The 58,294-nt window shown below is 33.2% G+C and overlaps 1 protein-coding gene across 1 annotated transcript; it reads right to left on the bottom strand.

Annotated features, from left to right (window-relative positions):
* Positions 1–17,000: 17,000 nt before the first annotated feature.
* On the bottom strand, positions 17,001–40,995 carry LOC127879795 (multiple epidermal growth factor-like domains protein 6). Its single transcript, XM_052426849.1, has 20 exons — positions 40,797–40,995; positions 39,823–39,975; positions 37,905–38,036; positions 37,444–37,593; positions 36,059–36,196; positions 34,587–34,739; positions 32,143–32,274; positions 31,682–31,831; positions 30,294–30,431; positions 28,822–28,974; positions 26,378–26,509; positions 25,917–26,066; positions 24,520–24,657; positions 23,048–23,200; positions 20,475–20,606; positions 20,014–20,163; positions 18,609–18,746; positions 17,656–17,842; positions 17,397–17,530; positions 17,001–17,179 (listed from the first exon to the last, which is right to left on the bottom strand). The coding sequence occupies exons 1-20, from the start codon at positions 40,870–40,872 to the stop codon at positions 17,157–17,159; spliced, it is 2,712 nt and encodes a 903-aa protein (XP_052282809.1). The 5' UTR covers positions 40,873–40,995; the 3' UTR covers positions 17,001–17,156.
* Between the last annotated feature and the right edge of the window lie 17,299 nt (positions 40,996–58,294).

Below are 58,294 nucleotides of genomic sequence, written 5' to 3'. Positions count from 1 at the left end.
AGACGTAAACTGTATTACCATTTATATATGCCACATGTTTAGAAATAACATGTAAAGTTTAATGGAAGTAATTACTTTCAGTCATGCGAGATAGACGGATGTGTTTAACTTTCCCGATGTGTACCTTACTGACAGATTAACAACTGAATTGTTCACGTTTTTGTTATTTTGAATCAGCCCTTTTGGTAGAGTACTTTGATTTTTCCTTTCTGTAAAGACATGTCATACCTCCGAAGTGTCTTTCATTTAATCTATTATTTTACATAGTAGTTAACCACCCTAAAAACTGCACAAACATCTTCACGTTATAGCCGGCCCTACCTCCCGCCCAGACATGGTGCGCATACTGAAAAGATGTCATGGTACGATCTGACAATGTGGTGATGATTTTATTTCGAAAGTAAGGTTTATGTGACGTGTTGACGTCTTAATTAAACTTCTACTCCCTCTGAATATATATGTATACATAAGTCAGTCGATGTTGTTATTCTTTAAGATAATTTTCGTTTAAATGAAACATTTTGCTCGTCTTCTTCCTCGAGCTAACCTATTATAAATATAAGAGTGGTTGGTAAATTATTGAACATATAAATGCATGTCATCTAAATGACTATAACCGACACAAAACTGCATACAAAGGTAATACAACTGCTTCAATTGCCTAAAGTCTTATTTATGTTGCTAATAAAACCATTCCACGAGCACATTATTCACTAAGTAGATAAGGCACAATTTTTCTCATGGAATCGATTGTACTGATGTCAACTAAGCATCTTTAAAATTATAAATATCGTGTACACATACTGAAGTCACTATCGCACGCTATTGGTCTGTTGAGGTCCGGGTTGAAACACGTGCATCCTTCCGTGTACGTGTAAAGCTGAGCAATCAAAACAATCGCCAAAATACCCTTCATGTTGTCAAACAAAATTCTCAACTACGTCTGGCTTATAGATAAAACAATAGTCTTTATATAGGACACATCGAGCCGCATAATAATGACCTGGAATAATTGGATGAAAACTAACGATGTAACACAGTCAACACATGTTAAGCTGATTGTGCGTGAGCGTTTATTCATTGATGTGTTCAACCTGTCATTATGCTTATTGTATTTTTGTGTGTAAACGTCAAAAGTAATCAAGAGACTCAAAAAGACACTATTTTGTTGGCATTAACATCAACGACAGTTCAATCATACAATTTGTTTCCATTTGACTATTTCTTGCATCCAACTTGTTCATTCTATGTGTTGACGTATATGTTTATTATAAATACTGAGCTTAGTGTGATGTTTGACGCGTCATTCAAGCGATTAAAGCCCAAAGTGTATGTTTTAATTGACCGATCTAAAGCTGTGACATAGTTAATCATGTTCTTCACCGCAGCTTAAAAAAATTCTTAAAACTTTTATATCATGATGTTTGTATCGACCACTTTTGCACTGGCAAACGGTCACTTGCCTTAGATAAAAGACTTGTGAGGCTTATTGAGAATTTCTTTTGTAAAACTATTTTGGATTTTCTTTATCACCTTTGATTACATATATGTGCATGCGTACGTCACATACAAGTTAAAACAAATTGAAATGACACGTGGTTGATTAAATTTGTCTAAATGTGTAAATAGTTGGACAGAAATTATATTATCGGCAACTATTTACGAGAACACTTTGTTGAAACGCAATTGTTTATATCGGAAATAAATTATGTGTTCTGCAGACATTATATATTTGCACTCAAGTCTTTCAAATAATTACAAAATTTAAGTTTCTAAAATTTCTCATTTAAACCAATACTGTTTGAAGAAACATTGTGTTTGATTGCTAATCATTTGGTACAATCAATGATGCAAACTCTTAAACCCTGTGCATTTAAAGTTTTAGAGTTTTTTTCCGAATGCGTTTACCTTTCATTTAGTCAAATGATATATTTTGTCATTTTGCTTCAAGCAACATACACTTTTTATTGAAATGAAGAATTTATCTCTGTAATTGTCCGTCCTACCGAGCAGCCTAACTGTATCATCATGTTGTATAAGAATATTTTACAAAGACATGCCGGAAATTACACCCTCTTATTAACAGTCGTTGAAAGCAATACATTTTTCACTTCACTCAAAACTAAAGTTCATTAAATGAAGCTTTCCCGGCTATATTTGTTTATAAGTTGCCTTGTCATCTTGATATCAACACAACGTGTCGCTGTGTTTGAACGTTATTTCACGTGCAAGTGATATGTGTTCTTACAGAGAATGAAAATAATGTATCGATATAGTCAGTGTGTCATATTTTCCATTTCCCTTGACTAGCTTTAATCGTGTACATGAGCGCATTTGTGTCTGTGACACATCTAGTTTGATTGGTCTCGAAAAAAAATATTAAGGAGTCTTATTCTACTTGTTATTGTTTAAATAGAACATATTAAACAGTGATCCAAATACGTATTCACAATCATGATAACAATTTAAGTTTTGTTTTTGTAATAAGCAGGCGATACATCGTGCAGTATATTACCAAGATTGTATCCACATAAAAGTGGAAAAACTCAGAATTGCTGTCATTTTTCACAATCTATTAGGCTCTCTGGTCTCATGCTTATTGTCAGGCTGAACTCGTCTTATGCCTTTGTAAATCGGTCCAAAAGTATATGCAGTTCTGCCTCGGTGTGGGTGACCAGAGCAGCATTTGCAAACAGCATGTCCATGGTGATCACCTCCCGTACTTGGCTCCATGCCTTCAGTCGAGCCAGGCTGAAGAGACTACAATCTGACCGGTTGTGGAGATAGACCCCCTCGGGTATTGTTTTAAAGCCATGCGTCAATAGGACAGCGAAGATGCCGGAATGGGTTTGAGCGTTGATGCTGCGTTGTTTAATCCGCTTCGAAGGTCGCAGGTTATCTTTACCTGGATTTTTTCTTGAGGGCACGTTTTCTATTGCCTATTTTGTTCTGACCCTGTGGATTTTACGTCCAGTTCCATTATCGTGATTGCAGAAAAGACATCACTGGCGATGCGTTCTGCTTGCAGAAAAGTTTGGAGTGGTGTTTTACCCAACAACGCTAAGGAGGACAAACTGTAGAAAATTAAGCAGACAACCATTCCATTCAAACTGGTAAGTCCATGGGAAAGGCGAAGCTGATACATCTTGACATTATCAACGAAGCAGGAGTTGCAAAAATGACGTTGTAGACAAGATAAGATCGCCTTAGGTGGTCTGAATAGGCATAACCGAATATGCGATATCGATTGTATTAAAGCCATTGGGCGTAAAAGCATCATATGTTGTAAATCCGTTAATCAGTTAGTAGCAGTTCATCGGTCAATCGCATACAAATAGAGAATTCTTATATTATTTGTTTACAGCTGTTTCGACGTAACTGGGGTGTGAAAGCAGATATGTTGGTTTGTGTGGATTTAATCAATAAATGTGAAAAAACGGACATTAGCCTGTCTAATAAACGAGAATCGTTGCGAGTTTTATTTTATTGTTATATGAAAAATAAGTTACTGAATTACTATTCGAGTCAAACCCAGTATTCGGACATGCGGATATCGAAGTATTCTTTGCATCCCTAATTTTGACATGCGTTTCTTACTTCGATAACCTGGGTTAAATTCCCATCCCCGGCGTATGTGAGCTTTGTTGGTGGTCGCCATACTGGATATATAAGACTACGCAAACGCTGAAAATAGTTCAGGACAAATTCAACGGATGAAAATGGCATTATTAAAACTTCGCCCAAGCTCTCGTAATTCATAAGTCCGGCGCATTTGATCAAGTGACTTTGTATGATTGATATTCGTTGGACTTAAAGATATTCGAATAATAATTTGTTTTTGCGTGATACCAAGCACACACAGGGCCCAAATGTGAAGACATACGTGCACCATAAACTGGACATGCAACATGTTTGCATCATTCCGCTCCATTGTCAGGACAATTCAATTTCTTGTTTCCATGCTTTGATACAAAACATACATTGCGAAAGTGCACCATCGGCGAGCATCTGTCAGTTTTGTAGTTTTCCTTGTGTTTTTTCCTGATTCGACTGCACTCATTTGAATTCGTGAATTATTTATGTACACGTATGCTTACGCAAAGCGGATAAGGTTAGCTAAACGATTGATCCCTTAAGCAGCTTTACTTGATCTTTCGCGTTTAACGATTAATTTATAACGAAAGCAACAAACCATGTGTGTTTTTATTGTTGGTCACATATGTTTTTGTACTAAACAGTGCCAGATTGTGCGCGATCCATAACAATGTTCAAAGTTTCGGGATTGTTGCAAGGGACTCGACATTTCTTTATGGCGATTTGATTTGATCGACATGAGCAATACAAAATATAGCAGTATTCGTTTATAAGCTTAATCTACACACGTATCCCTGTTTATAAGTGTCGAAATAGTAATAGTTTATATGCAGCATATGTGTAAGATCTTCTTTTGGCATTGCGGTTAGAGTTGTTACAATGAATACAATTGATCACATAAATAGTTTGGCTTACAGTGTATACGACAAAAACACATTGACGATTCGTTTCGTTGACTTTATGGTGCAAGCGTATTTTATGCAGTAAATAATTGAACACTACTATAAACACAACCGTAAATGTAATATTCACTTCGGACACAACACGGTTCCTCGTTTAAACTTTATTAATAGCCTCTTGGACTCGGAACTGATTGGAGTCGTCTCCACCCACGATGAACACATATCGATCTCCATGCGCTGCTTTTCTTTATCGACCCTCCCTGTTAAAAAAATATGGTGATGATGACAATAATCATAATTATTATTATTATTAATTATTATTTTTGTCGTTGTTCATGTTGAGTTGGTATAGGAGTAGTTTATACAATTACCAAATGTCAATATTTGACAAAACGTACAGAACATGAACAACAAAACCATGTTACGCACAATGCACAAATCTGAATGGATGTATAAAATCGTAATTTTAAACATACTGGGAAATACCTCGAGCATTATACTTAATATTACATCAGGCATAAAAACAGGACAAGAATTATACCGGTAGTTTCTATACGAAATAATCATAATCATGAACGGCTGTTGTTTTTTTTTAAGTCGTAGCGCCGTATCTGAATAAGGCATTTGATGAGTAATCCTTTTGCATCACTTTACCTGACACAACGTAAATCCTCCCTTTTGTTAAATAGACGTCACATGCTCCGGCATTTGCGTATAATCTCGCTTTGTTAACGGCTGACACGTCAGACTTGAAATTAAACTGGAACAAATTGATATGCACATGTCACATTTCACATGAAAGCTACCTTAACGTACTTCATGGTTTTTACAGACCAATAAATGCGGTTTACCATTGTGCCTTTTGATGTTGTAATGATTTTCAATATTTTCTCACGTTCTGTATTTGGATATCCAAGTAAGATTAAATAATGTGTGTAATCTCATTATGTTTCAGTTCAAGTTATACTCTTTTTAAACAAGTAAATAATTCATATCACATGTCTAACAAAACAAAAACGTTTATCACCCGAGTGTAAAGAACTCTAAATTATGCGTGAGAGACCATCTGTGTATATGACTTAATGTTGCATCTGCATTGTCCATCGCTATGAATTATATTTTTATAAACGGGTTATCATGTACAAATAAACTGACGAAGTAATAGTTTTGTTAATCAAGTCATTCAATGTAATTAATAATATACTAATATGTTGTATTAACCAACATGTATCAAAATAAGAAAGTTAATTACTTTGTAAGTATATGCATAGCTTGGTTTACTAATCTGATAATATAAACCGGACGTGTCGTTGGGATTTTTAAGGCCACTCATCACTTTGGTCGTAAATACTGAAAACAAAATTATTTAGTTAACATCATATCGACTAATTGATCGATAAATTGCGATAATTGCGCGACTTGTTATTTATGTTTTACATTATTAAATGAATGATTGATTATTGGTACTTCAATACAATATTGTTGCCTAGAGTTTAAGTATTTCATTAAAAAAGTATTTATATGTGTATTATTCTATACACACTAATATCATTTTCATGTTTTATCATAAATTTGTAAAGTAATTGCCATACTTACTAAAATCAGACGTACATCCCAGGTCCAAGTTTGGCCGAACAGGGCATCTACAACAATCATACAGACCTAAAACACATAGGTACATAAAACTGAACAAAACTGAATTCATTTTAATAGATACTTATTACAACATTCGTCTATGTTGTTGTGCGACTTATTTATAAATAAGAAGGTATATCAATATGTTATATAAAATAACACTAAACAATTAGGCTAATCCATAGCCAGCTTTAACAGGTTGAGTGAATACGCCTAAGGTGCGAGCAAAAAATTATATACAGCCACCGTTGCTAAGTGCACATAATTATACACTTGACAAATACATTAATTTAAATAAAGCTCTAAACATTTTCAACTTTATAAACGAATACACACACATGTTGTCGGTATTACTGCTTGTAAATTCATCTGCAATCTGCAAGATAATCTTACTTCACTTCGCCTTAATTTGAACCTGTACCTTGGTTCAACAATTGGAAAACTTTAAAAATATATTTCATTATAGTATAATCGGTCATCAAGAGAATAAGCCATTAAATCGAATCGCACATTTCATGTTAACGTCATTTAAATTCAAATTACACGATTCAATTTGGGAAAAAAATGTCCTTTTTACATTAACTATTCATAGAATAGACCTAGCTATACTTCTCACCAATATGTCGACGTTGGCGTCATGCAACATCTCCATATCAGTGTTCCCACTACAGGTATTCACTTGACAACTCAAAAAAACTAGTACATGATTTGGGGTAATAATGTGAGGTAATTGACCATGATTCATAACTCGAACCTGCAATGTGGATGAATCGCTCTGCGTGGAATTACCCCATATGTCTATATTAACTACAAATATTGAATTCAAACTTTGAATTCGTGTTCAGGATCCTTCTGTGCATTTGCTTACCAAGATATATAACGGTGTTGGCTTTTTAGCCGGATTTTCCGAAAACAAAATTATATATAAAAATTTGATAAAGATTTGCATTCAAGCTGAACTTAGGATTATGGTTTGCGTGCAAAAAATATATATTAACGTAGCGACTACAGATATTCAATTGAACATTCACACATGTCTTCGGGATCCTCATATTAGGTCCTCTCGGCATTATTTAAGCTTGATTAATTAAGGCCGTAGTAGCACAATGGTCAACCCTGAACACTCTTATATGAATTATATTTATTATCGACATTCCAATCTAGCATATTTTCATGACTATGTTAATGAACATCTGTGCTCTAAATGAATAAATAATTTAAATTGGTCCTGGTGATGGTTTTGCTCAAAGCGTGGTAACATGAATTATTCGGATACAGAACTCTAAAATTGGCATCCTCTGAAACCCGTATATTTGTCAAAAAAGTATTTAAACAAAATGTAAAACGTCATACATTTTGAGACAATAATTTGTAAAAATCACATAGTTTGTTTGAAACAAATTATGACAGAACGTGGTAAATTCCAACATGAGAGAACGTAACTATACCACATGAAAATAATATAATTTCATCAGGGCTTTCCGTCGTTATATTGTGTGTTATTTTATTTGACTATTAGTTTAACACTGTATGCATTCAAATAATATTTAACACCCAGGAAACAAATAAATGTGTGCGTACACATAACACAGAAGCAAATATTCAAATATTATACGTCTATTTGCTATCGATATAGAAAAGTTCCGCACACTCTAAAACTACTGTTATCTAGATGCATTCAAATCATCTACATCATAATCACTTCATCACTTTACCCAATTGTCTTAAAGGGGCCTTTTCACGTTTTGGTAAATTTACAAAATTAAACAAAGTTTTGTAAGATTCGCAAATTTTCGTTTTAGTTATGATATTTGTGAAGAAACAGAAATACCAAGCTCTAAAATAGCCAATATATGCATCTTTTGACGATTTAAAAACCTGAAAATTATTAAGCGTTGCAACTCGAAACGATTGAATAATTTGGAGAGTTCTGCTGTTGTCGCTATATTTTGTGAAACTACGCGGATTGCTTATATAAAGTATAAAATACTTGCTACATTGTGTGAGCGCGCATGGCCGAGAGGTCTAAATGGTTAATACTTTTACTCCAGGATTCAGGGGTCAGTGGTTCGAACCCAGTTGTGGGTTACTTTTTTCTTTTTTTAATTGTATTATTCTCGTTTTTGGAGCTTTTTATTTAATGTTTTACAATTATCAATATAAAGCATTTAATGACAAACTTCAAAACATGCAAAAATCTGTGAAAAGGCCTCTTTAACGTAAAGACATCTTCTCTTCTACATACAATATCATATTGTAAATTATCGCAATTGCAGGTTCATTTTTTTTTAAACAAAAAAAAACATAGAAACATAATTATTGCGTGTTTTGTCTTCGTGTTTCAAGTTTCAGTATGAGTACCTGCAAAAAGATTGCAAATTGACGAGTACGATTGTAATTTATAAGAGGTGACTTTCCGAGTTTAAACTTAAATAATCTTTTGACTTTGTATCTCTTCCACTCATTCAAACTAAAGACTATGTGTACGCGTATATTAGTTGTGAAGTTTCCAGTGTTAATTTCAAGCTAAGTCATCTTTAAAAAGAGGGGCGCGGAATTGCATGTAACCAAATTTATGTACTTCAACAGGGTGTTATGGGTTCGTTATTGATAGTAATAAGTCACTAATCTTTGTAGCAGACATATGTAAAATTGAGAAACATCCGTCAAACAAATCACCCTCTGTCGAAAAACAATTGCTTATCGGTGACATGTCGTAAAATGATAATTCCGCATTTTGACAAGACACAATTTCAAAACATATGTACGCAAGGACGAACAGACATAGACAAAATTTAATTGTTCTGGTTTAACGGTTTGCTAAATTACAACTCGTAATTTTGTGGCTGTATCTACAGAATTCGCGCACGCAAATTATGATTAAACTAAAACGACAAACAAATGAAGATTCTTTTACGAAATCAAATGACCTACTTAAAAGTTTAATATGCAATCCTATAATCAAAACAATAGACATAGTAAACAAAAGAATGATTGAAAAATATACTGCATACAATGACCTAAAAACAATAGTTTTATTACGTTTACCGTTTGCAATTCCATCGAAAACGTTATTCAAAAAAATAGAAACTGTTATTTGGTGTTTTGTGGACATAGTGAGCTGTTATTATCATTCAATCGATAAAACTCTTCTTTTGAGTTGAGGTGGAATGATACTCATTGATTATGGTTTTTAAAAATATCGAGGTTATTTAAAACTAATTAAATATCCAACAGGCAATATGCCTGGCGATTTTAACATTAAATGGACCTTTTCACAGATTTTGGCATGTATTGAAGTTTGTCATTACATTATTTATATTGATAGATGTAAACATTGGATCTCAAAAGCTCCAGTAAAAAAAAGAAAAAAGAAAGAAACAAGATGCGTTTATGAAACACAATGTCCCCCTATATGACGTTTGACCTTGAAGGATGACCTTGACCTTGACCCTTCACCACTAAAAATGTGCAGCACCATGAGATACACGTGCATTTCAAATATAAAATTGCTAGCTTCAATATTGCAGAAGTGACATTACATGAGCAATTTTGACCCATATATTTGACCTTGAAGGATGACCTTGACCTTGACCTTTCACCACTCAAAATGTGCAGCTCAATGAGATACACATGCATGCCAAATATCAAGTTGCTATCTTGAATATTGAAATACTGCAAAAGTGTACATTAAATTAGCGATTTTGACCCATATATTTGACCTTTGACCTTGAAGGATGATCTTGACCTTGAGCTTTCACCACTCAAAATGTGCAGCTTCATGAGATACACATGCATGCCAAATATGAAGTTGCTATCTTCAATATAGCAAAAGTTATTGCAAAAAGTTAAAGTTGGCGCAAACAGACCAACAGACCAACCAACCAACCAACCAACAGACAGGGCAAAAACAACATGTCCCCCATTACTATAGTGGGGGACATAAAAAGAAGCCCTCAACTGGGCTCGTACCACTGACCTTTGTAGAAAAAGTCTAACGCTCAGACCATCGGCCATTCGTGCTGATACACTGAGAGATGCATTTTATACTTTATAAAAGCAGTCCTCGTATTGTCACAAAACATAACGACCACAACAGAACTCTCAAAATTATTCCATCGTTTCGCGTTGCAACGGTTTATAATTTTAAGGTTTTTAAATCGTCAACAGATGCCTATAACACGGACGTTTATTACAGGCGCCACCTCCTTTTTGCGATGTATTGATACATGTAATTTTGAATGACTTCAACACAGATGTTTCTAAATCTAGATCCTGTGCTCTTGTGTCAGCTTTTAAAGATTTTATCAATATGTTTAGTTTAACACAATTATTATGTAATAGTACAAGAGTGTGCAACACCACTTCTACCACTATTGATTTGGTTCTAGTTCCGGACCCAGAGACGATTTCACAGTCTGGTGTTATAGAAACAACTTTCAGTGACCATCACATGATATATTGTACCCGGAAAGTAACAAAATCATTCATAGGATCGCATAAGAACATTTCAGCGCGTTCAATGAAAAATTAGAACAGGGAGATTTGGGAGAAAAATAAGCTCCACCTATATGCAGATGACTCAGGTATTCTCGTGTCTGGTAAGTGTAAAACTGATATTGAAAGGTAATTGAAAGAGGATTTACATCTGGTTAGTCAGTGGCTGGTTGATAATAAGTTGTCTCTGCATTTAGGTAAGATGGAATCTATTCTTTTTGGTTCTAGGCATAGAATCAGGTCAAATCCTCCTCTAGATATTTCTTGTAATGGTACCATTATTGAATCTACATATTCAGTCAAATACCTAGGGGCTACATTGGATCAAACTTTGTCCTTTGAAACCATGGTTCGTCCAGTCATTCAGAAGGCCAACTCCAGGTTAAAATATATCTATAGAAAGAAAGAATATCTCATCCAGCAAACCAAGAAACTTCTTGTCATGTCTTTGATCCAATGTCATTTTGATTAAGTTTGCTCTATATGGTACCATAGTCTCACCAAAGTGTTACAAAATAAGCTCCAAACCACCCAGAATAAGTTATTGCGGTTTGTCCTAGGTCTCGATGCAAGGGCACATATTGGGCCAGAACACTTTCGATTCCTCAACTAGCTACCAGTCAATAAACATGTAGACCAGATTGTTCTTGGCCATGTGTTTAAGATTAAAAATTGTTTGGCCCCTGACTATATGGGAGCACATTTTATTCCGCAGGCCTCTATTCATTCATACAGGACCAGGTCAACTCAAAAAGGCGCATTTGCTGTCCCCAAAGTCAAAGGTTTCGGGTCAAAGTCCTTTTGTGACACGGGATGCTCATTATGGAACAATTTACCCTCCAGTATAACACAGATAGATAGATTGTCTGTTTTTAAGTCGTCTTTACAAACTCATTTATTAGAAAATCTGTAACTTTTTATGTGTATTGTTTGTTTTTTGGATTAAGGAATCATTTTTCTAGTCATCATTTTTTATCAACATTGATCCTATCTTCCATAAATGTTATGCATTCTCCATTTTTATAAGTGCCACTCTATGTCCTGCCACCAGCACAAAGGACCACAATAGAAATATGGGTTTACTCATTTTTGTGTTATCCTTGGTATTGGTGTGTATGTCATGGTATATTTATCTCCATGTGTGTGATATTTTGTACAGGTTGTATATGCCCATGTATGCATTCCTTGCCGAAATAAATCTATCTATCTATCTATGAGTCAATACTTCTTCCGAGGTTGCGCTAAGAACCGGATGTTATTAAATGTCACGGATAATTCTACATAGTGAGATAGTTTTATATGTTGTTGTTTTTTTTTCAACAGATTTCGCATTATTTTTAAAATCGGGCAATGTTGTGCGATTCAGCGAAGATTTATTCATCTACACATGTACAGAAACTTATAGTAACAACTAATTTGGAAACGTGATGACCTATATAAGTTATGGCATGGGTAAAGATTTTAACATACAATCGATGTATTTTGCCAGTGTGACGAGCAAATTTCCACACAATGAAATTGTTTACAACATCAAACCATTGCTTTGAAGATTTATCAGTTTTCCGATGCACAATAACATTGGCTTCTTGTCGATCTAATATTTAATTTGGTGTTTTTTTAACGAGATGCCAATGCCAAGAAGCTAATGTCAGACGGTGGCGCCCATGCACTATTTTAATTTTCGATGCCGACCATACACTTTTTGTTTCGTGTTCCAGGTTGAGTGTTCGATCTTTTTTCTTAATTCGATAAAAATGAAATATAATTAAAAAAGTAAAGTCTACTTAATTATGAAAGAACATGTGTTGCAAAGAGTTTTTTTTAAATATATATTATTGAATATAATACAAAACTCGAAAAAAGTATGAGTATAATAAACAAAAAAGGTAACGAGTAAAGCCGAAGCTGTCCTATTTTTTGCAGATATTAGTAGGTACCAATGGCATATGTTAGTCTGTTTAAGATTCAATGACATTTGCCTTTAAGTTAATTCAGCAATCAGAGGGGGTAATCACGTGATAGTCAAGATGGCAACGTCCGCACAGAGACAGTTATTTTTCAACGTTTTATACCCTTTATTACTTCTGTTTATTTTTTAAATGACGCTCACTTGCCAGCCATATCAGTAAAAAGGTTATTAGCGTTTATTTTGTATTTAAATTGGGTGTATATTTTGACTTTATACCCCGAAAATTTTCTTAGTGGAGCCCTAATTAGGTCATCCCGTAAAGAAATTTCGCACCAAGTAAAGTCGAGATAAAGAGCGAATATTACTATGAAATAGATGCCAGTAAATTTCTTCCTAATATGGCTGGAAAGTTATGGGATTAAAAAAAATAATACAAGTAATAAAGGCTATAAAACGACGAAAAATACCTGCCTCGGCAGCCATCTTGTTTGTCACGTGATTACCCCCTCTGAGCAATGTGAATAGGGGGGCAAAAATCAGCGTTTCAAAAAGAAGTAATATCTCTAAATTACTTCGTGAATTGTGCTTTTGTATTTACACATTTGTTGTAGAAAACATATTTTGAGAAAAATTATATATTTTTCGTTAATATTTCAACAGTTTATATCCAATATCCCGATAAGTTAAAATACGAAGCCTATATGTTTAAGATTAATATTACAGCTGTTACATTCACTTATAAAACATAATATTAACGAAAAATCTAATAATTTTAGCGTGACATGCATTGCTTATCAATAACATCGCAACTATAATGGTTATAATCATTCTTGAAACATTTAAATGTAGCACTACGATATCCTTTGTTCATTTGAATAAATAAAAATGACGTGCGTATTTGTACGTACTTATAAACTATAATATATAGGGGATATTTGTTGGATTCGGTGGATTATCGATTTTAAAGTGATATTATGGGCATTTTTCACTGTTGAATTGAGCTAAAAAGAATTAACAGGTCAAACGATTTAGTTAAAATGTGGTTACTGACCAATTTTCTGCAACTCATCTTTCTACCAGTTGTTTATAAAAATATATATAGTATTCGATATTTTACATGACTCACCCACTCCTCGAAGCCGAAATGATCCGTAAAACAAAATAGTGTCTTTGTGTCTTATGAACGAATCTTCACTTAAACTAAATTAAGATTCACATCGTAAATCGAATCATTTCTGTCGTTAGTTGTCAAAACGAAAGTACGGTTGATATTCAAATGCAATATTTTTCTCTTTCCGGGATATTGTTTTAGTAAGTTGATGCCGCATTAACAAATATAAGTGTTTATGAAGTGAAAACACCAAAATTAAACAACGGTGGCGATAGACACCTATCAACTGTTAGATGCCCATAATATCCCTTTAATTCACGAGTGATCATAGAAATAACATTTTCAAGAGCGGCGCAGCCACGAGTGAAAATAGATTTTTTCAATGATCACGAGTGAATTGAAATCTATATTCCACCGAATCCAACAAATTTTCTTTTTTATTTTATGCTTTTTTCACAGTTTCGGTCTTTTCGTAATTAAGCATGAACAATAGTTGTCGTTCGTGCGGGTAGGTATTGTTTACTTCCGGTTGTAAATATTACTAAGCGCGTGTATTTAAAAAAGTTATCACTTGAAAATATGAATTCTATTAAAATTTATCATATTCGCGCATTTGAAATCATCATTTATTTTCAAATGAAAAATGCCACTTGAAACAGTGACATTTCGAACAATATTTACTGCATTCATTACATTCAGTATATTCAAATAAATTCAACATTTTGTATTCAAATAAAAATATAACCAGGGAAAAGTAACATCATTAATTACTTGTAGTCTGGCGATAATCGGCCCAAAAATACTTTACTATTTTCTAAAGCATATTGTATATCTAAATACTAAAGTTTTAAGACGACATCAAGAATAATAATACATTCAGTATATTATATAAACATTATGTAAACTTATACAACAAATCATATGTGGTGTCGGTGTGGTTATATTGTTTGTGGTGTGTAGCCCTAAAACAATCTTCTGGCACTTCGTCATGTTCGCGGATATGAATTTAGAGTTGGACAAATGATAATGTCTATTACATTGTCATATTTTGAGACAATACTAACATATTTAACACATATTGTGTATTTTTTAATTAAATATTGAAATAAACATTGCAGAAAAAGTGTCGGTATTGCCTGTATTCGTCCATATCCGCACTTTTCGGTCATATCCGCGGCTATGAGTCATATACGCATTTTAGACGGACCGCTTTTTACCCGGGATACTCGTGAAACCTACCCGAATGGGAGACAACTTCTTAGTTACGAAAAGACCGAATTGCCTTTTAACATAACATCTATGCGGCGTGGGCACTTTCATATGACTAATCCTATCGCCGCCTTCAACAATCTTTGATATAGTTGACGTGCATTCGGTAAGGATAGATGCCTTAACAGTTCATGGTGCCTAGGACTTGAAGATGCAGAGGAATTGTCGATGTGAAATTACATGACGATTTGCTTTCTTGAGATCGGGCATTACGACGATCTGAATATCACATTATATGATGATTCATATCAAAACCTCTAAAATTGAAGACCAGAATCAGAAAACGTTGACACCTTCTATGTTTCATTTCGCGGTAAGTTATCTGTATGGTTCCAATAAGAACATTTTGTTCTGTATTTGTCATTAAATTAAAACAAATTATTGTATCTATCTTCATTTGAATTGTGAATCTTTGAGGCTAATTTTAAATCACATGTCCATATGTTGAGATAAATCTTTAAAAGGTTTCACACCTTATCACACCTTCAAATGCTATGTTTAGATTTATAATACTTTTAATGATTGGTGTAAGCGCTTTATATGTGTTCTTACTATGTACAATTGTACGACAATTAATCACGTGCCTAATTAAATAAAGATCGTTTTTGAGATGCTTATTATCAGTTCCTCTAGATGCAATATAGTTTCGATTTGTTAATATAAACATTATGACGACTATAAATGAGAAATTGATATTTATAAATAAGTTGTTTTAAATTGTAAACCCCAAAAGTACTCATCTGGTCGTTCTATAAATTTTGAAATTTCTTTTTAACATGAATGGGGCTATCGAACTGTTCGATATACACAATTACGAACAACGCACATAAACCGTTAGTTTATAGTTCATATATATACAACTGTCAAAGATATGTTAACGTTATCTCCAACTCACATGAAATTAATTTTTAGATATAAAAGTAATTCTCACGTGTACTTTCACAAAATATTCAACAAAATCTGTCAACGTGTAATACCGAGCATGTTCTGTGTGGGTATGAGAATATAATAGTAAAATGTCTAATTGCCATAAGTACATATCTGAAAGTAAACTGTTGCGTTGTTAATATGTTTAACCTTTATTGTAAAAAAGCAAGTTCTGGTCCAGAAAAAAGAACGGACTTTGTAAAAAATAGTTATCATAAGATGTATGTCCAATCGCACCTGTCCGTGGTTTGATCGAATGGTCGGTCGATACGTATTCGATTGTTTTTTTTATGACGCTTTAACATTCAATTAGTGTATTGGTATGATCATGTATCTTTAACTATACAATTTGGAAACGCTTTCACCACAGAGCATGCACATGAATATAATGAATACATTTTTATGATAAAAAAACGCTTTTTAATGTTAATGTCAAATGCAATGGTTAGCGGGGCATTCACACACGCGATATTTGAAAAACTCTAATTTAAATGTGAACATTGGTTGCTTAGAATGAAACAAATACGAAGAATGCTTGTAAAATGAGCAGATCGATTTTCAACGCTACTGGTGCCTGTAACATTTAAATTGTTTATCAAAGACCAGTTTTTTCCATGGAATATAATCGGAATCTATTGATTTATGGATCTATGCTGGTTATTTCTTCACGAAAGCAGGAAGCCCATTAATTTCGAGGTATAACACCAACAGGTCCAATAAGTAGCTAAAGAACGCTCCTATTACATAACTGCTAAAATTATCAATATTTCAACATCTTAGTGAAATGGTCTAAAAACAATTTCGAACCAGTTGAACATATTCATGGATACTAGAAATCGTGACGATCACTGTTTTCAAACCGGTTTTTCCCAAGCTTAACGCAACAAACGTCTTTATAAACATATTATGTTTACTATAAGTTATCCTTTCGTAAAGTAAAGATCTGCCTCGATGTTAAGATTAATGCATATACCTTTCAAAAATATCTTAAAACACTGTTATCTACCTTTTCATTGAAACAAATCGCAAAACACCATGATGTTTAGAACGTGTCTTCATTATACGACGTAAAAGATCACGTGTACGTAATGCTGATAGTGTCACAGACAATCCCTATAACCTTACGCGTACTAAGAATTGAATAACAAACACCGAATAAAACAGTCATACATTTTTGTTTATTAATTTAAAAAATTGAGTTTAGTTCTATGTTAATACTTCAGACAACTCGATTTTATGACATAAGTGGTTCCTTCAAGTACACTTGTTCGCTATAAAAGCAGGATGTACGTCCTTATATTCGAACGAGCCACTACTCGGGAGAATCGGATTCACCTACAAAGAGTAAAACTAGGTCATGACAAGTTTTCCGTTGATAAAAAAAGTAAATACATTACAACTAATGGGCACAATGGTGTTTATCAATATCAGTATTATAAAAACATAAAATAAACAACGCAACCATAATGTTCATGAAACTGTTTTAACCATTTGTTGAAGATGCAAATACTAAACACACAATCGGATGCCTATCAATTTTCTGCGTACGTACATGCATCTGAGCTCATTTGCACCTGCTCATCGTCAGTAGATATTTGTGCTGTTATCGATAGAGCACCATATATAATTGTGGATGTAGACGTCAGATTCAAGGATTTTGTGGAACTATCAGAGTTTGCGGATGGCCTATGGGAACACAAAAAAAGAATTTACATTAAAGACGTTTTGCGCGAATATTGCTTAACGAATAGAAAATGCCAATATCAATGTGGAGTTGAAAAAAATAATAAAGCTTATAAAAATGAATATACTTCTCTTTTATCCTTCTCGAACGTTTAATGCAGAACATTAATATAAAGGCTGCGCTAAAAAGTCCCAGGACCGTTGATATCACTGATATTATAATTAATAAAAGTTTAATATAGTTGTCTTTCATTGACAATATTGAAGATAACGGCTTTACGGGTTCTTGAGCTGTTGTCTCATTCGTCACTAGTTCTACAAAGAAAATTACCAATGACAGTGTTAAAACACTTAGCAAAAAATCTTAAAGTCACACAACTTGAAATGAAATACTTGGCATAGTAAATATAAGTATAAATAAGAAACATATTTTATCTATGCCAATTAGAATATATGTGGTGGTTACAAGGTAGAAATCCGTCTATTTTGCACTTTAAAATAATCGCGTTTGTCGAAATGGACGTATACGTCTAGAAATCCTACTTTCGGTTTTAAAAACGGTACCGTTTGAAATATAATAAATTACTAGCTAATTAGGCTACATATTTAATTTTATCTATTTCAATTAGAATATATCTGGTGGTTACAAGGTAGAAATCCGTATTTTTTGCGCTTAAAACTTAAAAATAATCGCGTTTGTCAAAATGTATGTATACGTAGAGAAATCCTACTTTCGGTTTTAAAATAAAACATATATAAATAAATTACTTGCTAACTAGGCTATGGATTTAATGACACTTTTGCACACTTTCAAATTGCGTCTATATGTATTGATTAAAATGTAGTTCATTTCAAGGTGTGTGGCTTTAAGTACTGTAGCATTAAATAATAAAAAGCGGTGTACTTTGAAGCGATTTAACACAAACAACAAAATGTATATCTTCCTTTTTAAATTCGAGAATTCTATTATTGAAGTAACAAATTAGAACACGGTCAAACTTGACCTCCGTACTTTAATATTGAGTTTAATATTTTTGCAAAGCAAATTGCTATTCGTTTAAGTTTAATAATGTATTCATACGTATACTACAATTGTAGCCAGTCCATCCGAGTTCACATCTTGACCCGGAACATATCCCAGATACGTGGTCACAATGTAGTCCTTCTTTGCAGTGGCACTTTGAAGTGCAGTTAAGTCCAAAGTATCCTCGTTCGCATGCTGGAATTTAATTTGATTGAATAAAAAATATATATTGTCTTAAAACTACGAGGATTGCTTATATAAAGTATAAAATACACCTAGCATTGTAATCGGAAGAATGGCCGAGTGGTCTAAGTGGTAGACTTTTCACTCCAGAACTCCAGGGGTCAGTGGTTCGAGCCCTGCTGAGAGTTACCTTTTTTTCTTTTTTTAATTGTATTCTTAATTTTTTACTGGAGCTTTTTGTATCAAATGTGTACATTTATCAATAGAAAGCACTTATTGACAAACGTCAAAACATGCCAAAATCTGTGAAAAGGCCCCTTTAAAAAACAATAGATTTAACATAATAAACCTAGTTAGCAAAATAATTGGTTGCAATGCACGACAATGATTTTTAATTTGCTCTAGAGAATACTTGAAATTCTCCTGCTCTGGTCAACAGCCATTATTTGCGAAAGGGTCTTGGGGATATCACCATGCATTACTGTTGAAGCTTGATTGCAATACGAAGGGGTTATTTTTTATAAGTGTATGCTTATGATTCAAGGTTAGGTCTTACCAACAATTCAGCATTTTTTTAAACCTCGAAGCTTGACATTAACCGTTCAAAGTTGGTGAACTTGGCTTTAATAATATGTATATGTCCTTCTGTGTATTTTAAATTGTTTATTCACCGTAATAGTTTGCTTACCATTTAAAACATAATACATATGGCAAGTGAATATTCCTCCCGATACAGTTAATGTAATTGTATTGTTTAAGTAAAGTAATTACAATCATAAATCTGAAATGACACATCATCAACCTGTAGATATTCATCACTTTGAGTTGAATATGTTTCAATAAAGTACTCTGGGTCATGATAAGTCAAACATCGTGTTCACGATCATTCTTAAATCGACTTATCGTTTGACAATGTCATTTATTTTTTCTCATGTGCATGTGTCAAAACAGGAACAAACCAATACCGATTGTTTATAGCACTAATTATTAAATCAGTGTACTTTAATTCAATATTCAATGACAAAAAAACATCGATGTCACCTCCAACTTGGTTCCGTTTGTAATAATAAATTGAGAACCTGAGTGTTAATGTAAAACAATAAAACAGTTATTTCAACATGGCACCCGACATACACATTAAAATCTGATAAAACAAACACACCTGATTTAAATTTAACGGTCAAAACAGTTACGATTGAGAATGATTTTACTTTCTGTACAAAGAGTAAACCAACTGGCAAAAATAATCTAACATAAAGTTTATTTACAAAAATATTACCAATATTGCAAAACACGTCTTCCTGGTAATCATATCCAGTACGGCATCCACCAATGCACGCTCCATTCGTTTTGTTACATGAACGAGGATCAACGCAGTTTTTGCCACATGACTGTGAACAGTTTAACCCATATTTGCCGTCGTCGCATGCTGTTATAAAAGGTTAAGGGTAAAATTTTACAGAATCATAATATTGCTTATTGAAGATACGGTGTATGCCAATGTTTGATTAAGCCTTTTTTTCTTAAATTTTTAAATAGGTGTATAATACAAGAAAGCGCTAAAGGTATTATTTAAAAATGAGGACAATTTTAAATACCAAAACGACATGTTTGGAAAGAATTGTACATATGTACCTTAAATCTAAAATTCACTTTGTATTTATTCGGCAGTTCATTTCAAACTTAATCAGCTTATTTATAACAACGTGTTTTGCGTACGTATCAACAAGTAAGTTATACCAGTTTTGCATATTGGTGTCCACCACCCAGAATCACACCCGTGGGTACATTCACCAGTCATCCAGTCACACTCGGAATCTTTGCAGTGTCCGCAAGGTTGACACCTCCACCCGGAATGGCCAGAAGCGCACTCTGGAGCGATATCAAAAACATTAATCGATCCGTTGTTAGTGCCTTCCACTTTATATGACTAGCATGAATATGACGCTTTGTGGAACTAAATATGAGACACGAAAAACGAATGTTTACTTTCCCATAAAGTATTAGATAAAACAAATTTTAGCGTCATGATTATAATCGAATCCGTTGCGAGCGGCTCTATTTCTTGTCACAATGGTTGAATTTATTTGTATGCGTGATTTTTTCCGAGCTTGTCCAGATGTTTATTTTATAATTCCTGTAGAATTACTTCTTTAACATAAATCAAACTTGTCATAACAGCTTTTATGACAAAACTAGTTCGAGTTATATATCGCTCACGCTCCAGATCGGTCAAATTGACATTTGATTTTTCTTAAACATCGAATGCAGACGAGTACAGAAGCGCTTACGTAACCTTAATAAAAGAGGGGGGAAATAAAGTGAGTCTCATTTGCATAGAATCACAATCTAAAACCTCTCTGACCCATTTAAAATGCTTATCAAGTGGAGATGTTTCTTTGTTAAAAAATAAACACTATCGTATCTACTCGTCCTTACTCGAAAAAGCAGGGAAAACCTTGCAGACCGGACGTGGAGATCCATTCCAACTAAACCTGTATTTTATGAAACTTGATTACACATGGAAACTATCGTGTGCTCAATATTTACAAGAAACAATACAACGTTAATCGTATTTCGGACTTTTACTCTGTTAAAGTAAAATAACTATGGACTTTGCACCACACGTAATTTATACCTGGCGTCCCTGTCTTCATAGAGTTATTGGTGGTATAGCCGATATGAAGGTAGCCAAGCCATAGAGAGGTTCCAGCTTTGTTCCCTTTCTTAGAGCATTCTAAAGATCTATGTTAAGACATTAAGTACTGGTTCTTCCAAGAAAACTTTCTTTAGAGAAACTTATAAAAGCTATAAGCATTCATTATTCTAATCCTACAAAAAGTGAACGAAACAGATGCGATTTTGTCGATCAGTTAACACTTATCTAAGTTTAGCACAGTCAGAACCCGTATCCTTAAAATTCTTTCTCAGAAAACAATTAACTTCCCTTATAATTTGAATTATTTCCTAAACATATACAAGTACAATTTTAGCGAATTCAGTACATACAGGCATATGTCAGTCAAAGCATTAACAAGTGAAACACTTAAGTCTAAATTTGTAACATTATCAAATACAAAACCGGCATTTCATTTCGAGCCTTTGAGGAAGTTATAATCAAGACGGCATCCCTAATATCCCATCACGAAAGTTGGTTATTGAAGTACAGAAAATATGCATTTCAGCATTTTAAGCCGTATCTTCAATAACCAAATAATGCATTTTACTTTGATTTAGGCATAAAGATGCTTTTGTTTCACATACGTATCCTGATGTGTGGTCATATTTATTAATAAATCTGTAAACAATCAAAGTACTATCAGCGTTTAATTAAGTTCTGGAAAAAATCCACAACATATAATTAAGGAGGAAACTTAAATTTCGAGGGAAAAACAAAAATACCAGACTCTTCCCTCGAGAGTCTGTCACTACCGACCTCGGGAAAAACATGAACGTATACTGTGCCTCATGTCATTTGCTTTATAGTAGGATGGTTTGTGTATTTTCAATATACGTCTATGTGTGTGATCACATGTCTGTAAAATATGTTTTTCTTTGCACAAAACGAAAACTTTAATTCATTTTGAAAACTTCCGATTATCTGTTGACAATTCATAAGTATTGTATTGATTAAAGCCAAACACCTTGAAATGAAATACATGTTAATCAGTACATATAGATGCAATTTGAAAGTGTGCGAAATTGTCATTAAATCTATATCCTAGTTAGCAAGTAATTTATCATTTTTCAAACGGTTCCGCTTTTAAAACCGAAAGTTGGATTTATTTACGTATAGGTCAATTTCGACAAACGCGATTATTTTTAAGTTTGAAATGGCAAAAAAAGACGGATTTCTACCTTATTACCACCAGATATATTCTATTTGACATAGCTTAAATTAAATATATAGCCTAGTTAGCAAGTAATTTATTATATTTCACACGGTAACACTTTTAAAACCGAAAGAAGGATTTCTAGACGCATACGTCCATTTTGATAAACGCGATTATTTTTAAGTTTAAAACGCAAAAAGACAAATTTCTACATTCTAACCATCATATATATTCTAATTGGCATAGATAAAATATGCTTCTTAATTATACTTAAATTTACTATGCCAAATAAGTTGTGTGGCTTTAAATTGAACGAAAATTTATATTATTCAGTGGTTGAATATGATTATATATTCAATTTTAAACTCTGATATGATCACTCAATATTGTGTTGGCTTGTATAAATAGATTGTGCCTTTAAAATTAATTGACATATGTGTTATCTACCGACGCCTCTTTTATAATATAGCATAATTTTACTTTGAGTGCACTTTGAATCTAGATGATAGTCATATCCAGGTACACATTCATCATGGCACCTTCCGTCTTCTTTGTTACAGGGAAGGGTCGCATAACGACAGTGTGTGCTGCACGTCTGTGAACAGTTCAACCCATATGTGCCATCGGGACATTCTGAAAAGCACCACGTACATAACGATGTTATTTCATTGACGATGATAATGGACCGAGTGTATGCTAGTCAACAAACAAATGTCCACCACAGCTCAGTTTTGTACGTTTACTGTTTTTAACTGAAAATATTGTTTCTTATATGTTGATATTATAGTCAAATACAGAAACAATACCGAGAAAAAAATGATTTTAATATGTGAACCTAAAATCTGCATAAACTGAGTCTATGAATATGTATTTAGTTGTATTGTATTTGTTCACGTTAAGCGTTTAAACATCATGATTACATTTGCGAACTGTATTGGTAGATGTGATCTAGAATGTTCGTACTGTATTCAAAATGCCTTTAAAACGTATTGATCGAACATTTACAAATCTATTCAGATAAGCATTGTTAGATTGCGTTTGGATCGTATATGTATGGCTATTGTTCTTAGATGCACGACGATAGTTATTTTTTGTTTAAGATGTTGCTTGATATTCTGTTGCCCTGGTCAACAGTTAACAATCGCGCAATTTGAGTATCTTAAAAGGGACTCCCATGCATAGCTTAATAGTTTAATTGTCATGCCAAGAAATAATTTTTATAAGGATAGCTTGTGATTTATTGTAAGGTTTTGCTTACGGCTCAGCTAATTTAAGCCTCCCAACCTTGCATGAACCGTTCCAAGCTGGTGACTTTAGCTTAACTGATATGTATATGTCCTGCGTTGTAGTATATATAGATTGTCTTCTCTCGGTTTTAGATCGCTTACCATTTATAACAGACTATGGATGGTAAATGAACTTTCCCTCCAAATAAAGCTTATGTTTTGTACTTTTATTGTTTAAGCAATTGCAAGCATGTTTATGATTAGAAACAGAATTAATATGTAAATATTCAGCCGTTGTTGTTGTAATAACGCTAGTGTTCTATACAATAATGGTTTTTATAATCATGATGAGAGAACCTTATCTCGGGTCGAAAAACATTCTGCAATTGTTTTATTATTTTAATGTTGACAAGGATTTTCATTACTATCACTTATCTGTGTAATTCACGCATTTCAAACAAACGAACACCGATGGTCGGCTTGTTCATAGCTTTAGAAATCGGAAATAGAAAGCACTGCAACTATGAATAATAACTACGTAATATAGCGTTTTGCTTTGAAGAGATTTAACACAATAAACTTTATAGCTTTCTTTTTTATTTAAAGAATTTTATTTTTGAACATAAATTTAAGAACACGGTCAAACTTTTCTTCCGTTGTTTAAGACTGAGATTAATATTTTTATAAGTATTTGCTATTCGTTAACGTTTAATAATGTATTCATACGTATACTACAATTGTCGCCAGTCCATCCGAGTTCACATCTTGACCCGGAGCATATCCCAGATACGTGGTCACAATTTAGTCCTTCTTTGCAGTGGCACTTTGAAGTGCAGTTCAGTCCAAAGTATCCTCGTTCGCATGCTGGAATTTAATTTGATTGAATAAAAAATATATAGTGTCTATATATTATAAAATACGAGGATTGCTTATATAAAATATAAAATACACCTAGCATTGTAATCGGAGGAATGGCCGAGTGGTCTAAGTGGTAGACTTTTCACTCCAGGAGGACTCCAGGGGTCAGTGGTTCGAGCCCTGCTGAGAGTTACCTTTTTTTTCTTTTTTTAATTGTATTCTTAATTTTTTACTGGAGCTTTTTGTATCAAATGTTTACATTTATCAATAGAAAGCACTTATTGACAAACGTCAAAACATGCCAAAATCTGTGAAAAGGCCCCTTTAAAAAACAATAGATTTAACATAATAAACCTAGTTAGCAAAATAATTGGTTGCAATGCACGACAATGATTTTTAATTTGCTCTAGAGGATACTTGAAATTCTCCTGCTCTGGTCAACAGCCATTATTTGCGAAAGGGTATTTACTTTGAAGCTTGATTGCAATACGAAGGGGTTATTTTTATAAGTGTATGCTTATGATTCAAGGTTAGGTCTTACCAACAATTCAGCATTTTTTTAAACCTCGAAGCTTGACATTAACCGTTCAAAGTTGGTGACCTTGGCTTAAATAATATGTATATGTCCTTCTGTGTATTTTAAATTGTTTATTCACCGTAATAGTTTGCTTACCTTTTAAAACATAATACATATGGCAAGTGAATATTCCCCCCGATACAGTTAATGTAATTTTATTGTTAAAGTAAAGTAATTACAATCATAAATCTGAAATTACACATCATCAACCTGTAGATATTCATCACTTTGAGTTGAATATGTTTCAATAAAGTACTCTGGGTCATGATAAGTCAAACATCGTGTTCACGATCATTCTTAAATCGACTTATCGTTTGACAATGTCATTTATTTTTTTCTCATGTGCATGTGTCAAAACAGGAACAAACCAATACCGATTGTTTATAGCACTAATTATTAAATCAGTGTACTTTAATTCAATATTCAATGACAAAAAAACATCGATGTCACCTCCAACTTGGTTTCGTTTGTAATAATAAATTGAGAACCTGAGTGTTAATGTAAAACAATAAAACAGTTATTTCAACATGGCACCCGACATACACATTAAAATCTGATAAAACAAACACACCTGATTTAAATTTAACGGTCAAAACAGTTACGATTGAGAATGATTTTACTTTCTGTACAAAGAGTAAACCAACTGGCAAAAATAATCTAACATAAAGTTTATTTACAAAAATATTACCAATATTGCAAAACACGTCTTCCTGGTAATCATATCCAGGACGGCATCCACCAATGCACGCTCCATTCGTTTTGTTACATGAACGAGGATCAACGCAGTTTTTGCCACATGACTGTGAACAGTTTAACCCATATTTGCCGTCGTCGCATGCTGTTATAAAAGGTTAAGGGTAAAATTTTACATAATCATAATATTGCTTATTGAAGATACGGTGTATGCCAATGTTTGATTAAGCCTTTTTTTCTTAAATTTTTAAATACGTGTATAATACAAGAAAGCGCTAAAGGTATTATTTAAAAATGAGGACAATTTTAAATACCAAAACGACATGTTTGGAAAGAATTGTACATATGTACCTTAAATCTAAAATTCACTTTGTATTTATTCGGCAGTTCATTTCAAACTTAATCAGCTTATTTATAACAACGTGTTTTGCGTACGTATCAACAAGTAAGTTATACCAGTTTTGCATATTGGTGTCCACCACCCAGAATCACACCCGTGGGTACATTCACCAGTCATCCAGTCACACTCGGAATCTTTGCAGTGTCCGCAAGGTTGACACCTCCACCCGGAATGGCCAGAAGCGCACTCTGGAGCGATATCAAAAACATTAATCGATCCGTTGTTAGTGCCTTCCACTTTATATGACTAGCATGAATATGACGCTTTGTGGAACTAAATATGAGACACGAAAAACGAATGTTTACTTTCCCATAAAGTATTAGATAAAACAAATTTTAGCGTCATGATTATAATCGAATCCGCTGCGAGCGCCTCTATTTCTTGTCACAATGGTTGAATTTATTTGTTTGCGTGATTTTTTCCGAGCTTGTCCAGATGTTTATTTTATAATTCCTGTAGAATTACTTCTTTAACATAAATCAAACTTGTCATAACAGCTGTTATGACAAAACTAGTTCGAGTTATATATCGCTCACGCTCCAGATCGGTCAAATTGACATTTGATTTTTCTTAAACATCGATTGCAGATGAGTACAGAAGCGCTTACGTAACCTTAATAAAAGAGGGGGGAAATAAAGTGAGTCTCATTTGCATAGAATCACAATCTAAAACCTCTCTGACCCATTTAAAATGCTTATCAAGTGGAGATGTTTCTTTGTTAAAAAATTAACAATATCGTATCTACTCGTCCTTACTCGAAAAAGCAGAGAAAACCTTGCAGACCGGACGTGGAGATCCATTCCAACTAAACCTGTATTCCATGAAACTTGATTACAAATGGAAACTATCGTGTGCTCAATATTTACAAGAAACAATACAACGTTAATCGTATTTCGGACTTTTACTCTGTTAAAGTAAAATAACTATGGACTTTGCACCACACGTAATTTATACCTGGCGTCCCTGTCTTCATAGAGTTATTGGTGGTATAGCCGATATGAAGGTAGCCAAGCCATTAAGAGGTTCCAGCTTTGTTCCCTTTCTTAGAGCATTCTAAAGATCTATGTTAAGACATTAAGTACTGGTTCTTCCAAGAAAACTTTCTTTAGAGAAACTTATAAAAGCTATAAGCATTCATTATTCTAATCCTACAAAAAATGAACGAAACAGATGCGATTTTGTCGGTCAGTTAAAACTTATTTAAGTTTAGCACAGTCAGAATCCGTATCCTTAAAATTCTTTCTCAGAAAACAATTAACTTCCCTTATAATTTGAATTATTTCCTAAACATATACAAGTACAATTCTAGCGAATTCAGTACAAACAGGCATATGTCAGTCAAAGCATTAACAAGTGAAACACTTAAGTCTAAATTTGTAACATTATCAAATACAAGACCGGCATTTCATTTCGAGCCTTTGAGGAAGTTATAATCAAGACGGCATCCATAATATCCCATCAAGAAAGTTGGTTATTGCAGTACAGAAAGTATGCATTTCAGCATTTTAAGCCGTATCTTTAATAACCAAGTTCTGGAAAAAATCCACAACATATAATTAAGGAGGAAACTTAAATTTCGATGGAAAAACAAAACTACCAGACTCTTCCCTCGAGAGTCTGTCACTACCGACGTCGGGAAAAACATGAACTTATTCTGTGCCTCATGTCATTTGCTTTATAGTAGGATGGTTTGTGTATTTTCAATATACGTGTATGTGTGTGATCACATGTCTGTAAAATATGTTTTTCTTTGCACAAAACGAAAACTTTAATTCATTTTTAAAACTTCCGAGTATCTGTTGACAATTCATAAGTATTGTATTGATTAACGCCAAACACCTTCAAATGAAATACATGTTAATCAGTACATATAGATGCAATTTGAAAGTGTGCGAAATTGTCATTAAATCTATACCCTAGTTAGCAAGTAATTTATCATTTTTCAAACGGTTCCGCTTTTAAAACCGAAAGTTGGATTTATTTACGTATAGGTCAATTTCGACAAACGCGATTATTTTTAAGTTTGAAATGGCAAAAAAAGACGGATTTCTACCTTATTACTACCAGATTTGACATAGCTAAAATTAAATATATAGCCTAGTTAGCAAGTAATTTATTATATTTCACACGGTAACACTTTTAAAACCGAAAGAAGGATTTCTAGACGCATACGTCCATTTTGATAAACGCGATTATTTTTAAGTTTTAAAACGCAAAAAGACAAATTTCTACATTCTAACCATCATATATATTCTAATTGGCATAGATAAAATATGCTTCTTAATTATACTTAAATTTACTATGCCAAATAAGTTGTGTGGCTTTAAATTGAACGAAAATTTATATTATTCAGTGGTTGAATATGATTATATATTCAATTTTAAACTCTGATATGATCACTCAATATTGTGTTGGCTTGTATAAATAGATTGTGCCTTTAAAATTAATTGACACATGTGTTATCTACCGACGCCTCTTTTATAATATAGCATAATTTTACTTTGCGTGCACTTTGAATCTAGATGATAGTCATATCCAGGTACACATTCATCATGGCACCTTCCGTCTTCTTTGTTACAGGGAAGGGTCGCATAACGACAGTGTGTGCTGCACGTCTGTGAACAGTTCAACCCATATGTGCCATCGGGACATTCTGAAAAGCACCACGTACATAACGATGTTATCTCATTGACGATGATAATGGACCGAGTGTATGCTAGTCAACAAACAAATGTCCACCACAGCTCAGTTTTGTACGTTTACTGTTTTTAACTGAAAATATTGTTTCTTATATGTTGATATTATAGTCAAATATAGAAACAATACCGAGAAAAAAATGATTTTAATATGTGAACCTAAAATCTGCATAAACTGAGTCTATGAATATGTATTAAGCTGTATTGTATTTGTTCACGTTAAGCGTTTAAACATCATGATAACATTTGCGAACTGTATTGGTAGATGTGATCTAGAATGTTCGTACTGTATTCAAAATGCCTTTAAAACGTATTGATCGAACATTTACAAATCTATTCAGATAAGCATTGTTAGATTGCGTTTGGATCGTATATGTATGGCTATTGTTCTTAGATGCACGACGATAGTTATTTTTTGTTTAAGATGTTGCTTGATATTCTGTTGCCCTGGTCAACAGTTAACAATCGCGCAATTTAAGTATCTTAAAAGGGACTCCCATGCATAGCTTAATAGTTTAATTGTCATGCCAAGAAATAATTTTTATAAGGATAGCTTGTGATTTATTGTAAGGTTTTGCTTACGGCTCAGCTAATTTAAGCCTCCCAACCTTGCATGAACCGTTCCAAGCTGGTGACTTTAGCTTAACTGATATGTATATGTCCTGCGTTGTAGTATATATAGATTGTCTTCTCTCGGTTTTAGATCGCTTACCATTTATAACAGACTATGGATGGTAAATGAACTTTCCCTCCAAATAAAGCTTATGTTTTGTACTTTTATTGTTTAAGCAATTGCAAGCATGTTTATGATTAGAAACAGAATTAATATGTAAATATTCAGCCGTTGTTGTTGTAATAACGCTAGTGTTCTATACAATAATGGTTTTTATAATCATGATGAGAGAACCTTATCTCGGGTCGAAAAACATTCTGCAATTGTTTTATTATTTTTATGTTGACAAGGATTTTCATTACTATCACGTATCTGTGTAATTCACGCATTTCAAACAAACGAACACCGATGGTCGGCTTGTTCATAGCTTTAGAAATCGGAAATAGAAAGCACTGCAACTATGAATAATAACTACGTAATATAGCGTTTTGCTTTGAAGAGATTTAACACAATAAACTTTATAGCTTTCTTTTTTATTTAAAGAATTTTATTTTTGAACATATATTTAAGAACACGGTCAAACTTTTCTTCCGTTGTTTAAGACTGAGATTAATATTATTATAAGTAATTGCTATTCGTTAACGTTTAATAATGTATTCATACGTATACTACAATTGTCGCCAGTCCATCCGAGTTCACATCTTGACCCGGAGCATATCCCAGATACGTGGTCACAATTTAGTCCTTCTTTGCAGTGGCACTTTGAAGTGCAGTTCAGTCCAAAGTATCCTCGTTCGCATGCTGGAATTTAATTTGATTGAATAAAAAATATATAGTGTCTTAAAACTACGAGGATTGCTTATATAAAGTATAAAATACACCTAGCATTGTAATCGGAGGAATGGCCGAGTGGTCTAAGTGGTAGACTTTTCACTCCAGGAGGACTCCAGGGGTAGTGGTTCAAGCCCTGGTGAGAGTTACCTTTTTTTCTTTTTTTAATTGTATTATTAATTTTTTACTGTAGCTTTTTGTATCAAATGTTTACATTTATCAATAGAAAGCACTTATTGACAAACGTCAAAACATGCCAAAATCTGTGAAAAGGCCCCTTTAAAAAACAATAGATTTAACATAATAAACCTAGTTAGCAAAATAATTGGTTGCAATGCACGACAATGATTTTTAATTTGCTCTAGAGGATACTTGAAATTCTCCTGCTCTGGTCAACAGCCATTATTTGCGAAAGGGTATTTACTTTGAAGCTTGATTGCAATACGAAGGGGTTATTTTTATAAGTGTATGCTTATGATTCAAGGTTAGGTCTTACCAACAATTCAGCATTTTTTTAAACCTCGAAGCTTGACATTAACCGTTCAAAGTTGGTGACCTTGGCTTAAATAATATGTATATGTCCTTCTGTGTATTTTAAATTGTTTATTTACCGTAATAGTTTGCTTACCTTTTAAAACATAATACATATGGCAAGTGAATATTCCCCCCGATACAGTTAATGTAATTTTATTGTTAAAGTAAAGTAATTACAATCATAAATCTGAAATTACACATCATCAACCTGTAGATATTCATCACTTTGAGTTGAATATGTTTCAATAAAGTACTCTGGGTCATGATAAGTCAAACATCGTGTTCACGATCATTCTTAAATCGACTTATCGTTTGACAATGTCATTTATTTTTTTCTCATGTGCATGTGTCAAAACAGGAACAAACCAATACCGATTGTTTATAGCACTAATTATTAAATCAGTGTACTTTAATTCAATATTCAATGACAAAAAAACATCGATGTCACCTCCAACTTGGTTTCGTTTGTAATAATAAATTGAGAACCTGAGTGTTAATGTAAAACAATAAAACAGTTATTTCAACATGGCACCCGACATACACATTAAAATCTGATAAAACAAACACACCTGATTTAAATTTAACGGTCAAAACAGTTACGATTGAGAATGATTTTACTTTCTGTACAAAGAGTAAACCAACTGGCAAAAATAATCTAACATAAAGTTTATTTACAAAAATATTACCAATATTGCAAAACACGTCTTCCTGGTAATCATATCCAGGACGGCATCCACCAATGCACGCTCCATTCGTTTTGTTACATGAACGAGGATCAACGCAGTTTTTGCCACATGACTGTGAACAGTTTAACCCATATTTGCCGTCGTCGCATGCTGTTATAAAAGGTTAAGGGTAAAATTTTACAGAATCATAATATTGCTTATTGAAGATACGGTGTATGCCAATGTTTGATTAAGCCTTTTTTTCTTAAATTTTTAAATAGGTGTATAATACAAGAAAGCGCTAAAGGTATTATTTAAAAATGAGGACAATTTTAAATACCAAAACGACATGTTTGGAAAGAATTGTACATATGTACCTTAAATCTAAAATTCACTTTGTATTTATTCGGCAGTTCATTTCAAACTTAATCAGCTTATTTATAACAACGTGTTTTGCGTACGTATCAACAAGTAAGTTATACCAGTTTTGCATATTGGTGTCCACCACCCAGAATCACACCCGTGGGTACATTCACCAGTCATCCAGTCACACTCGGAATCTTTGCAGTGTCCGCAAGGTTGACACCTCCACCCGGAATGGCCAGAAGCGCACTCTGGAGCGATATCAAAAACATTAATCGATCCGTTGTTAGTGCCTTCCACTTTATATGACTAGCATGAATATGACGCTTTGTGGAACTAAATATGAGACACGAAAAACGAATGTTTACTTTCCCATAAAGTATTAGATCAAACAAATTTTAGCGTCATGATTATAATCGAATCCGCTGCGAGCGCCTCTATTTCTTTTCACAATGGTTGAATTTATTTGTTTGCGTGATTTTTTCCGAGCTTGTCCAGATGTTTATTTTATAATTCCTGTAGAATTACTTCTTTAACATAAATCAAACTTGTCATAACAGCTGTTATGACAAAACTAGTTTGAGTTATATATCGCTCACGCTCCAGATCGGTCAAATTGACATTTGATTTTTCTTAAACATCGATTGCAGATGAGTACAGAAGCGCTTACGTAACCTTAATAAAAGAGGGGGGAAATAAAGTGAGTCTCATTTGCATAGAATCACAATCTAAAACCTCTCTGACCCATTTAAAATGCTTATCAAGTGGAGATGTTTCTTTGTTAAAAAATTAACAATATCGTATCTACTCGTCCTTACTCGAAAAAGCAGAGAAAACCTTGCAGACCGGACGTGGAGATCCATTCCAACTAAACCTGTATTCCATGAAACTTGATTACAAATGGAAACTATCGTGTGCTCAATATTTACAAGAAACAATACAACGTTAATCGTATTTCGGACTTTTACTCTGTTAAAGTAAAATAACTATGGACTTTGCACCACACGTAATTTATACCTGGCGTCCCTGTCTTCATAGAGTTATTGGTGGTATAGCCGATATGAAGGTAGCCAAGCCATTAAGAGGTTCCAGCTTTGTTCCCTTTCTTAGAGCATTCTAAAGATCTATGTTAAGACATTAAGTACTGGTTCTTCCAAGAAAACTTTCTTTAGAGAAACTTATAAAAGCTATAAGCATTCATTATTCTAATCCTACAAAAAATGAACGAAACAGATGCGATTTTGTCGGTCAGTTAAAACTTATTTAAGTTTAGCACAGTCAGAATCCGTATCCTTAAAATTCTTTCTCAGAAAACAATTAACTTCCCTTATAATTTGAATTATTTCCTAAACATATACAAGTACAATTCTAGCGAATTCAGTACAAACAGGCATATGTCAGTCAAAGCATTAACAAGTGAAACACTTAAGTCTAAATTTGTAACATTATCAAATACAAGACCGGCATTTCATTTCGAGCCTTTGAGGAAGTTATAATCAAGACGGCATCCATAATATCCCATCAAGAAAGTTGGTTATTGCAGTACAGAAAGTATGCATTTCAGCATTTTAAGCCGTATCTTTAATAACCAAGTTCTGGAAAAAATCCACAACATATAATTAAGGAGGAAACTTAAATTTCGATGGAAAAACAAAAATACCAGACTCTTCCCTCGAGAGTCTGTCACTACCGACGTCGGGAAAAACATGAACTTATTCTGTGCCTCATGTCATTTGCTTTATAGTAGGATGGTTTGTGTATTTTCAATATACGTGTATGTGTGTGATCACATGTCTGTAAAATATGTTTTTCTTTGCACAAAACGAAAACTTTAATTCATTTTTAAAACTTCCGAGTATCTGTTGACAATTCATAAGTATTGTATTGATTAACGCCAAACACCTTCAAATGAAATACATGTTAATCAGTACATATAGATGCAATTTGAAAGTGTGCGAAATTGTCATTAAATCTATACCCTAGTTAGCAAGTAATTTATCATTTTTCAAACGGTTCCGCTTTTAAAACCGAAAGTTGGATTTATTTACGTATAGGTCAATTTCGACAAACGCGATTATTTTTAAGTTTGAAATGGCAAAAAAAGACGGATTTCTACCTTATTACTACCAGATTTGACATAGCTAAAATTAAATATATAGCCTAGTTAGCAAGTAATTTATTATATTTCACACGGTAACACTTTTAAAACCGAAAGAAGGATTTCTAGACGCATACGTCCATTTTGATAAACGCGATTATTTTTAAGTTTTAAAACGCAAAAAGACAAATTTCTACATTCTAACCATCATATATATTCTAATTGGCATAGATAAAATATGCTTCTTAATTATACTTAAATTTACTATGCCAAATAAGTTGTGTGGCTTTAAATTGAACGAAAATTTATATTATTCAGTGGTTGAATATGATTATATATTCAATTTTAAACTCTGATATGATCACTCAATATTGTGTTGGCTTGTATAAATAGATTGTGCCTTTAAAATTAATTGACACATGTGTTATCTACCGACGCCTCTTTTATAATATAGCATAATTTTACTTTGCGTGCACTTTGAATCTAGATGATAGTCATATCCAGGTACACATTCATCATGGCACCTTCCGTCTTCTTTGTTACAGGGAAGGGTCGCATAACGACAGTGTGTGCTGCACGTCTGTGAACAGTTCAACCCATATGTGCCATCGGGACATTCTGAAAAGCACCACGTACATAACGATGTTATCTCATTGACGATGATAATGGACCGAGTGTATGCTAGTCAACAAACAAATGTCCACCACAGCTCAGTTTTGTACGTTTACTGTTTTTAACTGAAAATATTGTTTCTTATATGTTGATATTATAGTCAAATATAGAAACAATACCGAGAAAAAAATGATTTTAATATGTGAACCTAAAATCTGCATAAACTGAGTCTATGAATATGTATTAAGCTGTATTGTATTTGTTCACGTTAAGCGTTTAAACATCATGATAACATTTGCGAACTGTATTGGTAGATGTGATCTAGAATGTTCGTACTGTATTCAAAATGCCTTTAAAACGTATTGATCGAACATTTACAAATCTATTCAGATAAGCATTGTTAGATTGCGTTTGGATCGTATATGTATGGCTATTGTTCTTAGATGCACGACGATAGTTATTTTTTGTTTAAGATGTTGCTTGATATTCTGTTGCCCTGGTCAACAGTTAACAATCGCGCAATTTAAGTATCTTAAAAGGGACTCCCATGCATAGCTTAATAGTTTAATTGTCATGCCAAGAAATAATTTTTATAAGGATAGCTTGTGATTTATTGTAAGGTTTTGCTTACGGCTCAGCTAATTTAAGCCTCCCAACCTTGCATGAACCGTTCCAAGCTGGTGACTTTAGCTTAACTGATATGTATATGTCCTGCGTTGTAGTATATATAGATTGTCTTCTCTCGGTTTTAGATCGCTTACCATTTATAACAGACTATGGATGGTAAATGAACTTTCCCTCCAAATAAAGCTTATGTTTTGTACTTTTATTGTTTAAGCAATTGCAAGCATGTTTATGATTAGAAACAGAATTAATATGTAAATATTCAGCCGTTGTTGTTGTAATAACGCTAGTGTTCTATACAATAATGGTTTTTATAATCATGATGAGAGAACCTTATCTCGGGTCGAAAAACATTCTGCAATTGTTTTATTATTTTTATGTTGACAAGGATTTTCATTACTATCACGTATCTGTGTAATTCACGCATTTCAAACAAACGAACACCGATGGTCGGCTTGTTCATAGCTTTAGAAATCGGAAATAGAAAGCACTGCAACTATGAATAATAACTACGTAATATAGCGTTTTGCTTTGAAGAGATTTAACACAATAAACTTTATAGCTTTCTTTTTTATTTAAAGAATTTTATTTTTGAACATATATTTAAGAACACGGTCAAACTTTTCTTCCGTTGTTTAAGACTGAGATTAATATTATTATAAGTAATTGCTATTCGTTAACGTTTAATAATGTATTCATACGTATACTACAATTGTCGCCAGTCCATCCGAGTTCACATCTTGACCCGGAGCATATCCCAGATACGTGGTCACAATTTAGTCCTTCTTTGCAGTGGCACTTTGAAGTGCAGTTCAGTCCAAAGTATCCTCGTTCGCATGCTGGAATTTAATTTGATTGAATAAAAAATATATAGTGTCTTAAAACTACGAGGATTGCTTATATAAAGTATAAAATACACCTAGCATTGTAATCGGAGGAATGGCCGAGTGGTCTAAGTGGTAGACTTTTCACTCCAGGAGGACTCCAGGGGTAGTGGTTCAAGCCCTGGTGAGAGTTACCTTTTTTTTCTTTTTTTAATTGTATTATTAATTTTTTACTGTAGCTTTTTGTATCAAATGTTTACATTTATCAATAGAAAGCACTTATTGACAAACGTCAAAACATGCCAAAATCTGTGAAAAGGCCCCTTTAAAAAACAATAGATTTAACATAATAAACCTAGTTAGCAAAATAATTGGTTGCAATGCACGACAATGATTTTTAATTTGCTCTAGAGGATACTTGAAATACTCCTGCTCTGGTCAACAGCCATTATTTGCGAAAGGGTATTTACTTTGAAGCTTGATTGCAATACGAAGGGGTTATTTTTATAAGTGTATGCTTATGATTCAAGGTTAGGTCTTACCAACAATTCAGCATTTTTTTAAACCTCGAAGCTTGACATTAACCGTTCAAAGTTGGTGACCTTGGCTTAAATAATATGTATATGTCCTTCTGTGTATTTTAAATTGTTTATTCACCGTAATAGTTTGCTTACCTTTTAAAACATAATACATATGGCAAGTGAATATTCCCCCCGATACAGTTAATGTAATTTTATTGTTAAAGTAAAGTAATTACAATCATAAATCTGAAATTACACATCATCAACCTGTAGATATTCATCACTTTGAGTTGAATATGTTTCAATAAAGTACTCTGGGTCATGATAAGTCAAACATCGTGTTCACGATCATTCTTAAATCGACTTATCGTTTGACAATGTCAAAACAATCTCATGTGCATGTGTCAAAACAGGAACAAACCAATACCGATTGTTTATAGCACTAATTATTAAATCAGTGTACTTGAATTCAATATTCAATGACAAAAAAACATCGATGTCACCTCCAACTTGGTTTCGTTTGTAATAATAAATTGAGAACCTGAGTGTTAATGTAAAACAATAAAACAGTTATTTCAACATGGCATCCGACATACACATTAAAATCTGATAAAACAAACACACCTGATTTAAATTTAACGGTCTAAACAGTTACGATTGAGAATGATTTTACTTTCTGTACAAAGAGTAAACCAACTGGCAAAAATAATCTAACATAAAGTTTATTTACAAAAATATTACCAATATTGCAAAACACGTCTTCCTGGTAATCATATCCAGGACGGCATCCACCAATGCACGCTCCATTCGTTTTGTTACATGAACGAGGATCAACGCAGTTTTTGCCACATGACTGTGAACAGTTTAACCCATATTTGCCGTCGTCGCATGCTGTTATAAAAGGTTAAGGGTAAAATTTTACATAATCATAATATTGCTTATTGAAGATACGGTGTATGCCAATGTTTGATTAAGCCTTTTTTTCTTAAATTTTTAAATAGGTGTATAATACAAGAAAGCGCTAAAGGTATTATTTAAAAATGAGGACAATTTTAAATACCAAAACGACATGTTTGGAAAGAATTGTACATATGTACCTTAAATCTAAAATTCACTTTGTATTTATTCGGCAGTTCATTTCAAACTTAATCAGCTTATTTATAACAACGTGTTTTGCGTACGTATCAACAAGTAAGTTATACCAGTTTTGCATATTGGTGTCCACCACCCAGAATCACACCCGTGGGTACATTCACCAGTCATCCAGTCACACTCGGAATCTTTGCAGTGTCCGCAAGGTTGACACCTCCACCCGGAATGGCCAGAAGCGCACTCTGGAGCGATATCAAAAACATTAATCGATCCGTTGTTAGTGCCTTCCACTTTATATGACTAGCATGAATATGACGCTTTGTGGAACTAAATATGAGACACGAAAAACGAATGTTTACTTTCCCATAAAGTATTAGATAGAACAAATTTTAGCGTCATGATTATAATCGAATCCGCTGCGAGCGGCTCTATTTCTTGTCACAATGGTTGAATTTATTTGTATGCGTGATTTTTTCCGAGCTTGTCCAGATGTTTATTTTATAATTCCTGTAGAATTACTTCTATAACATAAATCAAACTTGTCATAACAGCTGTAATTACAAAACTAGTTCGAGTTATATATCGAACACGCTCCAGATCGGTCAAATTGACATTTGATTTTTCTTAAACATCGAATGCAGACAAGTACAGAAGCGCTTACGTAACCTTTATAAAAGAGGGGGGAAATACAGTGAATCTCATTTGCATAGAATCACAATCTAAAACCTCTCTGACCCATTTAAAATGCTTATCAAGTGGAGATGTTTCTTTGTTAAAAAATAAACACTATCGTATCTACTCGTCCTTACTCGAAAAGCAAAGAAAACCTTGCAGACCGGACGTGGAGATCCATTCCAACTAAACCTGTATTCCATGAAACTTGATTACAAATGGAAACTATCGTGTGCTCAATATTTACAAGAAACAATACAACTTTAATCGTATTTCGGACTTTTACTCTGTTAAAGTAAAATTACTATGGACTTTGCACCACACGTAATTTATACCTGGCGCCCCTGTCTTCATAGAGTTATTTGTGGTATAGCCGATACGGGGTAAGCCAAGAGATAAAGAGGTCCCAGCTTTGTTCCCTTTCTTAGAGCATTCTAAAGATCTATGTTAAGAATTACGTACTGGTTCTTCCAAGAAAAATTACTTTAAGAGTATCCAATAAAAGCTTAAATCATTCATTATTCTAATCCTACGAAAAATGAACGACATAGATGCGATTTTGTCGGTCAGTTACAACTTATTTCACTTTAGCACAGTCAGAAACCGTATCCCTAATATTCGTTTTCAGAAAACAATTTACTTCTTTTATTATTTGAATTATTTCCTATAAATATACAAATACAATGCAACGAATTCAGTACAAACAGGCATATATCAGTCAAAGCATTAACACGTGAAACCAGTATCCTCAATAGCCAAATAATGCATTTAATTTGATTAAGGCATACAAATGCTTTTGTTTCTCATAAGTATCCTGAAGTGTGGTAATATTTATATATAAATATGTAAACGATCAAAATACAATCAGCGTTTAAGTAAGTTTTTGAAAAAAAATCCACAACATAATTAATGAGGAAACTTAAATTTCGAAGGAAATACAAAAAACACCAGACTCTTCATTCGAGTGTCTGTCACTACCGACGTCGGAAAAAAATGAACATATTATACTGTGCCTCATGTCATTTGCTTTATAGTCGGACGGTTTGTGTATTTTCAATATACGTATATGCTTGTGATCACATGTCTGTTAACTATGTTTTTCTTTGCACAAATTGAACATATTTAAATCATTTTGAAATCTCCCGAGTATCTGTTGATAATTTATAAGAATTGTTTTGATTAAATGTAACGAATATTTATATTATGCAGTGCTTGAATGTGATTATATATTCAATTTTAAACTCTGATATAATCACTCTATATTGTGTTGGCTTGTATAAATAGATTGTGCCTTTGAAATTAATGAACATATGTGTTATCTACCGACGCCTCAGTTATAGAATAGCATTATTTTACTTCGGTTGCACTTTGTATCTAGAAAATAGTCATATCCAGTAGCACATCCATCATGGCAACTTCCGTCTGCTTTGTTACAGGGTTCGTTTCCATAACGACAATGTGTGCTGCACGTCTGTGAACAGTTCAACCCATATGTGCCATCGGGACATTCTGAAAAGCACCACGTACATAACGATGTTATTTTATTTACGATAATAATGGACCGAGTGCATACTAGTCAACAAACAAAGGTTCACCACATATCAGATTTGTACGTTGACTGTTTTTGATTAAAACTTTTGTTGTTTAATTATTTATTTTGATAGGATAAGCTTTTGTATCATTTAAACGGGTTGTAAGAAAATAGTTACATAGGTACATACATGCTTTGTTATTTGTTCACATCACGCCAGTCACTCAGCTCTCGTTCATTTATCAAGTGACTCCGTGTACTATACAGATACTTCAAGTCCAATATATTTAAACAACACTGTTAAATAAATCAAATAATAATGCCCTTACGTTTAATACGCTAAATGATTTAAATTTAACCTCGTCAAATATTGGATCGATTATCTGATAATTTTCAAATAGCTATTTTAATGGTTAACGGTCCTTCATAGGCTGTATGGATTGAATATCGTATTCCTGAGATCACAAACAATGTTTTTGGTCAAATTTGCATTCGCCTTACAATCTTGTACATATTATAATCTTGTACATATCAGTTGTAACAGATACTCATGTTTCTTAGTATGACTTAACATGTATGTGTTAAGGCATACGAATCGCAACTGGACACATGTTGAAACACACAACACACTGTGTGATATATGAGGTTATATAGGATTTTAGTAATATCAAATGAAGACGTTCGGTTTCCGAAAACGTCTGTTCCACTATAACTTTTATAAACAAAATTGCCATAACATGCATAACACAAATATAATGCACTGATAACCATTGATGAAAAATCGGCAAAATAAGTTTACCGCTTGTACTCCGCGCGAAATACGGCAATCCAATTATGAAAAATATTCCTGTTAATAGACTGCTAAATATCTTCATTATGCTGAAAATTAATAGTTTTGTATGTTAACCTGATCAGTTAAATACGTGTACTGATTTTAAACTATTGTGTTAGGAAGTTTTAATTTTAAAAGTTATCAGTTTTCACCATGTTATAACTTATTCAAGTTATCAGTTTATAAAAATAACCCATAAATAACCGATACGAGCAGTTGACATAGTGATTGTGATAGATTAATATGGAACGCCGGGACTGTTCTATTGTATAGCTAGGTTGTTATGTTTGCATTATATGTTATTATTTCCAATTTCAACATTTTCTTCTCTTTATATCGGTTCTTCGTGTCTCTATGTTATGTACGTTTGTCTTTTGAATGCGTTATTAAGTTATGTTTAAGTGTTGTTTTGTCGATGAAATGAGTCATCTCGTATGCAATGATATTTGTAATAAAAAGGGGTTTTAATGTGTTTAATGTCTTTTGATTTTGTAGAAAGATTACGTTTTCTTGTTCGGTAATGTCAATTTTTGTCAACAAACGTGTAACTATGTTGAAATCAAGTTCGTCTCGTGCTTTGGTAAGGTAAATTTGTGAACAATATAATAAGTGAATATACTTAAATATGAAAAAACATATATCCTTGTTTTACGATAATGCTTTATCATGGTTTACCAAGATAATCCTCTCAACAAAACGTGTTATATTGTGTCCACAATGCTAACAATTGAGTAACAATAATGTTTTATCAGTTACAATCAGTTGAACATGTCAAGCGTTTATCTTTTTATGTACGAGCCATTGTACCACTTTATCGATTCATCATGAGCTTTGACCATCGCGTGTGTACAAAAACTATGTATTTATTTTAAAATGTGTCATAATATAATGTTATTGTTTATGTTATACTTGTGTTTCTGTACGTGCTTCGATAGGGTAAATTCGTCTCTATGATATGTTGGTACGTCTAAATGAACCTGGTGATGCTATGTTGGTCCATCGTGTGCTTCAATAAGGGGAACTTAAAAGCATATGTCGGTATGTCAAGAAAAGTTTTAAATACTGTCTCATCATATGTAATTAACAGATATAAGATTAAAAAACAATATGTTCAAGCCAAAAGTACGTATTACTTTTTTAACTATCACCCCATAATATGCTCGGATCACCAGAGCTTTTAAAATCAATACGTATTTTCTGCTCTCAAAATTAAAACTACCAACTTGACATTTGTTTTTATGTCCAATTCACCAACACAGACATTCTCTAAGCTACTGATTGAAACCTGGCTTAAATTTCCATGGAAATAGCATGAGCTCAATAGATATAATAGAACACCTTATTAATTTTGATTAACTAATTTGAAAATAACAAAATTCTTAATACACTCAAATACAAAACTATAGGTACTTGGTCGGCTGGAAAACTCGTCAAATTATGGAATTTTAACCCATCAAACAAATCTCAAAGAAAACCTGTTGATGCAGAGTTTAATTTCTGTACAATGAACACAACCTGTGTCAATTGTAATCGGAAAATTGTTGCCAGTGTTATTAAAATAAACAGAACCATCAAGTCTGACCTCTGTTCGAAGTTCCAGCTCACCATTCCGCTTCCAGCAGAGAATCAGTCCTCTCATCAAAAACCTTCTCCTTCCGAATACTATGTTTTTCGCAAATGAACACCTAAACTACTTTATCACCCCTTCGTTTTCCTTTTCCATTACATGTGCCTGTCAAATACACCCTCGAATGGCGACTCAATAGATTTTCGCGCTAAACCATTACCACAATCTCTCTTCTAAATAACATGTATAAAACCATTCTATACCGTATTTATCAAACCGAGAATAATTCCATATGCTTTTTTCATTATGGGCGTCTGTCTGTCTGTCTATTAGTCGTCTGGTCGTAAATAGTCCGATGATTCTCCTACATTTATCAATATGTAAAAATAATCAAACATTCATTCGTTAAACAGTTAATGTATGTCGGAATCATCCTTGAATGTTGATATCTCGGAATAATTAAGCAAACTTCTAAGAGTGTTTGGACCTTATCAGTGTGATTGTGCAAAGTTCGTTTTTGTTCTTACGCCGAATGGTATACAGAAATCGCACCGTCCCTCTGTGTTTAGATAACTTCAAAGTGTTAGTCCTGTTCAACTTCCATGCTCCTCTGCGAAAGGTCCAGGTCAACTTTACGGTCTAAGGTCATGAGTTTTCGTACACGCAATGTAACGTTTACGCGAGGTATTTTATTCTTATTTCGGATTATAATTCTTCATTACCACACCATGTGTCAATACAACTATGCTTTTCTTTTGAAATTCAAGGTTAACCTTCAATGTCAAATGTAACATGTATACGTTTCAGTACTTTAACTTGTTAAATTAAATTCCTTTGAAGATTTTGATATTCATTTGGACTATTATTCCATGTTATCAGACAATGTGTAGTATACAACTAACATGCTTCTAAGTTGAAATTTATTGTCAGAACAAAAAGCTAAAATATTACAATTATTGTTTATGCTCTGTAACTGTTTATTAGTCGAAAGATGTTGCGTAACATTCGTATCGCTTCAAATTAAAAAGTCAACTTCATAATTCAAGGTATTAACTTTAATTTCTGTTATGTAACTTAAACATGCATGGGGTGTATATAAATGTATTTATTTATTAATGCACTGCCCCAACCCCAGGCACTTATTGTATGAAAAGGAGAGTTTCAGCGGTTATACTTGATGTATATTATTTACCGAGGCATGAGCTAAGTATACCTTAGTTTTGTTATTTATTATTATTTTATCTGAGCGTATGTATATTGATATGTAGAAAATTATTTTTTCTCTTGCAAATTAAATATATATCACACACACATTAAATGCATTAGTCTTTCTCGATTTCTTTATTTTCTGCATTTTGCTAATCAATTAAATGAACAGATAATAATAAGAAACAAAAAGCATACATTTCATTTTAAGTGAATGTTGATTTGTTTTGAATATTTATTACACGATAGCGTTTGAGTAACCAGAACGATGTAATTAAAAGCAAGATATATTGTAGCCATTTGTACAAAAGAACGACATAGATGCATTCAATAATTTATTCCAATTGTCCACATTGTTTCAGTACAGAATTATACACCGAATTATTGGTACAAACTATTTTTTGTATAAAATCAATTTTAAAGTATCCGCAGAATGCTCTTTCTGTCACAGTGCGCCAGAAACAATCGAGACATTTTTGGGAATGTAAATAGGTTAAAATGTTTATTACATAACTGTTAGAAGGCTTTGATGTATTTTCTGAACTAATAAATGCTTCCTCGTTTATGTTAGGACATAAAAACACAAGTGCTCCTCTTAATCTTACTTTCCATCTTACTAAAAAAAATATATATAATTGTAAAATGAATGAAAAACTACCTACCGTTATCGCGGCAAAATCATATTTTTCATTCCAGTATAATATTTTAAAGATAATGAATGTCTTCTGCAATTCAGATTCATTCCAATTTAATAAGTTCAAATAACGATTGGGACATTTTGTTAAGGCTGTATCGTTAGAAAAGAGTGACTTCAATCGTTCAACTCTAAATTGATAATATTAATATATGTATCAAGTTGTATACCGCTATATATGCAATTATTATATTACCTTAACTATGTAACAGTGAGCAGTTGTCTACTTTGCAATACTGTAAGTTGTACATTGTGACTTGCATAATACTAACAATATATTTATTCTTCTATACATTACTTGCTGTTTAAGCATTAATGGCAGTTTGTGTATTTTTCATTACGCAGTTATTAGCACTTGTATACAGTGCAAGATTTGTACACCATGCATTATGATCTGTTATATATATGATCTGTTATATATATTGATTATGTACGGTATGGAGGGGGATGCCCTCGACCCCCACATAACTATTGACGACGAAAATAAAAAATATACAACGGAAAAAATTGTCAACATTGCATCTAGGAAACAAAGCCCTATTACGTTCATACGTGCACATGTTACGAATATTGTTCAACGCAAAGGCAACTGCGAGGGCCAATTTGTAGTATTAAGAGTTATCGCCTGGCAAACTGAAACGAAACATGAAATAAGGTGGTATTGTGGAACAAAACACATCGTGTAAATCTATTACGGCACGATCCGTATCGAAGTAAATGAAATAAATAGTATATGAATTATGTCAATGTTCTTCCACTACGCGTTAAAGTTGTATAATAAAAGCAAAACATGCGATAAACATGAAAGATTTTAACTTAAAAATAATCATAATAAATGCACTTTAGCTTAGAAAGTGTAGAAAACACGAGAAGATAAGGTTGGCAATCAATAAATTAAGTTCTTTATCGTAGCATTAAATATTTGTCTATGACGAAGATATATATGTGTCTGTTTCATAAACTGACTAATAGATTAATTGCAATCAACTGTATTCTCCGAAAACCGCCTTAGAAGTGTTCGGGCCTGCATGCTTAGGGGGAAGCGTTCAAACCACGACACGAAAAGATTCAGATTCAGCTGTCCCCTGATATGATCAATAAAGCCTGAAACATATATGCAATGCATTAGAAACAGCATAGGAGGAGTCTTAACATAGTGTCATTTATAATCTACTTACTACATGCAACACATTTCGTTTGTTTACATGTATAAACCACAACTTGCAGATATCGTTTCTTGACAACTTATGACAATAGAAGAAATGCATTCTTATCATTCCATTTTACCTGACAAAATATGCCGTCCCCTCTCTAACCCAGCAACACCACACATAGCACTGTTTTCTGCCGTGTAAACTCCTTCAAAATTTATCCCGGCCGTCGATCCTGTAAACTACATCGGACACATCCAAAGTAATAGGTATGTTTCAAATACATCGCTTCAATATAATAATTGATAAATTATAATATTGATGTCTTGCAACAAAGAAAAACTGATAATGATACATCGTACAAAGTGAAACTTAAAGAAAACTGTTCATTTTTTAACGAAATAAAATACTTTATATAAATTGCCTTGTATGAAATATACTTCGTGTCTTAACCCTAGTCTCCAACACAGTTATCATTGTCGTTGATAACTGTGCATTGATAAAAGAATGATTTGGAAAAAAAAACACTCTCTTTATATATATTAAAAAAATCGTAAAAACTTAACATTATATACGATGCAGTCTAGAGCAGCAAAAATAACTGAAAACACTATTTTATTATTAAAATATCGCTCGTTGCTCTATCAAAATTACTCGACCCTTACGATTTTTTTTCTAAACATAACTATAAAGTCACGGAATAACTCAAAAGCTAAACACTTGATGTTTAACTTTTTCGAATAGAATAGTTGTCGAAATTTTGCTTTAGCGATGATTTGTGTTCTACAGGCTCAATTGTGTTTGTGTGATACGCTTTGATGAATTCTTAATTACGGACTGATTTTTTATAATTACCGAATGAAACACTGCACATACTTTATATACCAATTTTTTTAAATATCTCGACATTGTCCTGTTTATATGTAGCATATCGATGTACTGCGTGTGCAAATAATAATAATTTGTAGCATAGGTTTAGTTTAACCATGATATATCTTGTAAACATTTATGTTTCGAATTCTGTAGTACATGTTTTCATTGTCCATTGAGACGGGACCTTTCATATCAATCCTGACCTCAGCAGTGATAACTGTCACAATTTATATGAAAATGCTAAGTTATTCACATATACAAATATTGAAAAGTAAGATTAAGGACGTATGCTCAGTTTTAATGAAAATTTTGTTATATCTAGAATTTGATTATTGTTGGTTTTTAGCTACAACCACCTATTATGGGTAGAAAAGTAAAATATAAATCATGGGTCATCGGTGTTCTTAATTTTTTACTCGCACTTCAACAACAACCCTATTTTAGCAAAATTTTCTTAAAAAGGTAATAACATAAAAAATTGAGTAAATTAAAGAGAAAACTGTTTAAAACTATTTCTATTTATCTCAAAATATATCATACTGATTCAATATGACTGCTAATTTATTTTAAATACAACATCAATCGATTGATTAATGTTTTCATTACTTTTTAACAACAATAAAAACAAAAATAATTTCACATATGAAAATAAATAAAATGCACACAAGTCATTTTTATTTTTTACATGCCTTCCCATATTTAGATTTTTACCAAATTTAACCGAATATTTTATGAGTTATAACTTAATAAATATATAAAAAGAAAAACATAGGTAACCGAGGTCATTTGTTCACAACTGCAGTGTTACTGCATGACGTAAAATACCCTTAAAAAATGTCAAAACACATACTAGTACATATATTGATTTATGCCAATGAAAAAGTAGATTTTAATGTAAATGAAATCACACATTATGTGTACCAAGATAAGCAAAAAAGAAGGTTTATCGAGCATCCAACTGAAAACAAGATTTATACCGTACATTTAAAGGGGAATATTGGCGATATTAATTGTAATTCTTGACATTGCTTGACCAATATATTGCGGTATGCCAATGCAAAGTAGATTTAAATTTAACTGACACCACACATTATTTGTAGCAAAATAAGTTAAATTAGGATCATACACCTTCCCAAAAAATAAAAATGTATAGACTTTATTTAAAGGGGCAGATCAACGTTATTTTATTGTATTTTTTTGCATGACTTGATTAATGTATTGCTGTATGCCAATGCAAGTGTACATTTAAATTTAGTGAAAACACAAATAATTAGTAATATGTTTCGAGATCATAAAAGTGCTAATTACGTTTCCAACCTAAAACAAGACGTACACAATACACTTTAAGGGGCATATCAACGGTATAAGTTGTAACTATTGACCGGGCTTGAGCATTTCACGGCATTCTATTGGTATGCATAAATATATTGAAAAGCAGTAACAGACTGAACTTTGAAAGTTTTATGTACATATGTATGCAAAACATTTTGTATGTTCACAGTTTGTGTACGATAAAAACATAATACAACAGAAGTATTACATTTTTATGTAAACTATTATATACATAGGCGGTTCCAGGGGGGGGCGGACGCGGCGTACGCCAAAGTAAAGTCAATTCATTTGATGTTTCACACTTAACTAGATCTAGACACCTATTTAAACTCATTTTTCTTCGTTTTCGTAGACAACATTTTCCACTAATCACAGACAATCGCTAATTGTTTTTACTTTAAACTCTCTGTCCTCATGTTTTTCAAGTCGAACTTTGCGATTCTGATGTATCCCTCTTTCACATTCACATTGCACATTGACCCCAAGCAAATCTTTCAATATCCCGTCCCCCTCCCCCTTACCAGAAATCCTGGAGCAGCCCCTGATATAATACAAAAATGTTTGCATGTGAAAAGAGATATTACTGAAGGCGATGATGACGTATATGTTTACCACTCATTCGCTTCCTACATGAACGTTGCTATATGTAATAAGTTTTTGAAATGTTAATAATCTAAAGTCTTTAACTGTATGTAATGTAATAATAGTGAAATTAGTATATTTTTTTAATTTACATTGACTCACAGTTTTTAAAGCAATGAATACATTTGAAGTACGTGTGTGGAAGTTTACAAACTATATTTATATTACACATACAATACGTTTGATAGTTTGTAAGTTTGTTAGAACCATTTTTGCTGATATAAAAATGAAATAAAACTCGTGGGTGACTTGTGTGACTGATGTTGTTATTTTGTTTATAACTAAATGGTGTTTCCAATTCCATACTACGTGCCTTATCACGTTCCCGTATTCTACACGTGGTTGCATGTCGCGTCTTAAGTCGTTCACCGTGTCAGAAAAAATAGAAAGAAACATTTAACAATAGCAATGTTTCTTTTAGTCAATTGCAAGCCAAAAATAAACGATTTTTTTTAATCAAATTGGTCAGAGAGAAAGAAATTATGTGAACAAAAATAAATTATATTCGCATATATACACGTGCAGCAAGATGCAACCCCACCCGCACATGATCCAGACGTCGTGGATAAATGATTTTAATTCATCAGGTATTCTATATGAAGTAAATGATCTCAAAAATCGCTTCATTGCAGTTGATATCTGAAGCCGTTTACTGAGAAATAAAAATTACAAAAATGTTCCGATTTTTTTTTAACTATAACATTAAATGTATACATGTATAAAGATTTTGATTATAATTTATACGTAATCAAATATATTATAATGATATGGTTCAAACATATGACGATTCAATACCAATGTGCTTAATTCTATAGAAAGCTATCCATTTTAAACAAGTTGTACTTGCAAACACAAATATTTTTAATTGTAAGGGTGTATCGACTTTTTTTCGTAACTAGAATCATGCTCGCCGGTTCATTCACGCGATAAAAAGGTCTTAGGGATGATGGTTGATTTGTATTGTGTAGTGTAGGGGCTACACATTGCATATCAATTTTAATTGCTTCAAAATACTTTATTTCTTGATATTATTCCCTATATTGACACAAACCCCGTTTTTAAACGACTATTTGAAAAAGCATACGCATACTTCGCAACCGGTGTTACAGCAAAAAACAAATTTGCGTAATACTAAACGGCCGCGTACGTCCTTAAAAACAGATCAATAGTATTTTGTGTACTAAAGGCCTGAATGTTTTCTCATTTTAATGCGAAATTCGGCAACAACATAACTATAATCATTCACTGTAGTTGTTTAAGTTCTACGAAACCACTAAAACATGCTGGAGTCACATTTCGCGAAATTTTAATTTTAGTTAAACGAAACAAATCATACCTAATTTGCACCGATGCCATATCTCATCTGGCCAACGCCCGTGGAATGCCCCATTATTTCTGGAGGGGGTGTATTCCAATTAATACGGGTAAAAGTAGGTTCAAGATTTTTCAACAGTTAGAAAGGAGCCCAATAAAAGTACGGGTGTTACAATACGACGTAGGCCAGAGATATGTTAATTGCATCCTGCCAAATTGAAACCTTTTTTTTTTTATTAATTTCTTAAAATTTCAATCCATATCGAGCGCGTGAATTCTTCAAGTGACCTTTTAGTGTGTTTTTAATGCATACATGAAACATATTTAAAAAATTACTCACTGAAGTCACTCTTGCACCCTAACAATCTGGGGAATAAATATGTCGGGCATGTGCTTCCTTCACACACGACACAAATACCCAGGTAAACACAGACTGCGATTAGAATCCTCATTGTTTCTGTTTCTTCTACAATCGTTTAAACGTCATTTATATACCATTGGTTCTTTTGATGTTTTTAGCCAGTGATTGATTACATTCTTGAATAGACATTAGTGGGGTTTTTTAATTAAATGCAAGATTAATGAATATTTGATCTACGTAATGCATTTGGTAAAATTAAATGAGTGTCAATTATGATAAATTGCTCTTATTAAATGAGATGCAAACATTAGAATTCATTTTTTTGTTGGTTCGATCTTTAAATAGATATAATTGATGAAACAAACATATATCGCCAAAATGTTCGTTCACGCTCACTTCACTTCATCATCATATATCATGTATGATTACTTGCATGGTATTTGTGGGTTTTGTTAAAATCCACATAACATTAACTACGAAATTGTGATGAATGAGTAATTAACTGTATTGTGCACTTGGTACGATATGATATATTGCGTCCTTGAAACACATACGATATCAAACATAGCGCATCATTCATCATACTTTCTTAAACTGAAAATCGCAATGTCTATGTGTAAACATAACTACACCAGATTTTGCATAAATTACAAATCAACAGCTAGCGTAATACTTCTGTAACTTTATAAGTAAATTGATGATTATAAACGTGATAATATATATATATATATATATATATATATATATATATATATATATATGTTGTTGTTTTTTAATCACCCTCGTGGTCTCTGCTTTCAAAAAGCGATCAAACAAAAAGGCAATACCAAAACAGCTTGTTGTTTCAACAAAGATCTCCATACGGTTGGTAGATATAACAATCCTGTAAGCGATCCTAATATTTAACCACATCGGATTATATCGCTCCGATATTTCTACACGGGAAAAGTACTTTTCCATGACCTTTCATTTAAGATGGAGATACTATGCAGTGGTTTTATGTTGTTATATCAGACAAAATAGCTTATTTGCTCAAGGATTACAAAAAAAACGTATTCACTTATTTATTCAAATATGAAATGCATATAAAACAACGTACAAAGTATTATGCAATATCGTTATATTCCCTTGCACTTGTGATGAACACAGTAATTTAAACTTTCACACAACATCATAAAACATGCAAGCGGATTCAATGCTCCACCTTGTCCAAATATTATTGCGCCGACTTCTCAGATAGGCCTCGCTTTGAGGCATACATACAACTACGCAAACTGTGACGGTTCCGTGGAATGCGGGCTGTCTAAGAACCAAGTGTGGGCCTGCTGCCGTTGACCTATATCAGGAACTGCTCTTCACCATCTGGCGTATTGGGACGGTAGCGAGTTTGGGCAACTTGCAATGCACTACCAATCTTCTTCATCTGAATCGCTCGCTTTAAAAAATCAGGGTTGCCCATAAATCTATTCACAAATAAAAGAGAAGTTCTAAACGTTTTCATCTTTAAAAAAAACTGTTCGCGATGTACCTGTTTTCCAAATGTATCGAGCATTTTCTTTGCAACTTTCGGCGTCCGGAAATATTCGTTATTCCTGTGATAAACTCGAGTCTTCATATGTATAACGTCATTTGAATGTAAAAAGAAGGCATGGAAATATTTTCAACTAAACATGCATACATTTTTCCTTGCAAAACTCTTTACTTTGTGCACTAACTGATGTATTGTAAGGACCAAAGTCCGTCTACAATCAGATGTTGTGGGTAAAGGCGACATTTCATTAAATCATTTCATTAAAAACACTCAAAAGGTTTCGGGCTGAACTAGAAATCTAATTTTTTAATCCACGGATTCTTATTACTAAGTTAGCACAAATCCATAGTAAAACGCTACAGTGCTGTGTCTGCTATGGAATCTCATATTGCCTAGGTTAACACGTTTTTACAGATATCTTCAAACAAAAACAACTAGAACAAGTCTCTCATGATTTATCATAGAGGCAATTTGCCTCATGGAGAAATGAAATCTTGTTACACGGTGTAGTTGAGCTTTACATTGTAAAAAAGCAAGAGATATAGTAACAATATGTATAAATGGAATGAAAACGCCGCTAAGACATCTGCGAGGGTTCATATGTAGTATAAAAAGTCATCGCCTGGCAAACTGAAACGAAACATGAAATAAATACTTGTGGAACAAAACACATTAAAAACGTATCAACAGTGTGTTGATATATTACAGGCTCGATTATAATCGTATTTTGTATTAAAAATACTTGAAAACCAAAGTATTTGACACACATTTATTTTCGTAATTCGTATATTTCGTTATTTTACCGATTGACAAAGTTAATCATGTAACTAATAAGCATGTGTAATATTTAATAAAATGTAACACTGAATTATCATAGTCATGAAAAGCATTAACATCCAACTTAATCCACGCACATATCGTGCTTCTGTTCCGCAATCTTGATATCTCCAGATGTGAAAGGAATGGGTATACCTAATACTGTGTACTTGCTTTTGACAGTTGCTGTAAAACGCTCATGCGGTATAGCTAAATAAATAGCGTTGAATTACTTTTGGTAGAATATCAAGGATAAACGCTAATTGTTCAAATAAATAATACCCATGGTTTGTGATGCGTTTATCGGTGATGTTGCATGTTAAACAATCAACACGCGGCGGATAAAAGACAATAAATGTGTCGACGAAAATATAATTTTTGAAAAACTACGAAATTGTATGCGGACGAAAATAAATGGTTTAACAATTATTCATGTCAGTTTTTCTTTTACTACGCGTTTCACTAGTATCATTATTGTTATATTGTATATAATCATGAAAGATTCGCCTTTAAAACATATTCATAATCTATTTGCCCTAATGGTATCTTGTACTAAAAACATCCGTAAAAAATAGAATGTCAATTGAATTGAGTACTTATCGCAGTATAATACAGTTTCTATGACTAGGATGTATGTTTTCATTTGACACGGACTCATATATTGTTGCATGGAATATATGTAAATAAGAAATGAACTTGTTTTGCCGGTCAAGTTACTTGAGAGCAATCCTCTTTTTTCTCCTCGAACCGTTTTAGAAGCGCACGGGACTGCACGCTTAAGGGGAACTTCTCTATGAACGACACGCAGTTATTCATAGTCAGTCGTCCTTGTAGTATCAATAAAGCCTGAAACACACATGCGAAGCATAAGACACAGAAAAAGGTTCATTCGTAAATTAGTGCCATTGTCCATTAGTGTTCAGGAACTTCATACAATATGAGTATCCCGGAAAAGCAACCTTTTGAAAAAAAAACACTAATCTGCTCGTACAAATAAAGCTGAACCATTTACAATCCTTTCAAAACCACACACCGTATTAACGCTCATTGGGTCATTGTCGACCTGAAATGGCTTGAAGACACCCGGGGGTGACTAGAAGCCGATTCATGTCACCCTGGGGATTTTTCAAGCCGATTCTAGTCACCCGGTCTGCTTGAAGTCACCCCAGGGTGACATGAATCGGCTTGAAGTCACCCCAGGTTGACAAGAATCTGCTTTAAGTCACCCTCTGGTTACTTCAAGCCATTTCAGGTTGACAATAACCCAATGAGCCGTATTAACCGTTATTATTGAATTGGAGCTATCAGTAGTTAATGTAATCACGGTGCCTATACCACGTGACTTTTTAAGATCTGTGTTGGGAGAAAAAAGCTCGACCCAGTTAACATGTTTTAGGATCTCTTTTTAAATAGTTCACCATAATAATGGGATAAAATGGAGAGCCCGCTCATTCGTAAGATATTTCTATAGGTATCAAAATGCAACCGCGCGTATGTGATATGAAGTCCCCACACGTATCCGACAGTTTTCTAACCGTTCAAACGCGTGGTTGCTGTTTACTGAAAAAATACTTATTTGTTTAAAAAAAATCAGTATACGTATAGAAAACTCTCAGGAATGAGCGGGCTCTCCACTTTATCCCATTAAAAATGGTGAAATATTTAAAACGACATCATTTAAAATGTTTACTGTGTCGCGCTTTATTCTCCCAACACAGATCTTAAAAAGTCACGTGGTATAGGCACCGTGGTAACGGAAAAGCGTTGATTGTACAGAGGGATTAGCGGGTTTTTCTTAACTCGCGCGAATCCCGGTATCGTTCTATTACATTGTTTTTTTTTAATGCATAAACCCGTACGTGAAGTTATCGTTTCGTGACACCTAATGACAACAGAATAAATGCATCTATTTTGCATCTATTCAATGCATAACATAGATCACCTGACAAAATATACGTGTATTCCTTCGACAACGTGATTCCACATTGAGCACTGTCATCTGCTGTATAAACTCTTTGCAAATTTATTCCCGTCTTCGAACCTTCAAACTGCAAAGAAAACAGTCAAAAGAGTCTGAATGTCTCAAACATGCCACTTAAATACACTAGCAAATTAAGACTGAAAATGAAACATAAAAGAAATAGAAACCAAAAATCGATTTGTAAAAAAATAATTTTAAACGAAATAAAAGTACAATACATAAAATGTCGTGTATTTTATATCCTACTTGTAAAAACCATACCCTCTAACAGTATTCATTGTCTCTGGCAATAGTGTACTTATTATGAAATGATTTTTATAAACGCTCGTAGATAAATAAAAAATGTCATAAGCATTTAATATCAAATACACATCCTTCAAGATTATGCAGCAAAATTTTCTGATCACTCTTTTTAATTTAATTACAGTGTCGCTTGTTGTCAAAATAAATCGACGTATTACATAATTTTTCAAAGCAAATATAAGCTCAAAAATATAATTTCTACCCACTTCATATTTAACTATTTTAATTGAATGCTTTTCGATATTAAGCTTAAGCGATGCGTTGTGTCAACATGATCGATTGTTTTATGGGATCACTTCTATAAATTCATCTATTAAAGATTGATAAATTACGATTCACAAATGTTAAATGGAGATTATTTATGTAACAATTATTAAAAAATGTCATGACATCCATGATATCGATGTAGTACGGGCGTCTATCATTATTTTTTTATGAATTTAATTGTTTCGTTTAACCATGATCTATCGATACCTTGTAAATATTGCTGTTTCCGGGTTTCTGAATCTTGTAGTACATGTTGAAAGGATCCATTGGGGCCAGCGCCATCATATCACTCAGGACCTCTGTCTTGATAACTGTCACAATTTATAACAAAATGCTTGCTTCTTCACATATATATATGTTGATGAATATATTCTTTGAAGATTAATTTGAATTTATTGTACTGACGGACTGAAGTTATTCTAATGTTTAATGCGTCTTAAGGTAAGTGAATAACAAAAAATCATGGATCCGGGTTTCTTTAGTACTGTGAAAGCAGGTAAATTTGTGAAGATCAAATTGTGCGTAATTTAATTTAAAAATGACAAAAAAATGAAACAAAAAAGCATACCAAATATGCATCGATTCATGTATACCATGCCTTTAGGGCAATCCGCCGCTGCAATTCGCAATTTAAACTAACTTTTTTGCAATTAATACACGCACATGTCGGTCTTAGATTTGGCCGCGCATTGGCAGTAATCCACGTCTCATGGGGATTGCACAATAAGACGTAGACCAATCTGAACGCTTCGGACAGTGGGCTACACCACACGGTCTCTATGATGTACGAAGGTGGCTGTCATATTGGATTTGGAACTACTTTTGAAAACAAGATGGCGGCCACCTCAATTCAAACCCGACGTTAAGATTAAAAATAAAAATGTGTTTTTTGTAGCTCGTCTCTTTAAATAATAATAAGTGTAGATCTGTGAGTTCTCAAAACTTACAAAATTGTTAAAATTTAAAGATGTCATTATTGGCATTGAATTAATTTTAAAGCGACTGTTTTCGTTATATTGTGTGACGCTACGACTACGAGGATTGCTTACATAAAGTATAAAATACATCACTCATAATCATTGTATGAGCATGGATGGCCAAGTGGTCTAAGCGGTAGACGGGTTAATGGTTCGAGCCCAGTTGAGGGTTACTTTTTAAATTGTATTCTTGTTTTTTATTGGAGCTTTTAAGATCAAATGTTTACATGTGCATTTATGAATATAGCATTGTGTGACAAAAATAAATTGGGGAGTTCTTTTGTTATAGTTTGATTTTGCGACATTACAAGGATTGCTTATATAAAGTATAACATAAACCACTGACTATGTGAGACCTGATGGCCCATTGGTTTAAGCACTTGATTTTTACTCCAAGGGTCAGTGGATCGAGTCCAGTTAAGGGCAATGTGTCAACAAAAGATCTTTCAGATCTGTGCAAATGAGCGCTAAGCATTGTGGGAAACAGACTATTTCCAGCATGGCGCTGGTAATCATAAAACACATGGAAGTGAAAAATGGTAATTTATTATATAAAAAAACAGGCTACATTAAACCCGGTCAGCTATAATATATTCTTGGGTGCAGTTTGTGATTCAAATAAGCCACTTTTCATGCCAGTCTATTGTTGGAATATTCACTGAACACGTTGCAATGACTGTAATCTTTGAAATCATAAATTTAAAACCTGCTGATTCAAAATAAAACACTGTGATCATTGCAAGGAAACTTACATGGAATGTGTGATAGGATTATTCAGGGAAGAAATAAAATGGAGTCCGAAGGATTCAACTTTTGGAGGAGGACGTCATGGTATCTTCGACATTTGGCATTTTCATATATTTATTTATCAGTTAATACTGAAAATGCTGAATGTGCTAATCGCAACATCAAAGTAAAACTGGTGAGATTTTTACAGCTTAATTATTTCTCTCGACATAATATAGTATGTTTTCCATTTATTTAATTTGCTCATTTTTTACATAATTAAAAAAAATTATTCATAACCAGAATAGTTCATGCATGTAAAAATAAAAAGATACATGAACAGTGTGTTTTACTTTTTATGTCTCCCACCACTTATAGTGGGGGAAATATAGTTTTTGCCCTGTCTATTGGTTTGTTGGTTGGTTTGTGTGTTTGTTTGCTCCAGCTTTAACATTTGCCATAACTTTTGCAATATTAAAGATAGCAACTTGATATTTGGCAAGCATGTGTATCTCATGGAGCTGCATATTTTGAGTGGTGAAAGTTTAAAGTCATCCTTCAAGGTCAAAGGTCAAAAAAACAAAATCAAAGCGGCGCAAAAGGGGACATAGTGTTTTTGACAAACACATTTCTTTTTTTTTACATATGATAATTCATAAATCTCTTATTACATTATAATTACTTAAATCCTTATTGTAGATATTATATTTGATTGGTTTAATAATAATGGGAATAACATATTCTAACAATAATTTACAACATATAAATTAACATGCAACAGGAAGCATTCCAGAAATGCCCGCGCGCTCGAAAGTGCCCTTTTCACAAAATACTTATAATCATCATCACAATCAGCAGCAGCTTTATCATATTTATCATCATCATCATTAGCAGCTGCATAATTATGTTGTTTGACCAGAATTCAATACAAATACAAACACAACCACTACAACTACTACTACTGCAACTACTACTAATTAATTAACTTCTACTAAAAAACGAACAGCAACAACAACTACTACTACTTCTTCTATTTAACTTCTTCTACTACTTCAGTGCTCCAGCTGGGATTTGAAAAGGGCAGGGGGGCTTTTTGTCAAAAGGGCACTTTCGACACGCAGTATTTTGTGAAAAGGGCACTTTCGAGCGCGCGGGCATTTCTGGAATGCTTCCTGAATTTCCTGTGGCATGTTAATTAATATGTCATAAATAATTGTTAGAATATATTACCCCATTATTATTAAACCAATCAAACATAATGTCTACAATAAGGATTAAAGTAATTACAAAGTAATAAGAGATTTATGAATTATCATATGTAAAAACAACAAATTAATATGATGGGAACTTGGGTATAAGAAAATTTGTGAGGTTCAAACAAGAAACCTGCTGGATAATGAAACCTCTCATTTTATGACAAAAGAGCTAGATTATAGAGTATAAAATAAGTATAAAATTGTGTGTTCCCATTGTTGTGCTCAGAAATTCTTCTGGATGGGCAAACACCAATGAATACTTTCCTTCAATTATTTCTTCTAAAGGCAATTTAAACACTTTTCGCCCTAAGCAGGAATTCCAGACATTCCCCCAACCCCCATGATGTTTCCTACCCAGACATCCCCCACGATGTTTCCTCCACAGCCGTTTCCCTTCCCCCATTTTAGTTTTAGTGCTGACGCCCCCCCCCCCATAAATTCATAATTGATTGTTTGAAGTATAATCTT

Source organism: Dreissena polymorpha, chromosome 4 (assembly GCF_020536995.1).
Source record: "Dreissena polymorpha isolate Duluth1 chromosome 4, UMN_Dpol_1.0, whole genome shotgun sequence".
Classification (NCBI taxonomy): domain Eukaryota; kingdom Metazoa; phylum Mollusca; class Bivalvia; order Myida; family Dreissenidae; genus Dreissena; species Dreissena polymorpha.
This window is presented reverse-complemented; position numbering and strand designations above follow the sequence as displayed.

Bases quoted from the DNA above. Each gene is read 5' to 3' on its own strand.
- LOC127879795 (XM_052426849.1), bottom strand. From the start codon at position 40,872: ATGAAGATATTTAGCAGTCTATTAACAGGAATATTTTTCATAATTGGA. The intron at 38,037-39,822 runs GTAAAATAATGC...ATATCGCTCCAG, and splicing joins AGATACAAAGTGCAACCGAA to AGTGCGCTTCTGGCCATTCC. The intron at 31,832-32,142 runs GTATAACTTACT...CTTTTATAACAG, and splicing joins GACACCAATATGCAAAACTG to CATGCGACGACGGCAAATAT.